Here is a 72,089-nt window from a genome sequence, read left to right on the forward strand (position 1 = left end):
ACTTTGGATCTGAGTAAGCCTTGTTATCCCTGTGCCTTGTTACATGAGTGGGGCCAAATTATCTGCTGGTGTTAATGGGCCAAGTGGAGCAGTGATCATTTACACCAGTAGAGAATTTGGCTCACAGCCTCGCTCAAGGACCAAAACCTGGATGCTTTTATATGAATAGACTGTATCATGTACTGGTGTTCTATGGTGCTTTGTGGAGAATAAAGAGTTCAATTTACTTCTCTGACAGCAACAGCTACCTTAACTGGGGAAAAATAGAGACTTTTATTGCTGGACTGCAGCAGATGTGTTCTTTTCCCATCAGTGATTATTTAGGTTCTAAACAGATGTTAAGACACAAATATTCCTGTCTTTCTTCCCAATCCACTGGATAATATTTAATGACTCCAGTCAGGTGCTGGGAACAGCTAACAGCCACAAGCACCCACACTCCATGACTTCCTCTTTGGGAGTGTTGCTCTAAGTCACCGCAGGGTATGAATGTCCCATTTCCAGCATGGCTGAAGAGAGCTTCTCTGCACAGTGCTGGCAGCCAGGACTTTTTTGATGCAAAGTGGAAGGGAAGTGCCCAGGTTGCACCCATGCCTAAACTGCAGCAAACATTACTGGCTTTCCTCATTTTGTGCATTATTGTAGATTTTAATTGATACATGTTTGGGAAAGGCTATGGGTAGGTTATGCTTGCTACTCAATATGAGCAAAGGATGCGAAATCAGTAAACTTCTGACCTGAGACTGGGCAAGTAGCTTGTTACAGACATGCTGACAATACTGAAATACTAGGGCTAGGGCAAAAAGAACTGCAAGAGCTAACAATTATTAAAAAATAGATTTTTCTAAGCACTCCCAAAGGGTCCAATTCTGTTATTGTTACAAACCCTAACTTGCACAACTATGCCCATAGAAGTCACGGATTCCAAGACCCTCAGTTCTTTCTTCTGCTCTGGCAACTTTGCATCTCTCTTAGGGGACTCACTAGGTATACCAGTAGTCTTAAAAAAAATACTGGACACACTTCATGTCGGGGGGAGGGGGAGAGGGACCGGCTGGGAGAGGAGCGGGGAAGAAGAGGGGGGCCCGGAAGCAGAGCTGGTGGGGGGGGGTCGGGGGCTGTTTGGGGGAGATCGGGGGGCGGGGGGTGGCCGACGGGAAGCAGAGCTGGTCGGTGGAGGAAGGGGGGAGGGCAGAGCGGGGCTGGCCCGGGGAGATCGGGTGGAAGAGGGGGCGGCCAGCAGGAGCGGGATTGGCCGGGGGAGCTCAGGAGGAGGAGGGGAGAACTGGCCACCGGAAGCAGTGCTGGCTGGGGGTGCAGCGGGGCTGGCCGGGGAAGATCGGGAGGAAGAACCGGCTGGCAGAGGTAGAGCTGATGGTGAGGGTGGGAGTTGGGTACAGCGGGGCTGGCCGGGGGAGATTGGGAGAGGAGGGGAGAAGTGGCCACCAGAAGCAGGGCTGGCGGCGGGTGCAGCGGGCCTGGCAGGGGAAGATCGGGAGGAGAAGTGGGGGAGAACCAACCGGCTGGCCAGGAACGGGTGGGGGAGGGAGGAGCGTATCAGCCAGTGGGGAGCGGGACTGACCCAGGCAGTGCAGATCCCAGGGCGCTCCCGCCCCCCGCGAGTCAGTCCGGCTGCGGCTCCACCACAGCTTGACCAGCTCGCAGGAGCACGGACCGGGATGCCCCTCCTCCTCACATGCAATCAGGGCTTCTAGAGCCGATCACACCCCACTTCCCAGCCTCTCCCCCCGCCAGGGTTCTGGGCGCCCAGTCGGAAAACCAAAAAATTCCGGATATTGCACATGTCCGGCATTTTCTGGATTTTTTTACCGGACAGAGCCCCAAAAAACTGGATGGTCCGGTAGAAAACCAGGCACCTGGCAACCCTACATTATTCCAAGATAACAAAGAGTGCATCAACACTACAAGCTTTTATTTCAAAATAATGGCGAGCTGGAGAACTTCTTACTCTGACTCCTGTAACCCTCATTTTACTAGGAGTAAGGGAAGTCAAAGGAAGAGTGTTCTTCCTTCAGCTTCCTGCTGTTTAGACAGCGCCGAAAGCTGAGTTAAGCTATTTTGATTTAAGCTACGCAATTGACGTTAATTAATTGCGTAGCTTAATTTGACTTTAGCCCTGCTGTGCAGATGTACCCTAATGGTGCAAAGGGACTGGAAACCATGAAGACCTAACAACCATGAGTTCCCATTGAGTACCCCAATAGTACAGAGCAGGCTTAGCTGGGCAAAAGAGCCAGTGGCAGTGAGGAATGGAGAATGAGGCCCTTTTGGCCAAGTTCTGCCTGATGTAGTCTCATTGAAATTGTGGTCTGAAGTCCATATCCAGATCCCAAATCTGCAGCTAGCTTCTATATTTGGAGTAGGCTGAAGCAAGACCTCTGATCCCAATATGGGCTCTCGGTTTTGGGGCATTTGAAATCCAGAGCTGAATTCTGTGTCCATTTCAATTTACCACACTAAAATCCCTGGTTTTCTTTCTTTAATAAAATCCATTTTGGCTCTCTTTGTCAGTGGTGTAGGAGGCCTTAGCTCTGCATTTCAAAAAGAGAAGGAGACAGAAATAGAAGAAACCTTTAATTTTTTGATCATCTTGTGATATTGCTAAAGAGAGTGATTTGGAAAACGGCTGTCATATGATGGGTGCAATCCATTTACATGCAGCAATTATCCTAATAGAAAAGTACCCGAATGAGGTTATGTTGCAGTTTTCTCTCTGAAAAGAAGCATTTTCTTCTTTCACCCCACTGTTCTATTTTTACAGAAACAAATTTCCTGATAGGAAAAAAACTGGATTGATTTGGAAGGAATGGTAAATATGTACCCTTGACCAAGCGTAGAACTCCTCACTATGTGCATTGATCTAAACAGATCCACAATTGTCAGTCCTTGGACAACATTTTCATACCATACAAACAGTAACTCCGCTGACATAAATGATTGAGAGCTCCCACTCTGCACTGAAAATGAACACCTAAGACTGTATCTTATTGGCACAAAGATAGACATTGAGCTTGATTTAATTCTTTTTATATGGCACAATGTGTGCTGTTTCTGGGATGATAAATAGGGACTGCTGCAAGACTACCACAATGGCAACCAATTGTATGATAAAGTGATTGATGGAACCATGGGCCTGGAGCTGCATAGGAGTTTGTAGCTAGGGCATTTGCACAAAATCCAGAATGGCTGTATCATTCGGGGCAGCAGCAGCAGCAGCAGCATTAGTAGTTTGTACGACATTTAACCGTGGGACAGAATAAGAGAGTAGCGTGAGTTAATGGAATGTTCCCTCGGAAATATCGTTAGTTAGGAGATTATTGGCACTTTGACAATATAGTTCCAACCGCTGATCCTTGTGTTGAGCAGTGTGCAATCATTTTTTCCTCCCTGAGGATTTAGGTGATGATAAAATGGCAGAGGTAGAGTAGCGTGAAGAAATATTGGCATCTCCTGGAGAGGATATTGGTGCATATAGCATCTGCTATTGCAGAGTGATATATATAGACAAAGAACAAGTAACATCTACAAGCTTCACACTTTTCCCGGTATGCTGTTTAAGGCCTACAGCACTTTGAAAATAACTGAATTTCATTGCAATATAAGTTCTAAATCCTTCAGAGCTTAACATTGGCCAGTAGCATGACCACTAGAGAAACATGGCTTGCTCTTTCACTGCCATGTCTGAACAATAACTTCTATGTAACATGTAGGTGTGAAGCTTCATGGTTATCCAGGTTCAGAAAACCAAAACAAACCACAGAAATCACCTGGGACAGATCCTGACCTCCATTAGGGCCTGTCAACACCACACTGCTGCTGGTGCAGAGCAGCTTGAGTGCTGACCTACCTAGCCATAGGAGGATTACCCTGGCATACAAGCATCCTTCAGGGGCACAGAGTTGCTGTAGAGGGCCCTGAGGTAGGCCAAGGGGTTGTAGATGGGAGAAAACTGGGTTCCCTGCACCCTGACGATTCCTAGCAATCATAACAGCTCCATGGGGTCATTGGCAGCTGGCACAACTTAAAGCAATGGACCACTAATCGTCTGAGGCTGCCTCCCAGGTGGTCCAAGCCAGAGCTCATCCTTCCTCCTTCCTCCTCCATGCAGAGGGGAGCCCGTGCTGTGGCTGTAGTCTCGTGGTTGGTGCACAGCCCTGAGGCTGCAGTAGGAGTTCTGGCCGGCAGGCAGGGAGCTATGCATAGAGAAATGCCACTGCCATGGTAAGAGCAGTGCTCCCTCGGTTGGTCCTGCCGGACAGGCAGCAGGTTGGGCTGTGTGGGGCTCGGCCAGGAGGGGTAGGCTCTCCTGGTGTGTGAGCAGCCGGTGCCTCCCCCTCTACACTTCCCCAGCAACAAGTTGTGCTGCATGGCCAGCCGGGGTGAGAGGAGGTGACGCTGGGACTGAGGATTCTGCACATGCAAGAGGCAGTGGGGGCTCGGGGCCCTCCGGGGCTTTGCACCAAAGTTCCCTCTAAGCTGAGCAGTCTCAGCTGTGCAGTGGTTCAAAGCTCCCGAGCAGGCAGAGAGATCAGCTGATCGGCGGGATGGGTCTCTATAAACAGAAACTAAATCAAGGTTACTCAACACACGGCCTGTGGGTGGGATACTTTGAACATGGCCTCCATGGGGAACACACTCCACAAAGACGAGTCAATATAATGGTCTTCTGTTGAGATGCGTTTTAGTAGTTAAATTCTTGGACTGTCATTGCTCATTAAAAGTGCTGTAATATGGGTGGAAATCAGGTAAATATTGCATTTTATTAATATCAGCAGGAGTGACTTCAATGGGGCCTATGTGTTGTGTAGTCTTGCCTTAATCTTTCTATTCATGCCTGTTAGTGTGAAATAAGCTATTTGTATATATTTGCATATATATTTGCCTGTATATGCAACCACACTTAACTTTTGTGGTCCCTTGCATGTGCTGTATCTTTGCGGCCCCTCGGGCTTCCAAAGTTGAGTAGCCCTGAGCTAGATGTTGCCTGCAGCTTGTTTGAAATGGAAGACAATCAGCAGGTAAGCAGGGAATGAGTGGTTGGGAGTGAGAGAGTAATTAATTGGCTTGGGGAAAAGAGAGAGAGAGAGGCAGAGGCAGAAACCCAGCAGCCTCTTGGGCTGAGCAGCAGGGTGGGGGGCGGGGGGTGTAAAGGGGTTGACTGGTGGTGAATGCTAGCATCCATGCAGTGAAGTACAGTTGGGGCAAACTTAAAAAAACAACAATAGTCTGGTAGCACTTTAAAGACACATGTAGATGCTATCATGAGCTTTCGTGGGCACAGCCCACTTCTTCAGACGACCAGAGGGCAGTTTGTTTGGGGTGTCTGACTCACTGCCGTCCTCTGTTAGGCTGGTTTGGAGGGGTGGAGGAAAGCCAAGGGTGTGTGTGTTTTTTCTAGGAGAACATTTGCATGATTGCATTTCAAACAACGTTTGCACATAGGTGTTAAAAGAATCTTTTCTTTCTTAAGCCATTAACAGTTTCAGAGGGGCAGCTGTGTTAGTCTGTGTTAGCTGTAGTTTGTGGCCTTTTTTTGAAAAAACTTCACCTGCATCTAGACTACGGCCACGTTCTTTTGAAATTAAATCGAAAGAATACTGCAGTTTTTTTGACTGCGGAAAACCTCATTTTACAAGGAATAACGCCTTTTTTCAAAAGCGCTCTTTCGAAAAAAAGCGTTATTGTACGTAAACAGGGCTTTTTCAAAAGAGAGCATCCAGACTGCCTGAGTGCTCTCTTTTGAAAAAGCGGCTCGCTTTTTTGAAAGAAGTGGTCGCAGTCTAGATGCTCTCTATCAAAAGAGGCTTGTAGTTTAGACATACCCAAGCTAAAAAAAAAACAATGACTAGTATTAATGTGCTGCAGGACTTATTTGCAAGCTCTTTGAAACATGCAAATGTCTACAAACCCTATAGCCATGTGTTAATTTGTTCTGGGGCTTCTACTCTTCCTGCAGTGGAAGAAGGCTAATTCCCTACCTTATACAGTACCTTTCAAGTCTCTAAGGGTACCTCACAGTAACTAATCACAGGGGTCTTGTTTTAATATTATTTTATTCCACACATATGGACTGCTTAAAATATATGTGTATATATATATATATAGTGTGTGTGTGTGTGTTTTGCTTGTATTGGTGACGTACATCAACACACTACCTCAATACTGGTGGTGCACATAAGAAAATTCAACCCCCCCCCCCCAGCATAGAAAATGTTAGAGGGACTCAGTCCGCAGGGCAGAGTCAAACAGAAGCTCCGCTCCCAAGGGTGCCATGGACTGGACCCTGTGGTATCCCATCCCCTGCAGAGCTGGACACCCTGGGGTCACCCCTGCCTTGCTGGGCTGCACCCAGTTTCCATGCCCTCTGCCCCTCCATCTCCCTGAGCCCCCCCAGGCAACCTTGACCCCAGCCCTATTCCTGGGGCACCCTGCCCCCCATCGCCCTAAAACCCCTCAGCCACTCTGCCCCCCAGCTTTAGCCCAGGCTCTCCCTGCCCCCATCTTCCTGCCCCTGGCCAGACACCTAACCACCAGTCTACTCCTGCACCTTCCCTGCTAGCCAGACACCCTCCCTCCTGGCCAGACATTCTGCCCCCTTGCCTGCTGTTGCATCCATGGTTGCTCCTTGCACCCTCCCTTGCTCCTGCTCACTCCCCCTGGCCAGACACCTTACCTTCCACCCAAACCTTACACCCTCATTCCCTTCTGCACCCCACCTCCCTCCCAGATCCAGCACCCTGTCCCTATCACTGGCAGCCCTGTCCTGCACACTCAACCCCTCATTTTTATCCCCACCTTAGAGCCTAAGGGGGTCCATAAAATCCACTAACTCTGGAACCCCAGAAAAGTAAATCTGGCCTATGGCAGGCCATGAACCTCACTCTGCCCTATCTCTTCCCTTCCTCTTGCCCCGTGGGGCTGGAACACCCGAGGAATGAGGTATCTCAGTTGGGGGCCCCATCAGTGAGGGGTAGGAGTTTTTGAAGGAGTTCTTTTGCTTCTTACTTGTGTGGTCCCCAACTGATTTTTCTGTGGGTCAGTGGTCCCTGACACAAAAAAGGATCTCTATACCTGCCATCAATAAAGAAAACATTGAAACCCGTGGACATACATTAATATTTTATTTTATTTAAAATGAAGTTTGATAAACTAACATGAGAAAGTTAAAATCTGTTTAATAATTGAAATTAAACCATTCTCCCTAGCTGTGGCACTAGCAAAATGGCTTGGGCATAATTATGTAATTAATGGTGAGTTTCCATTAGCACTACATGCATCTGACAAAGTGGGTCTTTGCCCACGAAAGCTTATGCTCCAACACTTCAGTTAGTCTATAAGGTGCCAAAGGACTCCTCTCCGCTGTTCTAGAGAACTAAACCATTCCATAAATCTGTTGAACTATTTGTGGCCAATGCAGATAGGACAAAGGGATGGCTAGTGTCTACCCAATGCATTCTCCCAACCTCCAATTTTCAAGCCTCAGTCTTCTTCTAGTCCCAGCCTCCTTACCCAGTAGATGCTGGTCTTGCCCTTGAAGACTCCCCGCCCCAGTTTCCTTATCCAGACAGTGCTAGTCTTTCCCTGCCAGTTTCCTTCTCCCCCACCAGCCTCCAGTTCCAGTTTTCAACACCACCACCATCTCCTGCCCATTTGGTCTATCTCTCGTTCCCCCCTAAATTCGACTTGAGGAGTCTTGGAAATAGCTGAACCATTTTGGCTGAAATTTTCCAAAAGTGAAAATGAGTCAGCCTGAGGGAGCTATCCAGCATGGGATAGGTCGCCCAAGCAATTAAAGTCTGGCAGAGTTATAAGCAAGTGAAGACAGAGTCTTGTAATGGTGAGAGTCTAACAACCATAGTTACAAGTAAATAGAACCAGCCTCATCTATAATGGCAGATGACCTTGAATTATCCAAAAATCAGTTCATCTTTCACAATTAAAAATGTGGGTCCTGATCTTTTTATGAAGTCATTGGGGGAAAAAACCCACCTACTGATTTCAAAAGGCACAAGAGCAAGATCTTTCATTTTAATTTAAAAGCCTCTTACGGTAATAACCATGGACTGTGACTGATACATAAAGCATACTGGATATTACAATTCATGTGCTCACTTGTTCTACTTTGTAGAACTCTTTTGTTGATATGATGTACATTTTGCAGAATTCCAGAGAGAAAGCCATTTGCTCAAGCACTAAATTCAAACTCCATGATTTGCATTTTATAATTTCAGCGGTATGGTATTTTTCTAGCTGCAGATCACATCTGTCATCTCTCCTCATTTTATGAGCAGAATTTTATGCAGGTTAATCAAAACAAGTGATATTATGGGATGCAGCTGTCTAGTCCTACATCTGTGTATCAGTAACGATTGCTGACGTGATAATAAACACAGGTTTTCCTCTTCGGGTGATGAGTGAGAGGTATTTAAATATGGAAATAGTAATTGTGCTTGATTTGTCATTATTTAAATGAAAATGCATCATGAGATCCTTCTGTCATTAGAGAGGGCTTGATTTTTGTTTAGCAATATGTGTATCTGACTCCCGTTGACCTCATATACAGCCCTGACTGCAACACTGTTTGAAACTTGACACCGTTAACACTGGAAACCTGAGTGTACTCTACTGCAATTAAGCTCTGGGCATAAACTCCCATTATTTGCAGAAGAATCAGCAGCATATGTCATAGCTATAAAGACAAGTTAAAGCCTAGACAGTGCAAAACACAATCAATTTATTTTAGTGCTTGATAAATCTGATTTAAAAAGCACAACAAACTGGGAGTGGGGGGACAAAAGTCTGTTCTAAGAAAAAGGCAAGGTAGGGTGACATTTCACTTTTATGGTTTATCATTACTCTTCCTAGATCACGATAATAGGCATGAATGGATTACGGCTAAGTGAGACCAAGGTCACAATAACCTTGCTAAAATGTTGTGGCTTGTCTGAGGATTCCAACCAATGGCTCCTTATTCATAGATTCCAAGGCCAGACACCATTCATAGATTCCTACTCCAGGGGTCGGCAATTATATGACAACGGTTTGCCAGGTGGGCGGTTTGCCCTGGTGGGCTGCCGCTATATTTACCTGCACAGCCACAGGTACCGGTGATCACAGCTATGGCTCACCATTCCTGGCCAAGAGGAGTGGTGGGAAGTGTCACAGACCATGACAGGAACAGCGATTCATGGCCAACAGGTGCTGCAATCACCAGTACCTAAGGCCATGCAGGTAAATATAACAGTGGCGGCCCACCAGGGGTTACCCTGGCAGACTGGATCTGGCTCAATAGGCTGGTATTTTCCCACCTCGATCTAGTCTGTCCTCCTGTACAACACAAGCCAGAAAACTACCCCAAAATAATTCCTAGAGCAGCTCTTTTAAAAAAAATCCAGTTTTGATTTTAAAATTGGCAGTAATAGAGAATTCACCACAACCCCTGGTAAATTGTTCTATGGTTAATTACTCACAGTTACAAATGTATGCCTTATTTTCAGTCTGAATTTGTCTAGCTTCAACTTCCAACCATTGGATCGTATTATACCTTTCTCTGCTAGACTGAAGAGCCCATCATTAAATATTTGTTTCCTGCATACGTACTCCTAGACTATAATCAAGTCACCCCTTAAGGCCACTCTTCGTTAAGTGAAATAGATGGAATTACTTGATCTATCACTATAAGGTATATTTTCTAATCCTTTAATCGTTCTTGCAGCTCTTAGAATCATAGAATCATAGGACTGGAAGGGACCTTGAGAGGTCATCGAGTCCAGCCCCCCCGCCCTCAAGGCAGGACCAAGCTCCATCTACACCATCCCTGACAGATGTCTATCTAACCTGTTCTTAAATATCTCCAGTGATGGAGATTCCACCACCTCCCTTGGCAATTTATTCCAATATTTGACCACCCTGACAGTTAGCAATTTTTTTCCTAATATCCAATCTAAACCTCCCCTGCTGCACTTTAAGCCCATTACTCCTTGTCCTGTCCTCAGAAACCAAGAGGAACAAATTTTCTCCTTCCTCCTTGTGACACCCTTTTAGATATTTGAAAACCGCTATCATGTCCCCCCTTAATCTTCTTTTTTCCAAACTAAACAAGCCCAGTTCATGAAGCCTAGCTTCATAGGTCATGTTCTCTAGACCTTTAATCATTCTTGTCACTCTTCTCTGTACCCTTTCCAATTTCTCCACATCTTTCTTGAAATGTGGCGCCCAGAACTGGACACAGTACTCCAGCTGAGGCCTAACTAGTGCAGAGTAGAGCGGCAGAATGACTTCACGAGTTTTTTGCTTACAACACACCTGTTGATACAACCTAGAATCATATTTGCTTTTTTTGCAACAGCATCACAATGTTGACTCATATTCAACTTGTGGTCCACTATGACCCCTAGATCCCTTTTCGCCATGCTCCTTCCTAGACAGTCGCTTCCCATCTTGTATGTATGGAACTGATTGTTCCTTCCTAAGTGGAGCACTTTGCATTTTTCTTTATTAAACTTCATCCTGTTTACCTCTGACCATTTCTCTAACTTGCTAAGGTCATTTTGAATTATGTCCCTATCCTCCAAAGAAGTTGCAACCCCACCCAGTTTGGTATCATCTGCAAACTTAATAAGCGTACTCTCTATCCCAATATCTACATCATTGATGAAGATATTGAACAGTACGGGTCCCAAAACAGACCCTTGCGGAACTCCACTTGTTATCCCTTTCCAGCAGGATTTAGCACCGTTAACAACAACTCTCTGACTACGGTTATTCAGCCAATTATGCACCCACCTTATCGTGGCCCTATCTAAGTTGTATTTGCCTAGTTTATCAATAAGAATATCATGCGAGACCGTATCAAATGCCTTACTAAAGTCTAGGTATATGACATCCACCGCTTCTCCCTTATCCACATTGTTCTTCTCTGAAGGCTCTCCAATTTAACAACATCCTTCTTGAATTGTGGGCACCAGAAATGAACACTTCATTCCAGTGTTCTAGGGCCAAATACAGAGGTAAATAAACCTTCTACTTCTAGTGTTCCCAGTTTACGCACCCCAGGATTGCATGAGCCTTTTTGGCAACAGCATCCAACGGGAGCTCATAATCAGCTAATTACACAATATCCAATAGGACACCAATTCCTTTTTTCAGTCACTGCTTCCCAGATAGTCCCCCATTGTGTATGTATGGCCTATAGACTAGTCTTTGTTCCTAGAGGTATACATTGAACATGTGTTAAAATGCACATTGTTTACTTGTACCCAGCTTATCTTCTTCTATTCCTTCTCTCTCAGACAGCATTTTGGCCCTGACAAGCACAGGTGCAATCCCCGGGAGGCAGATGATGGGGGTCTGCCTCCTCACTTTTTTAATGACTGTGGGACTCATGCATTCTCACTCCTGTTTCTCATTTGTATTTTATGCACATGGTTGTGGCTTTACAGACAGACTCATCCTCCCTGTTTTGGGTTGATGCCTTGATGTTGCCCTCTTAGGCTATGTCTAGACTGCAGGCTTCTTTCGAAAGAGGCTCTTTCGAAAGCATCTTTCGAAAGAGCCTCTTTCGAAAGATCGCGTCTAGACTGCAGGCGGATCTTTCGAAAGAGAAATCCGCTTTTTCGAAAGAGAGCACCCAGCGAGTCTGGATGCTCTCTTTTGAAGACGGCCTATTTACATTGAAGAACGCCTTCTTTCGAAAGAGGAACTTTCGAAAGAAGGCGTTCTTCCTCGTAAATTGAGGTTTACTGCCATCGAAAGAAAAGCCGCGTTCTTTCGAAATAATTTCGAAAGAACGCGGCTTGAGTCTGGACGCAGGGGAAGTTTTTTCGGGAAAAGGCTACTTTTCCCGAAAAAACCCCTGAGTCTGGACACGGCCTTAGAGCTTGAACCTGCACCATTTGTACAGGATCCAGCTTTTGTTTATTCCATGATTCATTGCTGTATCAGGCCTTCTGAGAGCATTAAGGCATGTTCCCATGGTCCTTAGAGCATAAGTTAAGGAGGGAGTGAGGCTGTGGGAATCCCCTTGTGAAATCTCAGTGTAAGCCTCTTCAGTTTGTCAGCTGCCATTGAGAGTACGGACTCAGACTCACAAATCTGAAATATTTAAAAAAAATCCTTGGTGAATGTGGATTCTGTTTTGCAGAGCAAATAGCTTTTCCTATGAGATGTCATTTTTATTGTTCCCCCTAGAGTTTCTATGTTGAATAATATCTCCAGCAAGAACCATTTGACTCATCCTGTGTGTTTTACAGGCCACAGGACAAGAAAGGTATATACTTAGACAATTTTTTTCTTCCATTACTGCAGTAAAAACAGAACCAGAGACAGAGTTTGAATTAGTGAGATGTGGATTTTTTGAATTAGTGAGAGTTCAGTCTGTGGCAATTACATTTCCAGCCAAACACAGGGGCTTGCATTGGAGGAACAGGTTTATTTTAGGACTATAATCTATCTAAGAATGTCTGGGTTTCACAATCCCCTGAGATTCTGCAGGATGTATTTTCCACTGCCTTGATTTTCCTTGTCACTGTAGAGAAAAAAACGCAGCACTTTCTTAGGATTCCTCTACTTGTGATATTTTTCAATGGATCTTTTTTCTTTCATCTTGAGCTTTTCAGCTTGATTGGTTTTTCTAGCTTCTAGTCCACATACTTGTGCGTGTTCAACAGCACTTATGGATAGGGTGTAGCATGTCTTCTGCTTGAAGGCTTGTATACTGAGCTTCTGGATCTGCATTTGTCTTGCAGTTGGTTAGGGGTCATAGAGGACCACAAGCTAAATATGAATCATCAGTGTGACACTGTTGGAAAAAAAGCAAACATGATTCTGGGATCCATGACCAGGAGTTTGTGAGCAAGACATGAGAAGTAATTCCTCCGCTCTACTGTGAACTGACTAGGCCTCAGTTGGAGTATTGTGTCCAGTTCTGGACACCACATTTCAGGTTAGATGTGGAGAAATTGGAGAGGGTCCAGAGAAGAGCAGCAAAATTATTAAAGGTTTAGAAAACATGACCTATGAGGGAAGACTGAAAGAATTGGATTTGTTTAGTTTGGAAAAGAAAAGACTGAGGGGAAACATGACTGGACCTTGAAGCACGGATGCGTCAGTAGATAGGAATGTCTGTTTAGATTAGGGCAATAATTTTTGACTGGGGGCCACTTCAAAAATGTTTGAAGTTGCCCTGGGCCACTGGAAGGGGTGGGGCCTCAGGCAAAAGGGGTGGGGCCAGGACACTTCCATTCTTCCCCACCCACAGACCCTGATTGGTCTGAGGGTGGAGGAGTACACAAATTCTTTACCCATGCCCCCCTCCCAGAGAGAACTACCAGCTGTTCTGAACAGCTAGTGGTTCCCTCAAGGTGCCCTGCCCCTGGCAGTGGAAGGAGACTTCGCACACTCCTCCTCCCACCCCCAGGTCAATCAGAGACCAGGGGAGGGGGAGCATGCAAAGTCTCTTGCTCCCTGCCCCCACCCTGCAAAGGAGCTTCGTGCTTAGAGTCAACCAGCAGCTGGTGGTTGACTTTAAGTGCCAAGCCCTTTCCAACGCGGGAGGAGATATCGCGTGTTCCCCCCACCCCCAAACCTTGCAAGCACTGCACACTCTTTGCAGGGTGAGGGTAGGGTGGGCAGAGACTTCTTGTGCGAAGTGTCTCACTCCCCCATCCCTAGGCCCTGATTGGCCTGGGGGCATGGGAGTGACAGGGCCAATGTAGACTGGATCAACCCTCTTGGTGGGCTGGATTTGGCCTTTTGCCCACCCCTGATTTAGATGCAATCAGGTTTTCTTTGTTTTGTTGTTTGGTTAAACTCATCTCTGCTGAGTTCATGTGCCTCCCCCATACACTGTAATTAAGTTGAATCCCAGAAATTCAATTCTCTGTGTTTTAATCTGTTCTTTTCTCAGTTGCTTTATAATATCTAGCAACCTAGTACACTTTACCACGTCTTTTTGTTTTGTTAATAAAAATCACCTTTTTTAAGGTGATGATTTAATTATTGTGTCCTGGAAGATAACCAGAGATCTGTGTATGTATGCCTAAGACTGAGAGGTCAGCTATCAGAGATTGCAGTTTTTCTTTTTTTCCAAGGCTCTCTTGTGTTGGAAGAGCTTGGGGTACCCCTCTGGAAGAAGTTCCCAAGAGCTTCTTCTTGGGTTCAAGAAGAAAAGGCATTTTTCTCAGGTGGGTGGTGGCAGCCTATCTCCCAGCCTATCTCCCACAGCCTATCTGTGACTTTGGGGAGCTTCTAAGCAGAAGCCTATAGAGGCAAGGTATTTTTAAGGTCTCTTGCGAGCTCCCACCTTCTGCACTCAGAATGTCAGAGTGGGAAATAGCCTTGACAAGGTGTTACAAGAAGAAGGTAGAAAAATTGATTTCCTTGACTGCTGATGATAGGACAAGAAGCAATGGGCTTAAATTATGGGAAGGGAGGTTTAGGTTGGACATAAGGAAAAACTTCATGTCAGGGTGGTTAAACTCTGGCATAAATTGCCTAGGAAGGTTGTGGAATCTCCATCACTGGAGATATTAAGAACATGTTAGATAGATATCAGAGATGATTTGGACAGTGCATGGTCCTGCTATGAGGGCAGGAGACTGGACTTGATGATCTCTTAAGGTCCTTTCCTGTTCTACTATTCTATGATTCAAGTCTGAGGCGTGAGAGGACATGACAATTTCTGTTCTAAATAGCAGAGCAGCAAAGAACTATTTGGTCTACTCTGTTACTGTCCTGCTTCTGGGAAAAGTATCTTGGAGTCAGACCCACTGACTGGGGGGAGGTTCTGAGGGGTGTAAAAAGGGGCAACTGCCCTGGGGACCAACAATGCAGATTGATACTGCTGCTAATGTGGGCCCTTTAAATTGCCACTGAAGCCCTGTGCAGTAAACTCCCCACAGCACTCAGGGATGCCTGGGGGAAGCACAGTGTGCTCTGGGCGGTCCTGAAGGATGCTTGGGGAAGGCTAGCTCCAGCCTGGCCCCTTCCACCTGAGGCCCTTCCAGGGGCGTGGATCAGGCTCCCTTGCCCACCTTGCCCAGGGGCCCAGCGAGGCTGTTGGCCCCACTGCTTGGAGTCTAGAGATAGGAAGAAAATGGAGGCAAAGCATGAGAAACCATTTCATTCCAGAAGAGCAGTGGTCACTCTGGAGCAAGAAGTCTTAAACACAAACAACCCTCAAAGCACATGCCTCCTTATACCATAATATCATGATCCATCAATTACTGAAACAAAAAACAGGACTGTGTAGCACTTTAAAGACTAACAAGATGGTTTAATAGGTGATGAGCTTTCGTGGGCCAGACCCACTTCCTCAGATCAAATAGTGGATCCTAGTACAGGCTGGGAACAGCAAGCAAAAAGTCTGTCTCTTGAGTTAGAGGTTGGGTGACAAAAACAATATTCTACAAAAGAGAAACTGATTCCACAGACATCTGACCATGCCACAGACAAGCCTGGGAACTGACTGCTGGACTGTGCTGTAATACTTGCTCTCGGGGATGTCTGGACACTTATCTCTCTGAGGGGCAGAAATAATGAGATGCCCCTCTTTGCCAGTTCTGAGTGAATGGGCCCCACTGTTATTACTGATCCCTCACTCCTAAAAGTCCTGTTCTTTGGGTGTGGCAATTCTTGGCATAACACTGAAAACCCTCACACACACGCAAGTGCAAGAAGGGGTTAATAGACTGGCTGTGTAGAAGAGAGGGGCCAACACCAGCCTGTGACACCTTCCAATGCTGATAGATATAAAATGGGAGCAAGGAGACCCCAGAATGGGATTCCTGGAAGAGGGTGTGTGGGCCTGAGGACATGGGGAGCTAAGAAATGGATGAACAGCTCAGAGCATGGAACTCTAGGTGCAGACAAGCCAGGGGAGACAACTGGAGTTTGGACTTCATATTGTCTGAGGCTGTGTCTACACTTACGGTGCTTCAGGAACTTCACAGATACCCACTGCAGCCATGGGAGGGCACATCTACACAGCAGGGCTAAAGCCAAAATAAGCTACGCAATTTGAGCTATGTCAATTGTCAGCTTAAGTTGAAATATCTTATTTTGGCTTTTGGCGCTGTTTATTCAGCAGGAAGTCTGAGGTAAAGCGCTCTTCCTCCAACTTCCCTTACTCCTTGTAAAATGGGGGTTACAGGAGTTGGAGTAAGAATTCCTCCAGCTCAACATTATTTTGACATTGTTGAAATAACTGCTTGTAGTGTAGACACAGAGGCTGTGTCTACACTGCACCCCTTTTCCGGAAAAGGGATGCAGATTAGACACGTCGGAATTGCAAATTCCGCGGGGGATTTAAATATCCCCCGCGGCATTTGCATTTACATGGCTGCCGCTTTTTTCCGGCTTGGAGATAAGCCAGAGAAAAGTGCCAGTCTAGACGTCATTCTCCGGAAAATAAGCCCTTTTCTGGAGGATCTCTTCTTCCTACTTGAAAGTAGGAATAAGTAGGAATAAGAGATCCTCCGGAAAAGGGCTTATTTTCCGGAGAATCACGTCTAGACTGGCGCTTTTCTCCGGCTTATCTCCAAGCCGGAAAAAAGCAGCAGCCATGTAAATGCAAATCCCACGGGGGATATTTAAATCCCCCGCGGAATTTGCAATTCCGACGTGCTACATTAGCATCCCTTTTCCGGAAGGGATGCCAGTGTAGACGTAGCCAGACTGTTATTTCGGAATAACCGTAGTTATTCTGAAATAACACTGCTGTGTAGACATGCACAGAAGGATTCTCCTGTCACTGTAGTTAACCCACAGGGTATATCTGTACTCAAAACACTACTGAGGCACAGCTACATAGTAGACTTTACCTATGCCAAAGCAATAGCTTCTCTCATCAGCATGGACAGTTCACCTTCCCAAGAGGTGGAGCTAGGCTGATGGAAGAATTCTTCCCTTGGCTCAGTACTGTCTATCTTGGGGGTTAAGTTGGCAATGCTACAGGATGTGGATTTTTCACACCCTGAGGCTACGGCTACACTGCTGGGTTTTTTTTGCAGAAGAAGATATGCAACTCATGCTTGCATTTGCATATCATCTTCTGATTCTTTTTGTGGAAGAGGTTTTGCTGCTATTTGGACCCTCTTTTGCAGGACCTCTTATTCCTTGTAAATCGAGGTTTACAGGGTCTTGCGAAAGAGGGTTTTTTTCCAACATTTTGCCTCATCTACACGGTGCCATATAGTGGCTAAACCTCTTCCGCAAAAAGAATCGGAAGAAGATATGCAAATATTAGCGCAATTTGTATATCTTCTTCCGCAAAAAAACCCGGCAGTTTAGCCGTAGCCTGAGAGACATAGCTATGCCAACACAAGTTTCTAAAGGAGATGGTCAGCCCTTATTGTTCATTTATTTGTTAATAAAGTCAGACCTCAGGAAGAGATTAATTTTTATTCTACATGCAGTGTGTGGGGGAGTAGAGAGTGTGTTTATAAGATTTTACATAATGCCAGCTCTACGAAAGAAACACTCACTGAAGCAGAGTTGTTCTACCAACATGCATGAAATTCAGAACTCGCTGCCCGGATCCAGCCCAAGCCTGAACGTCAGCACGGCAATTTATAGTCCTGCAAGCCAAGTCAGCTGGCACAGACCAACGGTGAGTGTTTTACCGCAGTGTAGACATCTCCTATGTTACTGTGACCCAGCGCGAGAATGCCAATCTCTGAATTTCCTCTGAGTGGAAAGACACATCAGAAAGCTCAAGCGTAGCACTGCAATCTCACCAGTGAGACAAACTGTTGTGAAGGTCCTTTAAAAAAAAATCAGTACCACTGAGCAATGTATCCACGGCAATTTAGTTCATTGCCCTTTTCTGCTGAAAGTATGTGTTTGTACAGTTCATTTGGCTCCTCTCTGGCTGATGATGTGGCAAGTAGCATATGAAATAAAAAGGCCTATCTGGTTTGATAAGGTGATTCATTTCAAGGATAATTAGCTGACTAATTCTCAGCTCTCTCCACTTGGAAAAGAACAGGAAAGCTGCCCAGGTATATGTGATTGGATACCGTTATGCATGTTATCATTAAACATTGGAGGCCATGCATTTCACATTCTCTACTGCATGTTTACTGGTTACCTCCTTGTATTCAGAAGAGTCTCCTCCTGGAAGCTAACATTCCAGTTTAGCAAAGTGAGAGGCGAACATAGATTTCAGCCAGTTCTAATTGGAATGCAGTATTCTCCAAACTCCTCCAGCATGTCTGTGAGGCATGCTCCCTTGCACCAAACAGGGGAGAGCTGGAGGGGGTTGTAGAAGAGAGAATTGTCTGTCTACACTGGCCGCTTGAATTTCCGCAAGAACACTGATGATCTCATGTAAGATTGTCAGTGTTCTTGCAGAAATTCTATGCTGCTCCCGTTCTGGCAAAAGTCTTTTTCCGAAAGACTTTTGCGCAAAAGGGCCAGTGTAGACAGCACAGTAGTGTTTTCCGCAAAAAAGCCCCGATCGCGAAAATGGCGATCGGGGCTTTTTTGTGGAAAACCATGTCTAGATTGGCCACGGATGCTTTTCCGCAAAAAGTGCTTTTGCAGAAAAGCATCCTGCCAATCTAGACGTGCTTTTCCGTTAAAGCATTTTCGAAAAATCATGCCAGTGTAGACGTAGCCCGTGTTTTCTTTGGGACCTTGCAAGTATTCTGTCAAACATCCAGGTGGAGCTCAGTGTTGCTTCCCACTCCCATTTATACCCAGACATGGGAACCAGTGGCAGCATAACTCCTAAAGAAGCCATTTCTCAAGAGGAAAGTATGGATGCGCAGCACCATGGAGAGGCATACACCCCAAAGGAATTCTTGCCTCTCAGTATCCTGAGAGCTGTAAGATTCAGAAACCTCAACTGCCCAGGAGTAAAGAAAGGTGAGGGGGAATGTGAGAATAGTCTGTAAGTATCATAAGGGCTGTTATAAAGAAAATGGTGATCAATTGTTCTCCAAGTCCATTGAGGACAAAAAGGAATGAGTTTAATCTGCAGAAAAGAAGATGATAGGATTTTTTTTACTAGTAGTGTAGTTTACTTCTGGAACAGGCTTCCAAGAGAGGTTATGGAATCCTGATCACTGGAGGTTTTTAAGAAGGGGCTGGACAAATACCCATCAGGAATGGTCAGGATAACTTGGTCCTACCTCAGGGCTTGATTTTCTGAGATTTCTTCCAGCCCGACATTTCTTTGAAATACTTCCCCACCTCAAATTAGAAAGGGCTATCAAAGGTGAGTGTTTATATTTTTTATCGGGCTCTCTAATTTTATTTCCCAACAAGAATGGAGCTTTAAAAGAAAACACTGAACAACTCTGTGGCCAGGATAGAAGGAAAATGTCATAATGCATCCCAAACATGTGTTTCATTGTTCTGTAAGAGAAATACTGACTTTGGATTTCTTTCTGTCAACAGCTTCCTTTTGGATCAATAAATCTGGTTTACTTCAAAGGAAATTAGTATCTGCTTATTAGCCTGCCATCTGTTACATCTTCATTATCATTTCTCTAGATTGGTTATTCATGGCTATTGCCAATTGCCCTGCCATGGTTGGTGCCAGGCAGAATGGGGGTGTCTGGCATGACTGGAGCTTGTCCAGTTGAGGTTTCCATTGAATAGGCATTAAAGGTGTCAGTTGGTCAATCCATGATATGATCACAGTAAGGAACAAGACTCAGATATTGTGGTGATGGACGCACACAGATATGCAGAGCCATGAAAAGAAATGGGGTTCCTGCAGCCAGTCGTGAAGTCAACGTTCCATCCTTTTGCCACAGAAAGTCTGCTCTCCAATTTGGTCCAAATTCTGCAACTCATTTCTCTCCCTTATGTGGTCCAGTTATTCCTGGAATAATCATCACCATCTGAACACAGGTATATCCCTCTGTAGTAAGAACAATCCTCTGTTGTTCTGGTTATCATTGCAATTTAGTCTCTTTTAGGATAGCTTTTCTCGGGTGCCTCTATAGATTTTTACATCTGTTATTTATCTTCTCAGCAGGCTCAAAGGAAGTATTGTCAACAGCCGCTACTACATTACCTCCGCCATCTCTGCCCACATCTACTAATGGTAGCACTCCAAACATGTGCCTCTCTTTAAGCAAACATTGTAAAATGTTAAAGTGATCATCTCTGATAAGTACCTGATTCATGTGAACAGACTTTTTAAAATGTCAATTTACTATCATTTCATCTAAAAAAGACAAGCTTTTGAACTACACAGAGCTATTTCAGGTCTGGGAAAGGAGTTCCTAAAGCACGTCTACATAGGGATTAGCAAACCCACAGCTGGCCCAGTCAGCAGCCTGGAGCTTATGGGGCTTGGGCTGTAGGTTTGGAAACTTGCTATCTAGACACTTGGGCTCGGGCTGATGCCTGAGCTGTGGGACCCTGCCAAGGCTGCAGGCTGCACTCCAAGCCATCTGCCTGAGTCCGATGAGCCCAAATCAGCTGATCTGGCCAGGCCACAGGTGCCACAGCTAAATACAAGGTGGAACAGATTGTTTAGCATCTGTACTTAACATGTATTTCAAGGGAGCCTCCAATATAAAATGGTCAGAGGAAGAGGGGTAAATGGGGTATAGGCTGGTGTAATCAACCATAAATCCAGGTTCTATTCAGACTGGCTGTGTCTAGACTGGCCAGTTTTTCCGGAAAATCAGTCGCTTTTCCCGAAAAACTTGCCAGCTGTCTACACTGGCTGCTTGAATTTCCGCAAAAGCACTGACGATCTCATGTAAGATTGTCAGTGTTCTTGCGGAAATACTATGCTGCTCCCATTCAGGGAAAAGTCCTTTTGCGCAAAACTTTTGCGCAAAAGGGCCAGTGTAGACAGTTCAGATTTGTTTTCTGCAAAAAAGCCCTGATCGCGAAAATGGCAACCAGGGCTTTTTTGCGGAAAAGCGTCCGTGCCAATCTAGACACTCTGTTCCGAAAAAGCTTTTAACGGAAAACTTTTCCATTAAAAGCATTTCCAGAAAATCATGCCAGTCTAGACGTAGCCACTGCGGTTTTAGTATCTAGCAGAATTGTGAATTTAAGCTCCAATACTTGTCCTTTGAAGGTGTTGAGCAGATTACCTTTGAGGATGAGGACCAAGAGGTAAAGCACTAGATGGATATGGCAGATAATTCTTTCCCACGTGTCCAGCTGGTGGGTCATATCCACATGCTCAGGACCTAAGGGTATGTCTACACTACCACCCTAGTTCGAACGAGGGTGGTTAATGTAGGCAACCGAAGTTGCAAATGAAGCCCGGGATTTGAATTTCCCGGGCTTCATTTGCATCTTGCTGGGCGCCGCCATTTTTAAATCCCCGCTAGTTCGGACTCCGTGCCCATGGCTACATGCGGCACGGACTAGGTAGTTCGGATTAGGCTTCCTTTTCCGAACTACTGGTACACCTCGTTCCATGAGGCGTAACGGTAGTTCGGAATAGGAAGCCTAATCCGAACTACCTAGTCCGTGCCGCGTGTAGCCGCGGGCACGGAGTCCGAACTAGCGGGGATTTAAAAATGGCGGCTCCCGGCAAGATGCAAATGAAGCCCAGGAAATTCAAATCCCGGGCTTCATTTGCAACTTCGGTTGCCTACATTAACCACCCTAGTTCAAACTAGGGTGGTAGTGTAGACATACCCTAAATGATCATAATATTTGGGATCAGGAAGAAATTTTTCCCCAGGTCCCATTGGAAGAGATTATGGAGGGGTTTTCAACTTTCTCTGCAGCATGGAGCATGGGTCACTTGCAGGTTTAAACTAGTGTAAATGATGTATTCTCTATAACTTGAAGTCTTAAATCATAATTGTGGGCTTCAATAACTTAGCCAAAGGTCAGGGCTCTATTACAGTTATGGGTGGGTGAGGCTTTATGGCCTGCAATGTAGATGATAATGGTGGTCCCTCCTGGTCTTAAATGTCTGTGAGTAATTTTGTAAAAAGTGTTCATCCACAGGTGACAGTGTTTGTCTCGTATCAGTTTTTTCCTGTGTGAGTTCATTCAGGAGTGTAATGATTGTCTCATTTCACCCACATGGTTAGTGGGACATTTAGTGTGCTGAAGAAGATACAACAGACCTTCAGAATTATGAAGACCCGAGGTATGAATTGACTAGCCAACCCCACACCATATTCAGATATGGAAACATAGAATCAGGGATCAGCAAAGGGAAAAAGCAAATGCAGTACAGTACTGTGTTAAATGTAAACTACCATCTGATCTGTGGGCTGGCCACAGTTCCCATTCCCAATCTCCTCTGGGAAGAGGAGGGCAGGCCTGCAGTTCCTGGCCTCTCCTCCGGGGGCTCATCTGCTGCCTGGCCCAGGGATTATCCCAGGTAGCCCATAGTGGTGGGGCCAGTGTTTCAGGCAAGGGAGTTGCTTAGCCGGTCCAGTGGCTGGCAATGTGAAAAGGAAAAAATGTTGGCCAGCCGGCCATTTTCCTGCTGGTGCAGCTGTCTTTCTGTGGTAACTTTTCAGTATAACTGTCCACCACACTTGCTGCCCCCAGTGGTTACTCTGCAGTATTGCTGTTTCTCGATCAGCCCTCTCCTTTTCCAAGTTATGGAGAACAGTCCCATTCCAGGCACTTCCTGTTTTCCTGGCCTAACTAAGCTTTCACCTTGCTTTAATTTAGGGTAAGAGGAAGCTGCTTACCAGATTTGGTAGCCAGGGCTGGCTTTAGGAAGTGCGGGGCCCGATTCGCAGGGGAGGGGCCGTGCATGCGCTGCACACCTGGGGCAGGACCACGCATACGCCACGCACCTGGGAGTGGGGCCCTCTTAGGCACAGGGCACGATTCGTGGGAATTGGCCTAAAACCGGCCCTGTTGGTAGCATTAGCTCTTACCGTTTAGGGGTGTTCTTGAACAAACAGACTTGCAGACAGATGGACAGACTCATGGACCGACAGATGCACAAACTCTCTAAACCATATATAGAGAGATTTATTATTTGTATTACAATAATAGCCAGGGGCTCCTCTTAAGGATCAAGTGTGGCTGATGTGGTACAAACATGGAGTAAAATTACAAGCCCTGCTTCAAAGAGCCTAGATTACAGGCCCAGATCCTGCAATAAATTCTTCCTGGACAACCCTTGCAGCCATGCACGGCCTCAATGAAATCAATGGGGATCCATGCACCCACAGGAAACTGACTACTCAGAGCTCATTGCAGGTTCAGGCTTTGAGTTTGGCCCCCAACTCCTGTTGATTCCAGGAGTGCCCTACAATTGAGACAGACAGAGGGGAATGGGAAGAGGCAGGAATACCAGTATATCTTTATGCAGACTACAAATTACAGCTCCCATATTTCTATTACTACAGTTACCTTCTGTGAGCTTTTCTGTCTATGAAACTCACAACTCATGGTGATGCAGACATTTTTCCCTAAAAACTGGGTAAGTAGACTCCTCTCTCCTCATTAAAAGGTTGATAAATATCAGGAGATAAGGGCATCTGAAGCAACAATATGAATTCCCAGGGCAAAGTGCAGAAAAATGTTTCGTTAACTAAAGGAGTAGAATAATTGAGTTTCATAATCTTATCTGACAGATTTTTCATAAAGAGACAAGGCAGGAGAGGTAATATCTTTAATTGCCTCTTTCATCAGCAGAAGTTGATCCAACCTTTTGAGCCATATAGAGCTCTTCTTCAGGTCTGGGAAAGGTAGTCCTAGCAACTAAATGGAAGGTGGAGCAGAATAACTTAGCATAATCTACCATTCAAGGTGGAGTGACTTGTTAACACTTCTGCAGTCATAACACAAAAAGAAGGATCAGCAGGTCACAACTTGTAATGAGCCATAATGAGAGTTTCTGTTCAGTCCATGACTTGTAGTGTCGAAAAGAGTTATGAATGTAAGTTTACAGGCTCATTGTTTGAAAGGGTTATGCAGGTTTCCTTTGAGGTGGAGGACTGACTGAACACTTTTCACCAAAAGGTCAGATATAGCATGATCAGGTTAAAATTCGAGTGAGTAAAGAAACAGGATTAATTTTGATCTTTTTGCCAACATTTTTGCAATTTCATTCCATTTTTCAAAAATGTTGAAACTATGAATTTACTAGAAAAGTTAGTTTAAAATATTGACCTGAGTTAATGAGAAATGTATTTCTTTTACAGTTTAATGCCATATTTTCTGGGGGTGAATTTGTTGTGACAAATTATATAAAAACTGCAGGGTCACAAGTATTTGACACTAGTGTGGTTATTTTCTGCACAGTCTAACCTAAACTTGAGTTTGCAATCAGTACCTTGACTGGCATTTCAAAACTGGCCCCTCTCTGTATAATGGGACAAACCAAATCTCCAGATCCAAAGGTGACCTTTAGGAGTTCTCAAACTTTGTATTTTGGACCTACTTTACCTCTTCAACCTGTGTCTTGGACAATGCAAAAGCAGAACATTGTGAGCCAGTATGAACTTGTTTGCACCCATGCATCTGGAGTCTGAAGAACAGGATCTGGTTTAAGATGGCAAAAGAGTTGATTGTTTCTGAAGTTGGATGGATGTAAATAAAGTTGGTCAGGATTTTGACCCATGAAAATTCAGAACCAGTGTGTGAGGACACAGATCACCCTGGGGCAAAACTAATGTGTCTAAGTAGGGACTTAAGGAACTCTCCTCACTGCAGTATCTGAAGCCCAGTTGCTCAATAATATATAGACCTAAATCCCATTGAAATAAATAGAAGTTAGGTAAATACCTTTGAAGATCTAGGTCTGAGTATCTAAAGTCTCAAATCTGCTGCAGGATTTACAGGCACAAAACTGCATTAAGAAATAATATTTCTGCACAAAACTCCCACACTGATCTTTAGAGCCAAGCCCATGTATGTATATATTTCATCTGTAGGCAGGTGAGAGAAATGGGGTTGTTTAACATTTGCTAGATTGATGGAAATGTCACCGTACAGATTTTGAGATTCAGTTTTACCATTACACACATTTTGACTTCCTGCTTTCTCCTCCCTCATCATCACTGGATTGACGGAGGTTGTGGATGGCAACAATAAAACAAAACATTGTGATGTTGACAATAAGCATGTCAGATTCTGAAAGTCTTACGGGGAAAGAATAGAGATGGAATGTGAAATGGAGACAGGGAAAGAAGTATTAAAATGACTCAGTTACTGGATCTGCTGTAACCATATGCAAGATGCATTCCTTAAATGGGTCTTAGGAATTAAGGGGTTAAATATTTTTCAAGTGGAAGTGGAGGGCTTCTAGACTATAACATGAGAAACATGGTACTGGCAGCTATGCTATACTCTTAGTAAAAACAACAAGGCATCAGATGTAGTTGACAAAGTGTTTTTTACCCATGAAAGCTTATGTCCAAATTAAAACCAACTGGCTTTCAGTTTAGGCTGTAGAGCAGAGGTGGCCAACCTGTGGCTCAAGAGCCACATGCAGCTCTTCAGAAGTTAATATGCAGCTCCTTACACAGGTACCAAATCCAGAGCTGGAGCTACAGGTGCCAACTTTCCACTGGGCTGGAGGGTGCTCACAGTTCAACCCCCAGCTCTGCCCTAGGCGCTGTCCCCCTCCACCCTTTCCCCCTAGGATCCTGCCACTTCCTACCCTCTCCACTGAGCCTGTCACACCCATGCTTCCCCGACTCCAGTGTCTCCCACTGAGAAAGAGCTGATCCCAGTGGGCAGGAGGAAAAGGAGGAGGAGGCACTGACCGGTGGAGCTGCCAGTGGGCGGGATGAGCTGAGAGTGGTAATGGGGAGATGATATGGGCTGGTGACATAACTGTTGCTCTTTGCATTGGTAAATTCCAGCTCCTTCTCAGATTTAGGTTGGCCACTCCTGCTGTAGATGCTCATGCAAATAAGCTCCAGAGATTCCAGGTTTGGTTCTGCCTGTCAGTGTTACACAGACACCAATGAAACCACGTGATTTATGACAGTCACAGAATTCTAGTTGTAGCAGGCATGGGCCTTTGTCCACAGTGTTTTGTTTTTCCAAAACCCCCAATTACTCCAATTCTACTCTCTGCCTCAGATCCATACTTTCCAGAGACCTGGGGGGCCTCTCTTGATACACCCAACTTCCAGCACTCTCTGACCACATTCTTTCTGGGTGAAGAATTCTACCCCTGCCTCTCCACAGCCCCCTCTTGCTCTCTTCTTTCCTTCAACTTTTTATTTTATCCCTTATTCCCAGAGACTTCTGCAGTGCAGTGGGAGGTACATTTTTCATGCCATTCCCATGTGCCCAAGGGCAGATTTCCAAAGGGGCAAATGGCACATAAGCATCTTTTTCCCATTGATTTTCAATGAGAGCTATGCACCTAAGTGCTGTATGTATGTTAGGAAACATGGAAATGGCTGCTCTCAAAAATGTCACAGTTACTGTTTTCCTGAAGCTGTGTGGTATGAAGAACCTTCTTTCATGTAACAGAATCTTTTCAGAGGTTTGCTACAGTATTTCAAGCCCAGAAAGTACAAATGCTGGTGGTTTATAAATAGATCAGTTGAAGCTATAAAACAACCCATCTTACGGAGTCTTCTATTCCTGTTTGCATTTTCACATCAGCAGCAACTAGCTGCCATACCTTGTTTTTATAGTAATCTTAATATAATGCACCATTAAAACTACTGCAAAATGCAAACATGTTCTGTACATGAAATTAGATACTAATGACATTTAAAACATTGAGTGTGCTAGTAGCTATTGTTCACTTTCATTGAAAACCATTAGCATTCTGTTAAAGGCAGTTGCATTGTTGTAACCTTATTCTTGTCTTGTTCTGTATTTTGTGAACTGATGATGGAAGAAAAGCAGAATTCACAAAGGTAGGATACTTTTTTATGAACTGTGTTGGTATAATTTAGATTGAAGGAGAGAATTTAAACACACAATAAAATCACTTTTACATAGTATATTGGTGCTGATCCGATAGTAAGATGATCAAGATACTACTTATAGGAGGTTAAGTTCCTTAAATTATGATATAACTTTTGTAATAAAATAGAGCTAGGAGTTTAAGAATGCTGATGAGGATAATTTGAATATTCTACAGTGGAAACTATATAAGAAACCATCCGTAAGATACACTCCAGAGAATCCTCTGACATACTGAGACTAATTCTGCTCCCTGAGTAGAAAAACAAGGAGTGATTGTTCAAGAGAGGGTTCAGTGCTGTACCATGCTTTGTATGCTACTGGGCACAGCTGAACACACAGCCTGAAGATGGGATCCTTTGAACATGGCCTTCACTGGGAACACGCCCCACAATGGCGAGGCATCTCCCAGGTGGGGTGAGCATTGAAAGATGCAAGCAGACAGACTGGCTAGAACAGACAGGTACAGGGTGTTGGCGTTTTTAGCCTCCAGGGAGGAGGTGCCAGAAGCACCGGGGCATTGTGGGAAGTGCTTTGTATTCATGCCCGTCAGGGTGAAATAATCTATTTGCATATATATTTGCATATGTATGCAACCACACTTAAGTTGTAGCCCTCGGCATATGCTGTGAGTATCATTGTGGTCCCCAGGGCTTCCAGAGTGGAGTAGCCCTGCCTGAAGGGTTAAATAGGCTTTTGTGGGCCAGCCTGGGAACCTAACTACCATGTATAACATTGTTTCTATGGGGAAATGTGCTCCGAGATCCACACAACCAACTTACAAACCCATTCGTAAGTGGGGAACTTCCTATATTTCTCTGTGCGTGCCACTTCCAGACAAGTGGAGACAGACAGAGTGCTGAGTCTGGTCAATTCTGAACTGCAGAAGTACATGTGGCATGGCTGCTCAGGTCCTTTGCTAGAGACTTAGCTGTCTCTTGATTGCTGCAGCTCATGCTGGTGCAAAAATCAAGTCCCCAAGTAAACATGCACAAGGTCTCCTGCTCACCCAGCTCCAAACAAAACCAAAACACACCAGAGATAGCAAAGCGTTTATCATCCTGAAGAGAAGGTTCCCTCTCTGCCCAATTTAATTATGCATCTTATGAAAAAACACTGTTTAGAGGTGAGAAGAACTGGAGGTTGCACTTCAAATTATTCAACACCAGAAATCCCGGTTTGCGGAGTCAAATTCTCTGTGATGTGCTTAACTCTTGCTTTAGTGACTGAATGGCCCTATCTGATGTGATTGGGTTTTGTGTTAGTGAAAGGAATGGCAATAGTCCTGTCAGAGCACAGCACTGGGACCCAGGATTTCTGACCCTTACTATCTGGGGGCACGACTCTACTTTTTGGAAGATCTATGCTCCAGAGGTTGGTCTTCTGGTGTTTGATTTAGCAGGTCTAGTGGACCCTGTGCGGACACCACCAAGGCTCGGCTTAAGGTAAGATGACTTACCTTAAGCTTAAATACAGCTGCCACATGGCAAAGGGCATACTGAAAGGGGGAGGAACAGCACCAGCGCTGCTTCCTAAATAAAGAACTATAATTTCCAATGGTGACAACCAATATTGATATGGCAGAGGCCTATAAAATCGTGACTGGTGTGGAGAAAGTAAATAAGGAAGTTTTATTTACTCATAAACACAAGAACTAGGGGTCATCAAATGAAAATTAATAGGCAGTAGGTTTAAAATAAAAAAAGTAAGTATTTCTTCACACAATGCACAGTCATTCTGTGGAACTCATTGCCAGAGGGAGTTGTGACTATAACTGGGTTCAAAAAAGAACTAAAATATATGGAAGATAGGTCCACCAATGGCTATTAGCCAGGATGGGCAGGAATGGGTGTTTCTATTTGCCAGAAGCTGGGAATAGAGGACAGAGGATGAATCACCTGATTACCTGTTCTGTTCATTCTTTCCAAGGCAGCAGGCATTGGCCACTGTCAGAAGACAGGGAACTGGTCTAGATGGATGTTCAGACTGAACAGGCAGAACTATTTCTTATAGCAATGAACCTGTAAATTGTCCCTATCAGGACCACAGGAGAGGTAAACTGTGTAGCTCTGTTCTAACAAGAGAGAATTTCCTGATTATTAATGGGTCCTAGTTAGGTTGGAAGCCAGTCAAGACTCTTTTAGCTCATAAAATCTTTATAATGAGTAATTGTATATGTCCTGTTCCTAGCTCCAGGAACCTGCCCAGAAGAATGGACCACATACAGAGGGAGGCATCTGTGGACACTTGACTAATCCTGCTACCACAGCTTAGGTAAGCTGTGTGAAAAACTCTAAGCATGTTGACACCAGAAGTTGATAAGTGATGAGGTCATCTCCACTTTGGCATTGATTCCACTTAGGCTGGAATGATGGTGAGCAGCAGGGAACACGAATTTGTGTGTGATAGGACAGGAAGCAATGGGTTTAAATTGCAGCAAGGGAGGTTTAGGTTGGGCATTAGGAAAAAATTCCTGTTAGAGTGGTTAAACACTGGAATAAATTGCCTACGTAGGTTGTGGAGTCTCCATCATTGGAGATATATAAAAGCAGGTTGGATAGACAGCTATTATGGATGAAGATGGTGCTTGGTCCTGCCATGAGTGCAGGAGATTGGGCTTTATGACCTCTTGAGGTCCCTTCCAGTTCTAGTATTCTATGATTCTATGATAGGGGACCAACGTGGTGGTGACCTACTTTAGCATACAATACTTCACCTGCCTAATTGATGGGATGCACACTATGATTAAAGAGACATGATCATTTTGAAAATGGTCCACACTCTACATGTGCTTCCTTCTACGATAAGTACAGGCTGGCATCACAGGAAGCTAGTGTGCTGTTCCAGCTTTAAGGAGGAGTAGATACTCTTTAGTGTATGGTGCTATCTCCACATATGACTCGATGCCCTTCAATGGCAGAATATCTTTGATACTAAACACCTCAAATCGGATTGGAATTTCAGCTGATGTCCACAATATGGATATGTCTACATAGCAGAGATATTTCAGAATACTGAGGTATCCCAAAATAGCTGCCCCGTGTCTTAGAAACATGCCCGTTATTTTGAAATATTTTTCAAAATAATGGGTGCGCTATTTTGCCATCCCTGTAAACCTTGTTGCATGAGGGTTACAGGATGGCTTGAAATAGCGCATTATTTTGAAATAGACTCGAAATAAGCTACACAATTTGCATGGTGCAAATTGTGTACTTTATTTCGAGTTTCGCATGTAATGCTATGAGAACTGGGCATTGCAGCCCTTGAATTAATCTGATTTAAAAAAACAAGTTAAATGTTTGTAGCTCCTGTATTTGCTAGTGCAGACAACATTAGTGACTAAAATCTGTTTCTTTCAATTAAAGTAACACATACTGCTTTTATTTTTTAGCATGATAAATATTAAGAGTTGGAAAACATTGGGAAAGACCAAATATGAGATAATGTCAATTACTGGATGACCATCTAATAATATTATGGGTCTTAAAAATGTTACCATAACAGAAGGTGAGATTCTGAAAAGTTTAACGTGATGGGTTAAAGTACAACTACAACTGATTTAGTACTTTTTAAATGAGCTGTATGTTTTTTGGGTATCTGAACAACAGAAGCAGTAACAATTATTATTCATATTCCACTCACTTGTTCATCTTAAACTGTTTTTTTAAATAAAAAGTTTTGAGTTCTGCTTTGAAGTTCTGTCAATTTCTGTCTCACAGCCACATTTTTTGATTACCAAAATGATTCACAATTACCTCAGTGAATTTTGCTTTTTAAATCCTGTATGTGGATTGTCTACGAACAAAAACTTCTTGAAATCTGTGGGTAGTTTGGAATTATTCACACACTTTCAGTGAATTAATTCTTGGCCTGGAGCTCAAACTGGGAATAATAAATCTGCATATATATCTTGATATTTACCTTTTGTGCCAGGGTGACTAATTACGTAAGTCATCCCAACAGAAACTATACCACATCGTTTACATAACTACTGATACATGCACAGATCTGACAAGCTGTTCCATGTGGAAGGATCCCTATGCTGTGCACAAAGCCCCACTGACTTTGATGAAACCTACCCATGTAGGAAAGCTTGTAAGGTGAGGGCCAGAATGTGAATGGCAAATGGCATGTTTTCCAAACATAAATTTTGCTTCTGGACCCATGAACTGGAGAAGGTAGATGGAGGAGCATCTCTCTTCCCAGCTGGGCCCAATCCAGTAGATGTGCTCAGAGTCATCTGACATTTGAGCTGCAGCCAGTGCGGGTGGAGGGCAATTATTAGCCACCTTGTGCCTCCTGGTTGGCTCACCCACCTGGGAAGTGGGAAACACAGGTTCAATTCCCATCCTCCGCCTGAGGGGCTGAACAGATTTGAACAGGCATCTCCCACCTCTCAGGAAAGCACTCTCACCCTTCAGCTGTGGGTCTCTTTCGGTGTCTGTAGTTGCTGTTCAGCTGTGTATGAATGGTGGGGGAAGAGAGATATGAATGATTCTCTCACTTGGGGATGAAAAGAACCACTTGTGCCAGCTCCACTATATTGCTGTGACCAAATTTTTCAGAAATAAGTGTTTAAAGTTAGGTTCTAACTTCCATATTCAGGCTCCTAAATAAGCAGTGGGATTTTCAAGAGCACTGTACATGCCACAGATCCTAGTTAAGTCCACATTGCTCAGTACTTTTGAAAAAAAGTCGTTTCTCTTAATTGAAACAACCAGGAGTCCAGGGACACTTTAAAGGCTAACAAAATGATTAGGATGTTAGAGCATAGCTTTTGTGAGCTACAATTCATTTCTTCAGATGCTTAAGAGAACTGAAATATGGAGTTGAGGTTATGTCTTAATTAAATGGAAGATTGATGATGCCATGATCAATCTTTTTGGAGTTTGATTTAGTGAGTCTACTTAAGACTCACTAAATCAAACTCAGAGGGCACCCCAGTTGGCAGCTGGTACTCCTGCTTCTGTGAGGAGTAAGAGAAGCTGATGGGAGTGTTTGCTCCCTTCAGCCTCCTGCTGTAGGGACAGCAGGGAAACTTGAAGTAGGATATGTCGACTCCAGCTACATAATTAACATAGCTGGAGTTGCGTATCTTGAGTCGACTTTCCTCTTTAGTGTAGACCTGGCCAGAGGGAACCTAACTTCAGACTTTACTTGAAAATGTTTGCCCATGTCAAATTATAAAGTTCCCCTTGTCAGGGCTGGGAAATGAGCATCTGCCATCAGCACTAGAAACAGTTATTTTAAAAACAACAAAAGGTCTGGTAGCACTTTAAAGACTAACAAAACATGTAGATGATATCATGAGCTTTCGTGGGCACAGACTATTTGTTGTTTTTTAAGTTTTTCCTGTTACAGACTAAATTGGCTACCCCTTGGCCAAGTTATTTTAAAGTTCTTTCTCTCTCCTGCTCTGACTTTGCAAATTGCCGTAATTTGCAAGTTTATCCATTTCAGATGTTTTCCTTTCATCAGCATTTTTTAAAAACAGTTTCCAAGGAAAAATGAAGTTTTCTGTTTAAATTCAGGCCATGTGTCGGTCTCTTGGAAGCAGAGTATGAAATTTCCCAGCTCTTTGCTGCAGGCGTGTGTGTGTTGTCTCTCTAAACAGGAAAAAAATACCAGAAATAGTTTAGATGCTGAGCAGTGTCATCTGGTGTGTTATGATTGCCTAGGCAATATTCTCTCCCACAAGAGAGTCTTTCTTGGGCAGTGTGGGTGGTGTGCCTGCTGCTAATACAGAACCACTCTTGCTTTTTAAAGATGTGTTTTGCAGTTTTGTTTTTTTTAAGATGAAAACTCTCCTCAGTAGAGTGAGCTCTTTCAGGACTGTCCTCCATTGGGGATGTTCCCTGGAGCTCCGATCCTGATGGGTAAGTCTACTTGCCATCACACTGCCAAGCAGAGAGAATAATTTAGAAGTTTAGCAGAACCTCTTTCATCCGCCCTCCCATCTGTTATTTTAGAACTATTTGAGTTTTGAGGACATTAAGTTATGACCTTGTTGTTTAAAAGCCGAGTCCATAGCAGGGACACACATTAATCCACCTGGCTTTAAATGAGAAAACTGAAGTGATGGCTCTTCAGAAGCACTTGCTACTTAGTGGTTCCATACAAGTCAGTGTTGCATGTTATCAGAAAACACAGGTGGGACTATCATCATCTGGTTCAACATCCTATGTAACAGGCCACAAGAATTAATTCAGGGGCATCTTTTTCAAATTAGCATTGAACATTTCTTTTACAAAGGTATTCTTAATGTTAAGATCTTCACTGATGGAGAATTTGCTACAACCTTTGTTACTGTTCCAAAGGTGAGTTATCCCAATGGAGGAAAAAACCCCAACAACCTTATTTCTAGGCAGAATTTGAGTCGCTTCAACTTCCAGACATTGGATCTAGTCATACCTTTGTCAAGGATTAATGAGCTTGAAGTTTTGTTCTTGTTGGTATTTATAGACTGATCAAGTCACCCCTTAACCCAGAGATGGCCCTGGACTGAAATTCTGGATTGAGATGTTCTGTGTGAACTCCAGACTTTACAGCTCTGGACAAGATATAACCTGCAGGAATCCCATTGTGTGCCATCGTTCACTTGTTCTGGCAAAGTATACATCAAGCTGGTTTTCTCCCAGTGGCAACTTGGAAATCAGGGCCAGCTGAGTAGATATATTAGGGGTTTCATCCATACTATCACTGAAGTCTTTCCATACCTTCTCCCACTCTACGGACTCCTATGATGGTCAAATCTCTTCCAAGGCAAGGCAGATAAACGACATGTACTTTGGCCTCATGTCTCCAAAATGGAGCCGGTTTCATTCGATGCTGTAATAGGGTGATGCTGTGGAGTGTAGGTCTGAGCCTACAAAGCTACTCTGATTTCAATGGGAATTTTGCTTGAATACTTTTGGTCTTTTTTCCGTTGTATGGTCATGTCTGCCATTCAGTCAGCAAGGGGAAAAACAGAGAGTTTAGTCAATACTTCTGATAATTATCAGAAATATCATGGTAATAACATTTCATGATGTCTTTTTCTTGTTATAAAGAATTTTAAGGACAATCAAAGAGAGATGTTTCAAGATGCCATGTACCAGGAGAAATGGATCAATAGTATTGGCTGTACTGGCTTTGTGTGTGGTATATCCAGATCCCAGCGGTTTCCAAGAAGCAGCCTTTGATGTTACCTCATTCTAGGTATGTGAAAGGTTAACTGGTTAACTCTTAACGAGTGATGCTTGCCATTTCCAGTTAACTGGTGGGGGCTGGAACCGCCAGGCTGACTTCACTTGTATTGGTATTTTTTTATTATAAAGTATTTAGGCTGCTTTTGTAAAAAAGGATGCAGGCTGCAGTGAATGAGTACAGGAGCAAAAGGCCTAGCTCATGACATTTGCATGGTGGCATTTCAAACAAAGTTTACATAGGAGTTAATGGCTTAAGAAAGAAAATAATTTTTGGAGTGTTGTACATATCTGAAAACACTGATGTTAATGGTTTTTTTTAATCCTGTGTTACTAATTAATGTTTGATAAGTAGTTAAAATGGGAAGAAATTTACCCTGGATCCAGTTTATTTATTTGGCCTTTCAGTTAAAGTTGGATTCCAGACGAGTGATTTCCATTAAGTTTCAGAATGTGTTTGGGGAGGGGTATTGCAGACCATTAAGGCCAGATCTTTGCTATCTGGGGGTATGTCTACACTACAAAGTTAATTCGAACTAACGGATGTTAGTTTGAATTAACTTTGATAGGCGCTACACTAGCGCTCTGCTAGTTCGAATTTAATTCGAACTAGCGGAGCGCTTAGTTCGAACTAGGTAAACCTCATTTTACGAGAACTAACGCCTAGTTCGAACTTACTAGTTCGAACTAAGGGCTGTGTAGCCCTTTAGTTCGAACTAGTGCCAGGCTAGCCCTTCCCAGCTTGCCCTGCTGGCCACTCTGGCCAACACCAGGCAAACTCTACTGCCCCCCTCCCGGCCCCGGAGCCCTTAAAGGGCCACGGGCTGGCTACAGTGTTTGTGCCAGTTGCAAGGCTGCCAGCACCGTGCCAGCAGACCCTGCATCTGACACCCCATGAACCAGCCACCCGATGCCCCCCAGCCCTCCCCCTCTTCCCGGGACCAGGCTGGCGGCTCCCAGGAGCCTGCCCGGGGCCGCAAGAGGAGGGCGCCCGCGTGGTCTAGTGCGGAGATTGTGGACCTCATCCAGGTTTGGGGGGAAGCCTCCAATGTCCACGATCTCCGCACTAGCCACAGGAACGCGGCCGTCTACAGCCGCATGGCTGCCAGCCTGGCCGCCAGAGGCCACCACCGCAACAGGGAGCAGGTCCGCTGCAAGATAAAGGACCTGCGGCAGTCCTACTCCTGGGCCTGCCTGCCAGGGGCCGACCCGGAGGCCTGCCCCCACTTGGCTCTGGACCGCATCCTGGGGGCTCATGCCGTTCCTGCCCCCCGGGTGGTGATTGACCCCGGGGCAGAGGGACCACTCAGTGACACCAAAGAGGAGGAGGAGGACACCGAGAGCCAGGAGCCTGGCGGCAGCCTGCCCAAAACCCAGGACCCCCGAGGCACCCCACTGAGCCGCTTGCCTGTGTCGTCAGAGGCCGGGGAGGCCTCCACATGTGAGTACCATCATGCTCCCCTTATGTGTACGGGGGGCTGGGGCGAGAGGGAGCCCAGGGACCGTGCGCCTGGGCCTTGCCCACCACGGAGCAGCAGCTGGGTGTCATGCAGGGGCCCTGGCCTTGCAGAGGGGGGCTGGGTTTCACACACCTGGGCCCCAAGGAGAACTGACCACTGCTCTTGTATCACCACAGCCGCAGCACCTGGGCCTTCAGGGCGCACCACCCCGCCTGCAGCAGCCGCCCGCGCCCAGGCCAGCAGGAGAGCCAGGAACCAGAAGGAGTACCAGCGGCGGCACCTCCGCTTCCTGGATCACCAGCTCCGCACCCAGGACCACTGGGTCCAGGAGGACCTTCGGCTGCGCCAGCGGAGCTTGGAGGCGCTGGAGGAGCAGGGCCGTGCCCTCAGAGGCCACCTCCAGAGCCTCCTCAACCGGTTCCCGCTTCCTCCTGCTCCTGCTCCCCCTGCTCCTGCTTCCTCCGCAGCCCCCGTCCCTCCTGCCCCAACCTCCACACCCATTCCCCCCCGACACCCCCTCACCCGCAGTGTTGCAAGATGGGAGAGGCAGCCGGACCCCTACCCCTGAGCTTTCCTTTCCCTTCCTCCCTTCCACCCTCTTCCACTCCCTCGTCCCAGGTTTCCCCCTTCCCTCTCCCACCCTCACTCCTCCGTCCCCCCACCCCACTTATGTTAAATAAAAAGAGATGTTGTTTGCCAAAACAGGTGTCTTTATTTGACATTAGGAAGGGTGGTTAGGAAGCAGAAAGGGAAAGGGGGGAGGGTGGAAGAAGGCCCCAGTGGGCATGCAGGAAGAGTTCAGTCCTCCTCCTCCTCCACCAGGAAGCTCTCCCGCAGGGCTTCCCGGATCCGGATAGCCCCCCGCTGGGCTTCCCGGACAGCGGCGGTGTGGGGCTGAGTGTAGTGGCCAGTCATGTGGTCAGCCTCAGCCATCCAGGCTGGCAGGAAAGCCTCCCCCTTTCTCTCACACAAATTGTGCAGCACAGAACATGCTGCCACTACAGGAGGTATATTGTGCTCGGCGAGGTCCAGACGGGTGAGGAGGCATCGAAAGCGGGCTTTCAGTCGCCCGAAGGCCCCCTCCACCACGATGCGGGCCCTGGTGAGCCTGGCATTGAAGGCCTGGCGGGAGGGATTGAGGTGCCCCGTGTAGGGCTTCATCAGCCACGGCTGTAGGGGGCAGGCAGCATCCCCCACCAGGCAGACGGGCACGTCCACGTCCCCGACCCTGATGTGGCGGTTGGGGAAGAAGGTCCCGGCCTGCAGCCTCTGGCACACAGAGGAGTTCCGGTACACCCGGGCGTCGTGTGCCTTGCCAGACCAGCCCACATTAATGTCTGTGAACTGTCCCCGGTGGTCACACACGGCCTGCAGGATCACGGAGAAGTACCCCTTGTGGTTGATGTACCAGGAGGCCTGGTGTTCCGGGGCACGGATGGGGATGTGCGTCCTGTCGATGGCCCCCCCCCGCAGTTGGGGAAGCCGAGGGCACCGAAGCTCCGGATGACGGCGTCCGGGTCAGCGAGGCGGACCACCCTGCGGAGCAGCACCCGGTTGATAGCCCTGACCACCTGCGGAGAGACACAGCAAAGCGCGAATCAGTGGGGCGCCCGGGTGGCTGGGAGTGTTTGTGCCCTGGAAGTGCCCCGTGCCCCACTCCCGGAAGCAACTCCCCCGGGTGGCGTGTAGTATGGCCGGGAGAGACCGGTGCGGGGCACTTTCGCCTCTTCCCTCTCCCCCCCTTTTTTCCCTGGGGCGGCCAACCCCTCCTTGCAGCCCCCCTCCCACCCCGGTCCAGTGGCCGATGAGTGCCGTACCTGCATGAGCACCGCTCCGACGGTGGATCTCCCCATGCCGAACTGGTTCCCGACGGATTGGTAGCTGTCCGGCGTGGAGAGCTTCCAGAGGGCGATGGCCACACGCTTCTGGAGGGGGATGGCGGGCCTCATGCGAGTGTCCCTTCTACGCAGGGCAGGGGCGAGCCACTCGCAGAGCTCCAGGAATGTGTCACTCCTCATCCTGAAATTCTGGGTCCACTGTCGGTCTTCCCAGCGCTCCAGGACGATGCGGTCCCACCAGTCGCTGCTGGTGTCCAGATGCCAGATGCGGCGGGGAACGCCGGCGTCCGGGGGCCTCCGCGGCTCCTCCATGGCCCCCCGGGCGGTCAGGCGGAGAGGCAGGGGGCTGATGTGCACCAGGTGATGCCAGGCAGCCTCCAGCCATTGCTGGCAGGCTTGCAGCAGCAAGTCCAGAAAGTGCACCAGAAAGTGCAGGGCGAGCTCTGGCTCCATGCTGCCACCTGCGGCGGCGTCCCCGAAGGGAAGCACCGACACAGACGGGCACAGAGACCAACGCTTTGCTGTCCCTCGGCGAGGTTGGCAAGCAAGCGGAAAAGCTGAGAACCGGCTGTCCAGGGGGGTCCCTTTAAGCACGAGCCTCAGATAGCCTCAGACAGCAGCCACACAACGCAACTACTGACCTGATGCCCTGCCAGAACTGGTTTCAGGTGCCCTTAAATTCGCCCCTGCGTCCAATCAGTGTGGACGCGCTAGTTCGAATTAGCAAAACGCTAATTCGAACTAGTTTTTAGGTCTAGCTGCGCTAGTTCGAATTAGCTTAGTTCGAATTAACTAATTCGAATTAAGTTAGTTCGAATTAGCGCTGTAGTGTAGACATACCCTGGTAGAGTTCTGGTTCTTATGGGTCAATGGGCATGCTCAGTAATAGCAAGCACTAGGTGTTTTATAGGATGAAGACCTTATTTGCAAGCTCTTTGAAGCGGGAAGCTGTCTACAAACTCTGAAGCCATGTGTTAATGTGCTCTGGGACTCCTGGCCTTTGAGTTGATGACACACATAATGTGAAAGTTTTAAACCATATATTTTATCTGGTTTACAGATCTCTGTTTCTCTGTTACCCATAACCATCCACCTGATATTTTACTCCCCTTCCTATTTTCAAGTTGTCAGTTGTTTGTGGCTTTGTTTGCAGTCTGTGTTGCTTCACTACTTATTTTCACTGTTCTATGTTCATGCACTATTAATCAACTTAAGAGATGAAATCCCAGATAAACTGTATAACCCTGTGTGAATGCCTTTTACTCTCCTTTTCAATGTCAGGAAATATTGTATTAATATTTTGAAAGAGAACATAACTGTTTCTAGTTGATTCAGATTTGTTTAGCATCCTATAGCTAAGCTATGTGCAGATAATATGCATGCAAGAGGGATAGTTTTGCAAACTGCAAAAGTCAGTAGCATACTATTGTTTTGGCAGATGCTTCATTTGTGAGATCAGCTTTAGTAGAGAGATTTTGAAGATTTAGTGGTTTATGGGAGAAGGCTGTTAAATTTGGGCTCTGGTGCATATGTTTTATGCTTTCGTTCCTTGTTAACACCTTTTTAGATACTTGAAAACTGCTATCATATCCCCTTTCAATCTTCTCTTTTCTAAGCTAAACCTTTAATCATTTTTGTTGCTCTTCTCTAGACCTTCTCCAATTTCTCAACATCTTTCTTGAAATGTGGTGCCCAGAACTGGACACAATACTGAGGCCTAATCATCACAGAGTAGAGTAGAAGAATTCTCATGTCTTGCTCACAACACTCCTGTAAATGCATCCCAGAATCATGTTTGCTTTTTTTTTTTTTTTTTTTTTGCAATAGTGTCAAACTGTTGAATCATACTTAGCTTGTGGTCTACCATGACCCCTAGATCCCTTTCTACAGTACTCCTTCCTAGATAGTCGCTTCCCATTCTGTATGTGTGAAACTGATTGTTCCTCCCTAAGTGGAGTACTTTGCATTTGTCCTTATTAAACTTCATCCTATTCACCTCAGACCATTTCTCCAATTTGTCCAGATCATTTTGAATTATGAGTCTATCCTCCAAAGCACTTGCAACCCCTCCCAGCTTGGAATCATCTGCAAACTTAATAAGCATACTCTCTATACCATCATCTAAATCGTTAATGAATACATTGAACAGAACCTGTCCCAGAACAGACCCCTCTGGAACCCCACTTGTTATGCCTTTCCAGTATGATTCTGAACCATTAATAACTACACTCTGAAAATGATTATCCAGCCAGTTCGCACCCACCTTACAGTAGCCCCATCATGGTTGTATTTCCCTAGTTTATTGATAAGAAGGTCATGCAAGACTGTATCAAATGCTTTACTAAAGTCTAGGTATACCATATCCACCACTTCTCCCTTAATCACAAGACGTGTTATCCTTTTAAAGAAAGCTATCAGATCGGATTGACATGATTTGTTCTTTACAAATCCATGCTGTCTGCTACCTATCACCTTATTATCTTCCAGATGTTTGCAGATGAATTCTTTAATTACTTGCTCCATTATTTTCCCTAGAACAGAAGTTAAACTGACTGGTCTGTAGTTTTCTGGGTTGTGTTTACTTTCCTTTTTCATAGATGGGCACTATATTTACCCTCTTCCAATCTTCTAAAATCTCTCCCAACTTCCATGATTTTTCAAAGATGATTGCTAAAGGCTCAGATATTTCCTCTATCAGCTCCTTAAATAGTCTATGATTTATTTTATCAGGCCCTGGTGACTTGTGGATGTCTATTTTTTCTAAGTAATTTTTAACTTGTTCTTTTTTTTATTTTAAATTTCTAAAACTACTCCACTCACTATGTTAGGCCTCCTGTCACCATCAATCTTCTGGACGAAAACCAAAATAAAGAAATCATTAAGCACGTCTGCCATTTCCAAGTTTCCTATTATTGGTTCTCCTTCTTCACTGAGCAATGGGCCTACTCTGACTTTGGTCTTCCTCTTGCTTCTAATATATTTGGAGAATGTTTTCTTGTTACCCTTTGGGTATGTCTACACTACAATGTTAGTTCGAACTAACGGATGTTAGTTCGAACTAACATTCATAGCCGCTACACTAGCGCTCCGCTAGTTCGAATTTGAATCGAACTAGCGGAGCGCTTAGTTCGAACTAGGAAAACCTCATTTTACGAGGCTTAAGCCTAGTTCGAACTTACTAGTTCGAATTAAGGAGTGTGTAGCCCCTTAATTCGAACTAGTGGGAGGCTAGCCCTCCCCAGCTTTCCCTGGTGGCCACTCTGGCCCACACCAGGGAAACTCTATGCCCCCCTCCCGGCCCCGGACCCCTTAAAGGGGCACGGGCTGGCTACGGTGCCCGTGCCAGGTGCAAGCCTGCCAGCACCCAGCCGGCAGACCCTGCACCTGGCACGGCACAGAGCCACCCACCCGATGTCCCCCAGCCCACCCCCTCTTCCCGGGACCAGGCAGGCGGCTCCCGGGAGCTTACCCTGGACCGTAAGAGGTGGGCACCTTCCTGGGCTAGTGCGGACATCGTGGACCTCGTCCACGATCTCCGCACTAGGCACAGGAAAGTGGCCGTCTAGGGCAGGAGAGCTGCCAGCCTGGCCACCCAGGAGCAGGTGTGCATGAAAATCAAGGGGGTCCACTGAGACCCCCGACCCTGAGCCCTGAGCTTACAATGGCCGTCCTGGGTCAGACCAAAGGTCCATCTAGCCCAGTACCCTGTCTGCTGACAGCGGCCAACCCTAGGGACCCTGGAGGGGATGGACCGAAGACAGTGACCAAGCCATTTGTCTCGTGCCATCCCTCTCCAGCCTTCCACAAACTTTGGGCAGGGACACCACTCCTACCCCCTGGCTAAGACTACTCCATGGACCCAACCTCCATGACTTGATCTCACTTCCCTTTCAACTCTGTTCTAGTTGTAGCCTTCACAGCCTCCTGCAGCAAGGAGTTCCACAGGTTAACTATTTGCTTTGTGAAGAGGAACTGTCTCTTACTAGTTTCAAGCCTGCTACCCATTCCTTTCCTTTGGTGTCCTCTAGTCCTTCTTTATGGGAACTCATGAAGAACTTTTCTGTGTGCACCCTCTCCACCCAACCCCTGCTTTTAGAGACCTCTATCCTGTCCCCCCCTCCGTCTCCTCTTTTCTAAGCTGAACAGTCCCAGTCTCTGTAGCCTCTCTTCATCTGGGACCTGTTCCCAACCCCTGATCATGTTAGTTGCCATGAGAGAGAAATCACACCAGGAGAGAGAAATCACACCAGGAGAGTTTCTGTCTTCAGACAGAAGGTTTGATTTCACTGCTCCAAACTGTTCCTCTGCCTTCAAATACTACTTGACACTCCCAGCCTTTCTCTTCCCCTCTCGCACCTCCTTTTCCCAGTCTCCCCCAGTTTTGTTCAATAAAGACAGAGTCAATGTTGGAAGAAACGTTATCTTTATTTTGTACATCAATAAGAAGGGGGGCTAGGGAAGGGTAAGTGGAAGGAGGTGAGGGAGGAATGGGGTACGAGGCCCTGATGGGGAGGACTGGGCTGGCTCTGCGGGCTTCTGGGGGTGGAAGCTCTCCTGCAGCCCCCCGATTGCCCCCTCTCCCCAGATGGCAGCCTGCGGCAAGTGCAGCCGGACTGATGGCCGAGTGGTGTGATGTGCCCAGTGTGGGTACTCCGGGCACTCCAAGCCAGAACTTCTTTGCAAGCGGGGCATCCCTTAGAACTGTCTGTCCGGGGTGGGGGTCGGGACCCTTTAAGCACAGCCCTCGGCTAGCCTGAGACAGCATCTCCATGCTCTAAGTCCTCCTCCGATGCCCTGCCGGCACTGCTTCCGGCCATCCTTAAGCCCTGTTCAGAGTCCACTCAATTGGGACTTGCTAGTTCGAATTAGCAAAACGCTAATTCGAACTAGTTTTTAGTTCTAGACGCGTTAGTTCGAATTAGCTTAGTTCGAATTAACTAATTTGAACTAAGTTAGTTCGAACTAGCGCTGTAGTGTAGACATACCCCCTATGTCTCTAGCTAGATTGAGCTTGTTTAGTGAAACAAAGTCAAAGCTCTTCTGTTGACACCATCTTCACAGCCAGGCATTCACCTCTAGGATGTACCTGTCTCTGCCTGGGCCCCTACTTTCGACAGGAAGGACTGAAGAGAATACCACCTGTGCTCCAAACTCCTTCATCCGTTCTCCCAGAGCCCTGTCGTCACTCTTGATCTGCTCAAGGTCACACCTTGCAGTATCATTAGTGCCCACATGGATGAGTAACATGGGGTAGTGGTCAAAGAGCTGGATAATCCTCAATAATGCCTCTGTAATGTCTCACATAGGGGCCCCTGGCAGGCAGCATACCTCCTGAGATCTCACATCAGGGCACCAGTTCCTCTATCTCTCTCAGAAGAGAGTCTCAAACCACCTCTACCCTACGTTTTCTCCTTTCAGTGTTGGCTGCAGCAGACCTCCCAGCCTTGGGGGCTTTATGGTTTTACAATGGAAGATCAACATTCTTCTCAGAGTTACCCCATTAAGGGCATATCTACACTAGAAAATTATTTCAAAATAACTTATTTTGAAATAACTCCCAAAATAACTTTTGAAATAGCATGTCCACACTACTGTGAAGCCATAAAATTAGTCCGAAGCAGGCTCCCTTAATGTGGACGTGTTAGCTTGACTTAGAGCTCCAAGAAGCACTGGGGAGTAATTATTTTGAATGATTCTGAGGAGTAGTTATTTCGAAATAGCGGTTGTGTGGCTGCTCCACAGCTGTTATTTCAAAAGAACTGTTTTGAAATGAGCATTATTCCTTGTGGAATAAGCATTGTTCCTTGAAATAACCAGCTCCCTACTTCAAAATAATGGGCTTGGTAGTGTGGATGCATCTCTTGTTATTTCAAAATAAGGGGAGCTGCTTCAAAATAACTCCCTAGTGTAGACCAGGACTTAGTTAATGGTCTCATTCTTGGATAGTTGAGCATAGAATTTGGCCCACACTCTCTACAGATTCACGAAGACAACAGTGTACAAATTTAGCACCAGCTCATGTTTGGGAAGTTTTCTGTGCAACCATCAAGGCTAGAAATGTCTTCTTCTTTTAACCAAGAGTTTAGACTCTGTAGAATCTGAATGTGTGATGCCAGCCACATAAATAGGTTATAAACAAATCGCACCAGGAGAGTTTCTGTCTTCAGACAGAAGGTTTGATTCCACTGCTCCAAACTGTTCCTCAGCCTTCAAATACTACTTGACACTTAGTGTTCCCCATCTCCTTAGATGTAATCTAGACAACCTCTCTCTCTCAACTTGTAGTACTAGAAATATTTCTTTACTCCCCAAGTTTCATCCATACAAGTTTAGGGATGCTAATCTCAGACAGCAATTCAAAACGTGTTCCTGTGTGAAATATCACCCCTGTGTGTTAGCTGACCCTGCAATTTGTACTAAATTGAGCTCATTATCACACCTCCTGCATTTTTCAGAGCTATAAATTCCTGGATATGACTAACTGGTAAAAAACCCCTCTTTTACAGATGGAATGGGTGGTTGGAATATATCCGGGTGTGAAGTGAAATGCACAGATATGAATTGCTCAATCTATTATTCTACCTATCTTACCCAGTTTACAGTGCTACTGGTAAGTATTTGATGGATCAGCTCCCGAAGAGACTGATGGCACTACACTAAGTCATCACTGAACTTATGGGAGACATCTTTCCAAACAAGTTTTTAGACAACAATTGTATTTTTCGGGTAGTAATACTAATAAAAAAGCAAATACATTAATTTGAAGTTCAAAAAGAATCTGAAGTCCAACTGCTCAGTCAGTACAAATTCATTTTACAGCAATTGTCCTTCCATCATAGCTTTCATCCCATCTTTAGAATTTTCCTTAATGAGTATTATTGCATTCACTGTTGTATTAGGAATACTATGTTAATGTTAGTTACTTGCTTACAGCAGCTAATGGCGTTCAAGTTTCCTGAAAATGTGACTAATTAAACGCTCTTAATTTGAAAATGAATCAGCATTATCATCTATTATTTGCATAGCACCAAAAGTGTGTTAAGTGCTTTAACAAAGTTCCTGCCCCCAAAACTTGAATATCAAAACAGTAATTGTACAATTGAAGGACTGAAAATTATTGCAACAAAAAGCAAAGTGATTAGGGAATTCTGAATAAACTAGGGTATGTCTACACTACAAAGTTAATTTGAACTAACAGACGTTAGTTCGAATTAACTTTGATAGGCGCTACACTAGCGCTCCGCTAGTTCGAACTTAATTCGAACAAGCGGAGCGCTTAGTTCGAACTAGGTAAACCTCATTCTACAAGGACTAAGCCTAGTTTGAACTTACTAGTTCAAATTAAGGGGTGTGTAGCCCCTTAATTCGAACTAGTGGGAGGCTAGCCCTCCCCAGCTTTCCCTGGTGGCCACTCTGGCCAACACCAGGGAAACTCTATTGCCCCCCTCCCGGCCCCGAACCTCTTAAAGGGGCACAGGCTGGCTACGATGCCCGTGCCAGCCTGCCAGCACCCAGCTAGCAGACCCTGCACCTGGCACGGCTTGAGCCAGCCACCCGATGCCCTCCCCCTCTTCCCGGGACCAGGCTGGCGGCTCCTGGGAGCTTGCCCGGGACCGCAAGAGGCGGGTACCCGCGTAGTCTAGTGCGGACATCGTGGACCTTGTCCATGATCTCCGCACTAGGCACAGGAAAGTGGCCGGCTAGGGCAGGAGAGCTGCCAGCCAGGCCACCCAGGAGCAGGTGTGCATGAAAATCAAGGGGGTCCACTGAGACCCCCGACCCTGAGCCCTGAGCTTACAATGGCCGTACTGGGTCAGACCAAAGGTCCATCTAGCCCAGTAGCCTGTCTGCCGACAGCGGCCAACCCTAGGGACCCTGGAGGGGATGGACCGAAGACAGTGACCAAGCCATTTGTCTCGTGCCATCCCTCTCCAGCCTTCCACAAACTTTGGGCAGGGACACTACTCCTACCCCCTGGCTAATCCCACTCCATGGACCCAACCTCCACGACTTTATCTCACTTCTCTTTAAACTCTGTTCTAGTTCTAGCCTTCACAGCCTCCTGCAGCAAGGAGTTCCACAGGTTGACTCTTTGCTTTGTGAAGAACAACTTTCTGTTACTAGTTTGAAGCCTGCTACCCATTCCTTTCCTTTGGTGTCCTTTAGTCCTTCTATTATGGGAACTAATGAAGAACTTTTCTTTATGCACCCTCTCCACCCCACTCATGCTTTTATAGACCTCTATCCTATCCCCCCTCAGTCTCCTATTTTCTAAGCTGAGAAGTTCCAGTCTCTTTAGCCTCTCTTCATATGGGACCTGTTCCAAACCCCTCATTTTAGTTGCCCTCCCACCCTCTCTCTTCCCCTCTCCCACCTCCTTTCCCAGTCTCCCCCAGTTTTGTTCAATAAAGAGAGATTCTGTTTTTGAGCATACGTTTTCTTTATTTTGTACATCAGGAAGGGGGGCTAGGGAGGGGTAAGTGGAAGGAGGTGAGGGAGGAATGGGGCACGAGGCCCCGATGGGGAGGACTGGGCTGGCTCTGCGGGCTTCTGGGTGTGGAAGCTCTCCTGCAGCCCCCCAATTGCCCCCTCTCCCCAGATGGCAGCCTGTGGCAAGTGCAGCCGGGCTGATGGCCGAGTGCTGTAATGTGCCCAGTGTGGGAACTCAGGGCACTGCAAGCAAGGACTGCTTTGCAAGCGGGGCACCCCGAGAACGGTCTGTCCGGGGTGGGGGTCGGGTCCCTTTAAGCACAGCCCTCGGCTAGCCTGAGACAGCATCTCCACGCTCTAAGTCCTCCTCTGATGCCCTGCCGGCACTGCTTCCGGCCAACCTTAACCCCGGTTCAGGGTCCACTTAATGTGGACATGCTAGTTCGAATTAGCAAAACGCTAATTTGAACTAGCTTTTTAGTCTGGATGCGTTAGTTCGAATTAGTTAATTCGAACTAAGCTAATTCGAACTAAGTTAGTTCGAATTAGTGCTGTAGTGTAGACATACCCCTAGATAGGGTGAGGAAATTCTGCTAGTATCTGCTAATAAAGAAGAACCGACATGAAGGAAAAAACGTGGTCCACTTCCCTTTGACATGTGCAATGTAACCACAAATACACATCTGTGATTAAACTAACTGGCCCCTAGAGGTCATCTTTACTCTCCTCAAATTCAGATGCCAGAGCCCTTTCTTCTACAAGAAGAAAATTTGGATGTAGATTTCTTGCAACTTGCCATATTTTGAAAGAGAACATGTCAGATAAATGATGGGTGACATGGACTAGTGAGCGGGCCACAAGAGTGGCCCTTAATCTCAGTGGACCCAAAGATTATTGCAACCAAGACAGTCTCCCAGGACAGGGTAGTTTTGCTATTTGCGCTTGTGTACCTAAAATGTGTAGGGTGTGGTGACTGAACTGTAGCAGTGCTTTGCTTGGATGCAGAGGGAGCACACAGGTCTCTGTCAGTGTTGTGTGCAGTCAGCACACACCTCACTTCACATGCCCTGGCTTTACATCCAGGTCACTTTAGTAATACCAGTAGGGGGAGGGAAACCTATTGTGACAGGGCAGGTTAAATGGCTTGATAGAAGGGGAGAAAGGCAGCTCTGGAAGAAAAAAATGCCAGCAATGGCCTCTGCTAATTAGGAGCTGCTGAGGCAGGGTGGCTATAAATCAATTGAGGGCCAGGTGAGCTGACTTCAGGCTGCCACTGGACCTCTTTAAAAGTCTTCCCAGTGGGGGAGGTAGGGAGAGAATGGAGAAGGAGTTTGGAGAGGAACTAACAAAAGGAGAATTAGAAGAGCTGAGCAAAACAACATCAGCACTGCCAAAGATTGCAGGGGTGGTGAGGGGCTCTGACAGGGAGTGTTTGGAAGCTCCCTTCCCCCCCAGGTGGTCAGAAGTTTCAGCCGGCAGCTGAGAAGGACTATGTACTCATCCCTGGCTGGCTGGGGACATCGGCCCCAAAACCCCATTGTTTTGCCACGGGACAGAAGGCCAAATGCTGAGAAAAGGCAAGTACCCATGGCCCCTAAACTGCAGAATAGTGGGCAGAACAGGGTTCTGGGACCCAGGAGTGGGACTGACCCTGCCACACTATGCAGCAGATTCTGGCAACCCTGAGCATGAGCAACAGTAAACAAAATGTCCCACTGGCTCCACGTAGAACGCAGATGGACCACGTGTGATCCATTGGCCACAGGTTGCCCATCACTGAGTCAAACTGAACTAAATTGTAAACTTGCACTGTTTGTCCATTGCCATTCCAGGTACATGCACTGTAGGAATTACCCCATGTATAAAATCTGCAATGCGTCTATATAATTATGAGCTTCTTTTCACTCTAAATTAATACTTGTAGCTTTCTACATGTGGAAAGAACCTGAAATAGCTATTGCTGAAAAGCTATTCTGAAGTAGCTCTCTAAACTCAGGAAGTTGGTGTGGAATAGCTATTGTGCTTTAAATTTATATACTATTTATTTCATAGTAACGTCCCTGTGAGTCCCATGTAGACAAAGATTTCTTTTCAAAAGTTCATCCTATAATTCTCCATAACTTTGCTGCTTCATTATTCATTTGGTATATTAGTTAGTCAAAATATGCAAAACATGTTGTGAGTATTTCTATTCCACCCTGCTGAATCTCTTTTTAGCACTCTTTTTAGCCTTGTCTACACTACGTGGTGGATCGACTAGCTGTCCATTTATCACTGCTGATTAGATGCAATAAATCACTCTCCTATTGATGCGGGTACTTCACCAAGATGAGAAGAGTAGCCAGCACTAACAGAAAAGCAGCCTCTCCTAACCTTACTGCAGCATCAGATGCTTCAAAGGGAATGAACAAAACAGGGGCAAGTGATCCATCTATTGGCATCTAGTCCCAGCATCTGGCAGTCAGTGGCCTAAGAAAAGCTAGATGGACCATAGGTCTGATACACCATGACCATTCTTATGTTCTCATAATTTGTGCATATCATTTAATCAGGATGATATAAGGCATTCTATTATTTGAGACTTTTCCTGTACATTTTAAAATACATATTGATCAGGGAGCATTTTTTTTATTATTCAGATGTGTCTGTGCCTGTTTCAGGCTGTAGATGCTTAGTGGGCTATAATTTTCACCAAGAAATGGATTCTTATCTTACTTTGGAGTAAATGTGAGCTTCTACTCAGAAAAGTGTCCTTAAAAGGATTCCATAACTACTGTATCTCAATGATTTTGATATATGCATTTAATTTACAAATAAAAAGGAACTGACAGCCCTGAAAACTCTTCTGCATTCTGGAAAAGGCTGGATTCTTTCCATGTCATGCCCTATAACCAGCAGGCCAAATTAGATCCTTGATTAATCTATGCAACCCTGTTGTCCTCAGATTATGCCATCTGTAAAATCTGAGCAACTCTCTGGAATTTAGCAAACAATTCTGTGAATGTTTCACAAAGTGAGATGTTTCACAAACAACCCACTTACTGTCTTTTACCTGTGGAGTATTTGTGTACAAATAAGGATTACAAGTAGGAAAAACTTATTTTTGTCACTCAAGTAAGAAGACATGACTCTGAAAATATGAAAGAAACACATCTGTGGATTAAGCAGGTCCTATTTTTACCTGTCACTTCTCAGGGGAGATCTACACTTCAGTGCCGTGTTTAGATAGGAAAGACATTTTATTTTCTGCTTCCATTAACAATCCATATAGAGATTGGGACCAAACCATTGAACATACAAAATATTAAGACCATAAGAATAAGAACAGCCATACTGGGTCAGACCAAAGGTCCACCCAGCCCAGTATCCTGTCTGCTGACAGTGGCCAATGCCAGATGCCCCAGAGGGAGCAAACCGAACAGTTTAATGATCAAGTGATCTCTCTCCTGCTATCCATCTCCACCCTCTGACAAACAGAGGCCAGGGACACCATTCCAGCTTCCGGCCATGATACCATGATACTTGTTCAAATCAGTAGTGGAATACAGGCCGTACTGTATCTCCAAGAGTGGCCAGGACTAGATGTTCCAGAGCCAGGTGAAAGAAATGCTGTAGTGAGAAGTTTTGGACTAACATGTTCGCAGGGAAAATTGCTTCCTAATCTCCACTAGTTGGAGGTTGTTTTATGTCACGAAGCAGGAAGTTTTATACCACCACTATTCTACAGTATTATAGTCATATCCTCCTTTCATCTTCTTGTGTCTGATTGATCATAGCATCAATGTGACTGCAAATTCCTTCAGTAGGCCCATACGAAGGGGAGGTGCAAAGGGCGTGAATGCACCACCCCATTGTCCCCCAAGTAAGCATGAAGGGGCTCTGTTGGGCGATGGGAGAGTGCTGGCTTGTGTGGGGCTGGGAGGAGCTGGTGGCAGTGCAGCAAGGCCAGGGGAACAGTGCCCCCCACCCACAAAGAGCAGTCCGGTCCTGGCCCTGCTGGCCGGAAGCCCTGCCAGCACTCACCCAGCACTGACCGCACAGAGCACGTAGAGCAGCAGCAAGCAGAGGCAGCCAAGGTACCCTGGGGCCATAGCAGCCACACTGCCCGCCATGATCCCAGAAGGTAATTTCTATAAAACTTTTATTACTGTATACATTTTTAGTATGTTATAACAAAATCGTTTTACCAATCACAGTTTCCAGTCAAATTTTTCATTTACTTCTTAAGCACACTCATTGCAGAACTATTTTGAACTCCTTTATATTTTAAAAAATTGTGGTCCACATTTACAAAAAAAGCAACCCTCTCCCCCAGGAATTCCTGCATACAGGCCTGTTCGTGACTGCATGGGGTCATTATTGCTTCTGCCTGGGGGAAAAACAATAAAAGAAAGGATGCCGCTTACTCAAGAGTTAAGTGCATCACCAACACTACCCCCAATAAACATAGCCAAGTTGGGGAGGTTAAGTAGCTTTGTTTGCATCATTTAGAAGTTTAAATAGTTTAATAATAAAAATTATTTTGAGTGAGATGGTACCCTGAACTTCACGTATCACTGCCTCAATACGGATGCATTAAGGACTTGTTGTAATACCTTTGAAATACAGGCCACAATTTATGCCCTTTTCAGGGACACCGACAGAAGGGACCATCATGATAATCTCGTCCAGGGGTGGGTAAGATATGACCTGTGGGCCACATCTGACCCACCAAACCTTTTAATCTGACCTGCCTGCCCCTGTGGCTCTCTGTGCTGCGAAGGGAGGGGAGAAGGCTTTACACGCTGCTCCTGCCTCCGCAAAATCTCACAGCTCCTTTTGGCTAGAAACCAGCCAATGGGAGCTAAGAGATTTTGCTGGGGGTGGAGACAGTGCAGTACAATTTCTTAGCTCCCATTGGCCAATTTCTGGCCAATAGAAGCTCAGAGATTTTTCTTGGGGGCAGGAGCAGTGTACGATGCCTTAGCGCTCCCCCCTCCTGACAAACACACAGTGCAGAGAGCTACAAGGAACAGCCAGCTGGGGGCTGCTGGCAGACAAGGAAACCTGCCTGATAGTGCTGCTGGCTAGGAGTTATTTAGGTAAGTGCCTCTAGCACTCCAACCCTTCTTGCACCCAACTCCTTCCCAGACCCTGTACCCCCTCCTCTGCCCTCACCACAGGCCAGAATCCTCTCCTACACCCATACCGCCTCCTAGACCCTGCACCATGTCACCACCCAAATCCTCTCCACCCTCTTCCCTCACAAGTCACAACACCCTCCCAGACCTTGCATCTGCTCCAACATCCCTCCCAGAATCTTCTCCTGCCATCTTTCCCCCTCCCAGATCCTGCACCCCAATTCCCTGCCCCAGGTCACAACCCCTTCCTTCTCCCAAACTCCCTCTCAGACCCCACATCCTCTCCTGCACCCCAATCCGTTAGCTCAAGATCCCTTCTGCACCTAACTTCTGTCTCAGACCCTATACCTCCTCCATAGAAGTGCAGCCCATAATCATTTACCAACTTCTTGGAGTGGCCACCCATCAACATTTATTGCCCTCCCTTGATCAAATCTGACCTTCTCTACATCACAGGCCACATAACCACCTATCCACTCCTGCAATAGGCCCATAAAACTCTAGCTGAGTTGGTGAAGCCCTCAAATCTTGATTTAAAGACTTCCAAGTTACAGAGAATCCACCATTCACTCCAATTTAAAACAGCAAGTGGCTCATGCCCCATGCTCCAGAGGGTCTCTGCATGCCTGACTTTAGGGGAAAAGTCCTTACTGACCCCAAATAGAGAGATCAGCTAGACCAAGTGTCAGTAATCTTTCAGAAATGGCGTGCCGAGACTTAACTTGCTCACTTCTATTTACGGGTCAATGTGCAGGTGATACTTTTTAAAGTCAATAATAGTCCTGCTTACAGCAGCTTCATTAATAAATAAATTAAATGCTGATTGTACCGTTTAGTGTGATTCGTGGCCTTGCTTTGCCTTGCTGAGTTCGCCGATCTCTGGCTCGTAGTTTGATACTGTGAGCAGCACACATGCCTCTCAAGGATCGGCAACCTACGAATGTCAGAACAGCCACTCTCCAGTGCGGCTGCAGGCCTGTCCCCGTCTCCAACCCGCCTGCGGCTCCAGTCCCTGGCAACAGCAACCCACCCAGCCATGGCTTCAACCTTCCGGTAGCAACCCACCTACCTGCAGCTTCAACACCCCCTGATTCCCAACCCGCCCGGCCGTGGCAGCAACCTGCCTGCCCACCACATGTTTTAGGCCTGAAATGCTGGTGGCAGCCACCTCAAAATGCGGCTTCCGCCCCGGCAGCAGCCAGCCCCCAACGTGGCCTTGGCAGCCAGAGCGGCCACCTGAGCACCCATCCCTCAGTGTAGCTCCGGGCCGTCCCTGTCCCCATCCCCGCCAGAGGGAGCAGGCATGACACTCACCTTCAAGGAGCAGGAGGAAGTGAGTGCTGCTGCGGAGGTGGGTGGGCTATTGAATTTTGTGTGTCACCCTGTAAGTGGGCACATTAAAGGAACACTGGCTACGTGGGGGAGGAGGAGTGGGGCTGAGCTCCTCCCTTGCGTGCCAATGAAAATCGGCTTGCATGCCACTTGTGGCACTTGTGCCATAGGTTGCCAACCCCTCAGTTAGACCATGAGCATGTGGGCTAGACCCACCAGCCAAACTGTGCTGTCCATGATATGTCTGTGATTGAAGAAAGCACGAAAGCTTTAGAAACAAGGCAGGAGGCTAGGGAACCAATATGAAAAATACTGATTTTGTCTTCTTTTAGGGCTCTTTGAATATCACTGCCTAATGAAGGAGGCCGTGCGGAAGAAGAACGGAGTGCATTTTTGCTGGGGGAGGTTTTGACTCTATTTTGGTAAGACAGGTAGGGTTATTGTTTTGCTTGACTCACTTTTAAGCTAATAATTGCATCAGAATGAAAATGGCAATGCTTGTGTCACAAAATTGCTGCTCCTCTTCTGGCATTTCAGATTGAGTAAGATATAGTGAGGGATCAATTTCAGTGTATTTTTATCTAAAAACTTTTATCTTAAAATATCTGAATTGCCTTGATTATGGAAGTGCTTAGTATCTTTGTCTTGATATATTGCACTTCTGTGGTACCTGACATCCATCATTTCCAAAATGCTTTACAAATACACTCCTTACAAGACCTGCCACTGATGTCATAAGAACGGCTATACTGGGTCAGACCAAAGGTCCATCTAGTCCAGTATCCTGTCTGACGACAATGGCCAATTGCAGGTGTCCCAGAGGCAGTAAACAGAACAGGTAATCATCAAGTGATGTCCAATACACCAAAAAGAATAAAGGCAGAAGAGGAAAGTTTATTGCAAATGTTCTTACATGTATCATCATATAGTATAGTACTTAAAAATACCACCTCGAGATAATTTTATTTTAGAATTATGGGGAAAAAAATCACCAAAGAGAGAGGCTATCAAGGAGCGTCTAATGAATGAAACCCAGAAGAACACAAGAAAGAAATGGGACAACTACATCTTTTGGGTTGCTTACACATCAAAATCAGGTTTATCGAAGCAAAATCATTTCCATCCGTAACATCGCTAATTCTCCAACTGATGACACAGCACGTAGTGGGTTGTAGTGGCCACCCACTGACCATGAGGGGGAGTCGCCCCTCCCCGAGGGCTGAAAGAACTCTTTTGGAAAAAGGCGTGTGTGGACGGGGAAGAGGGAGTTCTTTTGAAAGAAGAGGAAAGAAGAAAAAGCACAAGTGCCCTGGTGGCCATTCCATCCACAGCAATCACAGCTTAAATGCGAGATAGCATCCATTCAGTGTGGATGCTATCTTTCGAAAAAGCAGATCGCTTTTTCGATGCACTTTGGCAGTGGGTGCTCTCTTTCGGAAGAAGTTTTTTTGGAAGATGTCTTCCGGAAAAGCGTCTTTCGAAAGAAGCCTGCAGTCTAGACATAGCCTAGAGAGCAGTTAAAAGGAAAGTAATGTGCACTGTTCTAATTTATGCCTTAAAACAAGGGTCCTGAAGGGATTGCAGAAACGCATTCTACTCTGAGTTCTCCCCTTTCCATTCCCAACATGTTATATATACTAGGGGTTGCACAGGAATGGCACAGGAGTCAGCTTTTCCAGTTAGGGGTATCTTCACCCTGAGAGAGTCCCAGCAGGAGAGTTACACCGTGAAAGGATCTGAACCCTCACTGAAAAAAGAATCTGAAGCTTGGCACACACAACTATTCATCGTTTTTGAAATAGGCCTACTTTCTTCCTCTCCCAAGGAAGTCAAACCATAGTGGTATTCTGTTCGCTCTCTTATGGAGGAAAATTGTTGTAATAAGAGTGTTACCCAGAAATCTTTCTAAATATGTAAATAAGGGGTCACTGAAATGATCCTTTATTCATTTCACTTAGCTGAGGTGCAATACAACTAGGCTCTACCGCTGTCAGCTTATCAGGCAAAACATCTTCTGGCAAGAAGAATATCACCTGTGGATATGTAAATGCACCGTATTCAGGAAACTAAGTTTTTGCAATGATACCTAACCTGCTTTTTTCCACTTAGCTGAAGACTGTCCTATTTTGTGGCCTGTACAAATAAATGTTGGTCCAAGTTGTTGTTTTTTTAACTCAGAAAATAAGCATTCTGAAGATTGCTGTAGGGCAAAAGTCCTGCTCGTGCAACTCTGCTGGCTTTAATGGGGTTGCTTTGCTGCATATGTAGGAGAATTTGACTGCCTCGTGTGTGTGGTGGTTGCTGTGGTGTGTGGTGGTAGCAAGCCCTTGATGTTAAGTCTTGACTTGATAATGGGATGCTCATGAATGGTGACATATGTGTTGCACAGATCCATTAATTATATTGATAACTGTCTGAGTTAATTGTTAATTGGAATCAGTGTATCAAACCATGTTCAGATCCATACATTACACTTGACTTACAATTTAATAAAATGTAAAACAAGTAAAAAACAACCCCCACAAGCTTGTAGTTTCCAAGGAAAAAAAACATGAAACAACCTGAATGTGTAAAAATGTCTCCTTTTTAGGGAGTGGCCAATTTTAGGGATTGTGAGGCCATGTCTACACTGTATGCTTTGGTGGATGCAAGTTACAGCAACGTAAAGCCACTGAAGTTAATATATTGCTCATGTGCATGCATGCATGGCTGCTTGCATCGGAACTGCACACATTCACCAGGCGTATTTGTCCTGACGCACAATACAGTGCACCATGCCGAGGTAATCCAATGTGTGTGTGTGTGTCACTTGCACGGTCTTTTAGGAAATGTTCACAATATATGGTGGGACAGAAGTGAGTGGTGATGGGATGACAGGGAATCAAGGCCCCAAGTTCCATTGTGCAAATTTCTCATCCCATAATGCCATCCAGAGTGTCTAATTTTTTCACCTTTGAAAAAAAATCCCACAACTCATGTGGTACTTTTTGCTATCCACCATCGGACAGAAGCACACAGCTCTGAACGCCCAGGGCGAATGATTTTCTGGTATTTGCAGAGCTGCAGGAAGTACCACAACAACAGAGGCTGGGATGAGGGATAGATAATGGAGCAAGTAGTTAAGGAAATCATCTGCAAACACTTGGAAGATAATAAGGTGATAGGGAACAGCCAGCATGGATTTGTAAAGAACAAATCATGTCAAACCAATCTGATAGCTTTCTTTGATAGGATAACGAGTCTTGTGGATAGGGGAGAGGCAGTGGACGTGGTATACCTAAACTTTAGTAAGGCATATGATACGGTCTCGCATGTATCAATAAACTAGGCAAATACATCTTAGGTCGGACTACTATAAGGGGGGGTGCATAACTGGCTGGATAACTGTTCTCAGAGAGTCATTATTAACAGTTCACATTCCTGCTGGAAAGGTATAACAAGTGGGGTTCCACAGGGGTCTGTTTTGGGACCGGTTCTCTTCAATATCTTCATCAACTATTTAGATATCGGCATAGAGAGTATGCTTATTAAGTTTGCAGATGATACCAAGCTGGGAGGGGTTGCAACTGCTTTGGAGGATAGGGTCGTAATTCAAAATGATCTGTACAAATTGGAGAAATGGTCTGAGGTAAACAGGATGAAGTTTAATAAGGACAAATGCAGAGTGCTCCACTTAGGAAGGAACAATCAGTTTCAAACATACAGAATGAGAAGCGACTGTCTAGGAAGGAGTACGGCAGAAAGGGATCTAGGGGTTATAGTGGAGCACAAGCAAAATATGAGTCAACAGTGTGACACTATTGCAAAAAAAGCAAACATGATTTTAGGATGCATTAAAAGGTGTGCTGTGAGCAAGACATGAGAAGTCATTCTTCCGCTCTACTCTGCACTGATTAGGCGTCAGTTGGAGCATTGTATCCAGTTCTGGGCACCACATTTCAAGAAAGATGTGGAGAAATTGGAGAAGGTCCAGAGAAGAGCAACAAGAATGATTAACGGTCTAGAGAATATGACCTATGAAGGAAGACTGAAAGAATTGGGTTTGTTTAGTTTGGAAAAGAGAAGATTGAGAGGGGACATGATAGTGGTTTTCAGGTATCTAAAAGGGTGTGACAAGGAGGAGGGAGAAAAATTGTTCTTTCTGGCCTCTGAGGATAGAACAAGAAGCAATAGGCTTAAACTGCAGCAAGGGAGGTTTAGGTTGGGCATTAGGAAAAAGTTCCTAACTGTCAGGGTGGTTAAACACTGGAATAAATTGCCTAGGGAGGTTGTGAAATCTCCATCTCTGGAGATATTTAAGATTAGGTTAGATAAATGTCTATTAGGGATGGTCTAGATAGGACTGGGTCCTGCCATGAGGGCAGCAGACTAGACTCAATGACCTCTCGAGGTCCCTTCCAGTCCTAGTATTCTATGATTCTATAATTGCTCTGGGACATAGCCCAATCCATTTCTAGCATGGAAAGGGAAGGGTTGAGGGGTTGTGTGGAATGTTGAGAGGGAGGTATAGAGAGGTGCTAAAACAGAGTTCTTCACTCATTTAAAAGAGAAGCAAGTCCATAATTGTTGGTACTAACGGTCAAAAAGAGTCACAGCATTTGTGCTTGCGTCCTGAGAAGCTTCATAATCCTGGTGCAGTTCCCGCTCTTTCTGCTGGGACTTTCTCCTGTCCGCTCTTTCCTCCTCTATGTTGCCTGCCACATTCCCCTTCCAGGCCCCCTGTTCCAATACAGCACTGGTTTGCAAGAGTTTGCCAAACATATCCTTCCTAGTTCTCTTCTTTGTCTTCATCAAGGTCAGGTATTCCATGGATGTGGAGGGGGCACCTCTTGAGACCACAGTGGCAACAGCTATTGATAAAACAGAAAAACATATCCTAGTATTTACAGTCCCAATGAAAAGCAAAAACTATTTTTCAGAATGCCCTTCCCTTATTCCTGTACAAGTTTAAAATGAGACACATTTGTTGATGCTTCTGCTTTGAGTACCTCTGTACAGCACGGTGCTCTAGTCCTAGCCAGGGAGAATATGGTCTCCCAGGAGTAGGGAACAGTGGAATGAGGAGGGAATTGTTCAGCTGCATTATAATACAATCTTAGCCCGTTTCCATGACTACAAGTACAAGGCAATAGCTCTGAGTACCGGTAATGTTTTCCTCAGGTGGGTGGTGATTTTAGCGGATATTTCCCTACTGAGGAGATATTTACCTAGGCTGCAGCTGGCATCCCTAGAAACCTTTGGGAGAGTTGTGTATCTCCATACCTTTGCAGTGAATCTCCGCTAAGGTTTCACTGAGATCTCACCAACGGATACAAGGGACACTCCTATAACTGAACAAGCTGCTCCAATGCCCAGCCCTTCTCTCCCTTCCCCCAATCCTACAGGGGAATAAAAAGCAGATAACACCATTATCTCTTCTCAGACATGTAAAACATGAAAAGTCAATACCTGGCTCCTGTACCTTGAGGTTGATCTACTCACCAACTTTTTGTGTAAAGACACAGAAGGTACATCTACACTGCACACTTATTTTGAAGTAAGCTATTCTGGAATAGTTATTACAAAATAGCTTATTTCGAAATAGCACGTCTACACTGCAGGGAAGCCTCAAAAGTAGTCCAAGGCAGGCTTCCCTAATGTAGACGTGCTATCTCGATTTAGAGCCCCAGGCGTTGGAGTTGAAAAGTTTTATTCTTTTTATATTTGCATTTTAGGTGTAATAATGTAGCAGTGTAAGGTAACACATTTAACATTTTATTAATTAAGCCCTTTAGTTAAATATACATTTCTTTGTTTTAAAGTTTAGTAAGTAAAGAGATAGGGTTTTGGTATTGTGTCTATGTTAATGAGATTAGAAATATTGAAGGCCCGGGCCTTCAATGTGAACATTTTTTATTATAAGATTTAGTAAGGCAATTTACAATGCTGTTTGCTTTTGTTCAATATAAAACTCTGCTGTTTGTATCTCTGTGAAAGACTGCGTGAATGAGATACGGTGTGAAGGTCATCGTTAGAGCCAGATGGTCAAGAAAGAAGGGGGGTAATGCGGGTGAAGACAGACTGAGAAGAGACATATCAGCGTCAGAAGAACCATCAGTGTATACTCATGATTAAGGAAGGGCCAAGAGTGATGGCTCTGAAGGTGAAGGCATCCCTAAAAACAACTGATTAACAATCCAGGACAGGATGGCCTCTTGTAGATGTTTGGAACATCAACATCAAAAGATGACAGTAACCGGTCACAGAATGACACAGCAAAATCCATAGAGGAAAGGATTATAAAAGCAGGGTGCTTTGCTATGGGACTTTGTGTTTGTCTTGACACCAACTCCAGGAGATCATCGGATCACAACCGACAAAGCCCGGCTCTCCCTCTGTGATTGATCTGGCTGATCACTAGATTGATCCAGACTCTGGACTGGTAACTATAACATCGTTTGGCGGGACTGTGTGTGTGTGGTGTGTGTGTGTGTGACTGAAAAGCATATGCTACTGTTGTATTCTCAATAAATGCGGCGTACTGCCTTTTCCCCTATAAAAGCTCTCGTGTGCTTCGTTTAAACATAACACAGGAAGAACCGGGAAGGAATAATTTAGAATGGCCCTGGTGAGAGGCTATTTCAAAATAGCAGCAGTGGAGCGTCTACAGATGCCTTATTTTGAAATAGCTCTTTCAGAATAGGCGTTATTCTTCGTAGAATGAAGTTTAGAGATTCTGGAATAAGCCATCCATTATTTTGAAATTATTTCAAAATAATGGAATGGCTGTGTAGATTAACATTGTTATTTCGAAATAATGCTAGTTATCTCAAAATAATGGTGCAGTGTAGATGCACCCTAAGAAAAAAAATGTGTACACATACCCAAAGGTTCTTCCCCTTCCTTAGGCCCGTCTGGTCAGCTGAGCAGTTGTACACAACAAAGGAGAGCTGCTAGATGTGCTTGCTAAACTAAGCAATCAGGAAAAGAAACAACTTTAAAATTATGTAGTGTTTTTAAAAGGCAGATGAGCTTTGAGTTTCTGTGAAGTGGAGTTTACAACTGTAACTAGAGAAATTATTGCTGGGCATTGGGGGGGATAGGTGGTGGAGGAACGATAGGGCTAACATAGATCACACAGTGCCTACACTCTTTCTGCATCATCCTCAGTAAGTCATTCACAGCACAACACTGTTCGGGGTGGTGTGGTATTACTGCATCACCATAATGGGGCACTTATGTCAGCCAGACACAATTTCAAAACAGACACATGTGCAAAGGCAATTTAGGTTGAACTAACTTTTTAACGTAGACCAAGTTTTAAATTTTATGGGTTTAGCAAACCATTGTTTTGACTCAGAGTTTATGGAATGATAAATAGCATCTATCTCCATAAATTAAAACTCTTATTTATAAAGTTTCTCTATTTTCAGTGAAGCCTACGCTAACTTTTATGGACAGCAGAACACCCTTAAAAGCATACTGAAATTAGAAGGTGGGCTCTTTATTGCATGTCCTATATATTTTTAATTGGAAATGGTCTTTTCACCTCCAATCCATTCTCCATCTTCATGTGAAATTTGAAATAATTGAAATTTGAACACCAAGTTTGCCCAGCCATAATAATAATCTACTGTACAGTGAACATGGCAAGGGCTTGAGTGATAAATGAGCTTTGTATTTTACTGTAAGAAATAAACTATTTTAATTTCTACCATTTCTAGAGCTGACAAATCTCCCTGGAGAAACATTTTGCTCTAAATTTACTAGCGACTTATTACCTAAAAAATGGCATTAAGATCATAAAATGTCAGTACCAATGGATGGAATAATATTGCTTGGCAAGTACTTCCTCATATTTAAGTCAACTCCCTTGTGTTGTTCAGGGCTGGATTTAACTCCTCTAAAAGTAAACAGATGTCTTTCTCGTGAGGGCTGGACCAGGCCCACAGTCTTGCAGTTTCTGTCAGGGGTGGATTGATGCTATGGTAAGAATTATTATTCCAAATAAAAAAACCATCCAGAGGAATTGTAGAGTTATCCTTGATCTTTTTCTGGAGCTTTTTTTCCGCATGACATGATTGAATCAGTGGTGTGCATGCCCAACTGGATAATAGCTCACTTTTAAATGCTTTCCGCCTTATCATTCCAGCGCATTATCAAACCTAAGATTTTTTTTGATAATTGCTCTCTGAAGCAGTAAAAGACACCCCTTTATACCAGTGGTGAAGGAATATAATGGAATTATGTTTTAGAGTCTGTGTGTGAAATAAGAAACATAAAAGGTTCTTTTAGTAAGTGAATAACTCCCACACAGCAATTAGGGGGGAAGATGAATATTTCAATGAATAGTAGCAACACCCAAGCCTTGTTGAAATGAGATGGATAACCTTCAGGTCTTCAGTTTTATGGGGGAAAAGGTTAGCGTATAAAAGCAAGCAAACAAAAAAAGCCCCTCCTAGTATCTACCCTTTTGTAACTTGAAATGCTGTTAATGGTGAAAGAACCTAAAATGCAAAGCAATATAATTGTCACTGATATGCTTGCACTGTCTTCCACTACATGAGTAAGCCCGATGCCACCTATTTTCCTTTCAATGGTGCTGGGAAGATTAGCTCTGTGTTTCACATCTGCTGCTACATATTCTTTTACTACAGCTTATGGGGAAGTATTCAAGCACACCTGCTCTCTGCAGACTATATGCCACAGCAAAATGAAGTGCAGCACCTCCCAGACCTGGGCTATGCTGCAGGTTGGAGAGGCCCTGGGGTCCTCCTGGAGAGGAGAAAGAAAGTCCTGGGATTCTATACAAGTTATGACAGTTTCCTTCGGTTTCCTGATGAGTCACTGTACTGCCTGGCATCTCCACAGGATTGCACTGCATGCTGCACCCCTCTATTTGATGCCCCTCTTGTATCCAGCCCCACCACACCTTATGAATCATCAGGGAGCAGCTGACTTTACAGAGACTTACTGCCATCTTTACAGTGTCTGCACTGGGAGAATACACCAACAGCAAGAACAAGACCTTCTAGGGTCACTTTTACGCTGTTCCATCCCCTTTTACATGACATAATGGGGACAGAGCTGGGGTGTCTTCCTTAGCTTCTGTGGTTTCAGCTCTTGGGGTGTGTCTAGACTACATGCCTCCTTCGACGGAGGCATGTAGATTAGCCAGATCGGAAGAGGGAAATGAAGCCGCGATTAAAATAATCGCGGCTTCATTTAAATTTAAATGGCTGCCCCGATCTGCCGATCAGCTGTTTGTCGGCAGATCGGGGGAGTCTGGACGCGATGCCCCGACAAAGAAGCCTTTCTTCATCGACACAGGTAAGCCTCGTGAAACCAGGTTTACCTGTGTCGATGAAGAAAGGCTTCTTTGTCGGGGCATCGCGTCCAGACTCCCCCGATCTGCCGACAAACAGCTGATTGGCAGATCGGGGCAGCCATTTAAATTTAAATGAAGCCGCAATTATTTTAATCGCGGCTTCATTTCCCTCTTCCGATCTGGCTAATCTACATGCCTCCGTCGAAGGAGGCATGTAGTCTAGACACACCCTTGATTGCTCCTTATTTTTCTGTAGCTAAGTATCTTTGTGCAGGCTGGAACTATCTCCTAGAGCTGGAAGGGACCTTGAAAGGTCATCAAGTCCAGTTCCCTGCCTTCACAGCAGGACCAAGTGCCATCCCTGACAAATTTTTGCCCCAAATGGCCTCCACAAGGATTGAACTCACAACCCTGGGTTTAGCAGGCCAATGCTCAAACCACTGAGCTATCCCTCCCTAAGTCAGCACATTTGGGACCTGACCGGTCCAGAACAAGGGGATTTGCCAGATATGGGGAGGTCCCCTGTCATTGGCCTCCCAGCCCTCCCACACCCACCTACCCCTTCCTACTGCCATCTGCTTCCAGCCCACACCTGGCCAAGCTGCCTCTGGGCTTGGGCTCCAAACCCAGCTCCCTGCTGCCAGCCTGGCTGGGACTCCCTGGAGCAGGAGTTCCATGGCCCCACTGCTGCCAGGGCCAGACCTCCACTGCCGCTAGGGCCGGAGCTCCCCGTGCCACGTGCCATGGGGCTCCCACCGAATTGCTAGCTCTCTTGCTGCGCTCTCAGCTTCATCCCCAGACTGCCCTGTTCCTGAGCTCTGTGCTGCAGCAACATCCATGGTCCTGCTGGACCATCTGTATATATTGCTGGACCAGAGAGTCCTGGTTTAGGGTGGTACAATCTGTCCCGACACGTTCACTGAATCACAGCATTAAAAAGGAATTACAGCAAAATAAAATAAGTCAAGGAGTCATCCTGGCCCCATTCTCCAGCACGGTGGGGCTCCTTTCTAGCACATTAGTGGCACAAGTGCAGCCATAAACGTTTTAGATAAGAGAAATTTTAAGTGACATAGAATTGCTGTAGCATAGTACAGGTTGAACCTGTCCATGGTCTGGCATGATTGTAGTTAGCTGTAAGTGGATTAATTACCACTTCTGAGTGTGGTCTAGTTTCCCCGCGATCCCATAAAGTTTGTTTACAGCCACCAGTCCTGGCTCTCTGTGTTGTGTGCTGTTATTTAGCTCTAATTTACCCCTCCCCAGTTCCTGCCCCCCCTACTTTTCTCCAGGTCTCTGCTGCATGGCCCTTGAGAACTGCTGCTCAGTTATTATAGTCTGTTGAGTGGCTGCAAAGCTTAGAAGGAACGGGAGCCGCACCTGGCCCTGGGCTGATGAGAGATGCCACTGGCTGATGGGCCTTGCAATGAAGAACACTGCTGTAGTAGATTCAATGTCCTCCCCAGCCCAGCCCATGCAAAGAAGGGATGAGGCTGTGTAACCCACACATCTGCTGGGTGTGGTTCACTGTCCCCTAGAGTAGCACTGAAGACCACTTACAGAGCGAGTGCATGAGTCTTCTCTACAGCCTTGGCTTTTAGCCAGCTGGCTTTTAGCTCAAGCTGTGTAGAAGCTCATGTACCAAGCTCCAGAGGTCTCAGGTTCGGTTCCGTCTCTCGGCGTTACAACTGAACTGTCTCAGGCCATGTCTCCACTTGCAGGAAGATTGATGCTGTTGTGGTCGATTTTCCTGCGTTCAATTTAGCAGATCTAGTAAAGACCCACTAAATCGAACACAGAGGGTGCTGCCGTTGGCGCCGGTGCTCCTCACTATCGTGAGGACTAAGGGAAGGTAACAGAAACGTTTCTCCTGTTGACCTCCCACCGTGGAGATGGTGCCAAGCTTGGCTTAAGGCATGTCGACTCCAGCTATGTTATTTACGCAGCTGGAGTTGTGTACTTTAAGCCGACCATCCCGGTGTTGCATAGAGCTGGCCTCAGCATCTAGCTGTTATCTTAAAAGTAATTTTGTTCCTTTTCCAAATCTCTTCTGGCACCATTGAGCTCTTTGCTGGATTTTGGGTGTATGCAGTTAGCGCCTAGAATGGGTTGTAATCTGCTCATAAAGAATCAAAGATTATATAGCTGGTTGTTCAAAAAATAGTTTATTTTGATGAAGTTGGCATTAGTGAAAGAGAAAGTCTACAAGCCTGCTGTTGGGGGTGCAGATATTTTAGTTCTCGGTTGTGGAAGAAAACAAGCCTTCACTCTGCGTTGTGTTTAAGCAACAAGTAGCCAGAGGCAGTTTTATTACGAGCTGCAGCAAGGGAAAAACTGGTTCGGAAAGGGGGGGAAGGCCCCCCCCCTCTGAGGCAGATCTTCGAATACAAGCAATTATGAAGCAGCTTATATACTGTCTATTAGATATAATAACAATAACAATTAGTCTCTTTCCCATTACAAACACCAATGGCTAACAGTTATTTAGTTCCACCCAGATGCTCCTTATCTCAAGGTCCCTGCCAGAGTCAGCATTCTATCCTTATCTCCGTATGGAGACGAGAGGCAAAGGCAGCTTCTAATTGCAGATCTCGTATTGTCAGGCCACAGACTTAGCCTGACTCTTGCTCTCTTGTTAACAAGACCAAGATGGCTGTACACAAATTCCCTTATTCCCTTTTCCTGCCTCCACACGGTAAGCTGGTTTTCTCTCTCATCTTGAGCAAAATTTGGAAGTAAACTTAAAAATATATCAACTTGCTTATGCACCATTTGTCCTAGGAAGGTGATTAGCTTGCTTCCATTTTCCATCATGTGTCTAATGGCTTTTCCAGCTAAACAGCGTATCATTTATGTTTCAAATGCAGCATTGTTTAGGTTGTCAGCAAGAGCGAAGATGTGTAATTTTCTTTGGGCTTCAATAATATCTTCTGCAGAGGCACCATTACCAACACTCTCCTTTAGCATGTCTCCACTGACATTCTGTCATAGGATTGTGCAGTGATATTATTCATGGAAATAAGAGAGACACAAAGACAGCAGAGCTAATTAGAAATTGTTATGCTCTCATGAGTCACACCCTAATAATTTTAGAGATGGGAATAGCTTCTGATGCTGTAGTTCTGGGCTAGCATCTAAAATGAAGGCTATAGGTTTGCTACAAAAACAAATGTATTTTCCACAGTGGGTTTTTAGTTGCATCTGCTGAATGTGTTCATTCTCAGAATATGCTCTTCTGAAGCTCTTTTGATTTCTGAATTGTTCTTAGTTACCCTTAAATTGCTTGTTTACAGCTGGTAAAAACATGTTCTAGCTCACATAGGGATTTTAAAAAACTACTGCATTACGACAGTTATTTTATGTCAAATCACTGCTGGTTATTAACACTGGGCCAGACTGTGCTTTTAGACCCAGCAGAGAACAAGGGGGTGATGAGTAAGTTGCCCTACTCCTGCAGTTGTCCTGGGACGCAGTGTCTCAGATGTGCATCCGGGAAGCAAAGTTACCTCTCTGCTCTTTTTCTTTGGGGCAAGTTAGAGGTAGTAATTTGCTGCTCATACAAGTTAGGACCAGCACAGACCATCATGAGCATATTGTCTGACCTCCGACACACTGGAAGCCACAGAATCTCATCCACTCCTTCCTCAATGGAGAATGAATGGGCATCTCGCTTCTGCTTACTCCTCAACATTCAGGCCCAAGTTCCATGTAGATCACACTGGGATGTACAGTGGTTCTCGCTCCTCTGCATGAGCATGTAGTCCAAGTCACATTCTACCCCCACATAATTGTATCAATTTCCTTTGATATCCACTCAACATTCAATAATGTTTACAATCCATTATCTCGAATCTTCCTAGATGTTCAGTTTCTCTTTAGATATTAGAAGACTGTTATTTGGTAATCAAAAGGCAAATCATAAAGGGAAACCTACTTGCATGATAAAAAAACAAAATACTGTATGGGTTAAATAGCTGTTGCATAATATAGTTCACTCTGAATACACAGTACTGACTGCTTTTAAGCATCAGAGAGTATTTAGCATATAACTGTAAACTCCTAGATCCAAATTAAACATTTTAAAGATACCCACAAGAATTCCTCCAGATGGGTTATTCCATCTGCTAATAGAAATTAAGAGATTTTTAATGCCCATTTTCTGCTCTTCAGAGAACTGACACCAAAGAAATGACTTTAATAAACTAATATACAAATAGATTCTGACCATGCATATATGGCAACAAGTGAAGGATTCTTAGGAGCTGTCAAGAAGGTTGGGATGATGCAGGAGTGGGGGTGGAGGAGAACAGTCGGAGTTTCAAGCTAACGATTGGTAAATCCTTTTCATCCCCTGTCAAATATCACAAAGCAAATTAAATTCTGCCAGCTCCTCTACTAAACAGCCTGGGTTTATATTTTGTGGCAAGGCTCTGGGGCTTGTGCTTCTAGTTGTATATCGTATGCCTCAGATGCTCACTGTGACCCTCCATACAGCCTCTTGCCCTTTGCTAGAGGCCAAGATCACAGCTTATTGAGCCATCTTCATCATAGGCAAGTCCAAGGATTGGGGTGCAGCCCTTCTATAGTCCTGGTCTTCCACCCCTCTTGGGCAGACTCTATACTGGTGTGGAGAGGGTCGGGGGGGGGGGGGGGGAGAGACACCCAGGCCCACCTACTACTCTGGTTCCGGGGGGGGGGGGGGGAACCCAGGCCCACCTACTACTCTGGTTCCAGCCTAGGGACCCTAAGACAGTAGCAACTGGCAGCATTTCAGTCTTGCAGCCTTTCCCTGGACCACTTCCTCAAATGCTCCCCTCAGTACCTTCCCCCTGGTAGTTGAGCAAGTCTCTCCTGCTCCTGCACAGCACACTTCCTTCCTCGCAGCCCTCAGCTCTCTGGCAGTGCTCCTCTTACTCTCAGCCCTGGGCTTTCCTCCTCTCCCTGCCTTTCCTGAGGGGAAGCCTTTTAAACTAGCCCCAGCAGGCCATAATGGGCTGTAGGTGTCCTGATTAGCCTGCTGCTTTAGGCAAGCTCTTAATTGGCCCCCGGTGCCTGCTGGCCTTTATTATGTGGCCAGTTCACTCAGGGATCAGAAAACTATTTATCCAGTTCCCTGTATAGTTGTCCTCCACCAGACTCTTGTAGCCAGCAGCCCTGAGTCTGTCACAATCTTCTAACAAGTCTGGAGGCCATTCTCTCAGGCTTTAACCAATAAGCTATCATGTCAGCTCATCAGAGTTGGCCTTCCAACCTACCTCTTGTGACACAAAAGGTGTGGGATGGTGTTATTGCTGCCTCTAAAGATGCTGATAAACCTCATACTATTGGAAAGTAGAATTGAATAACTTGTGTTTACTTCCAAATCTAAAGGCTCATTTCTGATCAGCTGTTCCTGTGAGGTCTTGTATCCAACTCAAACAGTCTGCTCGTATCCATGTGCCCTTTCTACAATATGTGACTTGGAATGGAGCACTGAGCATGACTGGATAGTGTAACATCCAATACTAATTCAATTTATTTCTCTCATTAAGAGATTGCCTCTAATAGTTATTAGTGACCAGATGCTGCTCAGAACATGCAGTGCCAAGAAAATGATTGCTAAAGGTTCCTCAATACCAGCTATCCATTTTGATTGCTCAAAATATGTTTTGTGCCCTATTGATGGAGACTATGGACACGCCAGAGAGATCGGCCAATGATAAACTGGAAATGATTAAAATGCAAATTGTGAAGACAATTTTGCACCTGTTATTTTTCATTGGTGAGTAATATCATCTTGACAGTCCTTGAAGCAGAACTCTTTTGTTATCCCTTTTATAAAGGAACAACATAGGCAGTATAAGTGCACAGCTCCTGGACAAAGTGACTTGCATGACCTGCAAAGACAACCAGGAAGATTAATAATTGTCTCTCGGTATCCCAAAAGATGGGAAATATTGTTCTTTCCATTTTAAAGAGGAGAAAACCTAGACTCAGAGCAGTTAAGTGATTCTGCAAGCATCACTTAGTAAGACATAGATGGAGCTGAGAACAGAACCCAGGAATACCAGTCCCATGCATCAAGCTCTGTGCTCTGGCTCTAACAGGAGTATTTACTCTCCATGTACATTCAGTCTTTGGTATGTGCAATCTCTCCCATTATGTTGCCTAAACAGGTGCTAATTTGAGGTAATTGTGACGAGTTTTTTTCTATGATATACTTAGCCACTTGCTTGCTCGTAAATGGACTGGACACATAAAAGAAAGTCTACTCCACAGCAATCAGATAATAATCTCATTTTTACCAATGACCTGAGCTGTATTTAACTCAATGATTTTGTGTTGCCATCATTTATCATATTATTAGCAATTTCCATTTAAATGGAACTTCATAGAATCATAGAATACTAGGACTGGAAGGGACCTCGAAAAGTCATCAAGTCCAATCCCCGGCACTCATGGCAGGACCAAGCAATGTCTAGATCATCTCTGACAGACGTCTATCTAACCTGCTTTTAAATATCTCCAGTGATGGAGATTCCACAACCTCAATAGGCAATTTATTCCAGTGTGTAACCACCCTGACAGTTAGGAAGTTTTTCCTAATGTCTTACCTAAACGTCCCTTGCTGTAATTGAAGCTCCAGAACTCCAGAGCTCAATCCTTAGCATCCTCTTAGGGGACATCTATATAGCATTGTTATTTTGGAATAGCATCCTCATAGCATCGTCATTTCAGAACAGCTACACAGCACTTATTTAGAAATAAATCGGTATTCCAAAACATCCCTTACTCCTTGTGGAAGGAGGTTTACAATGATGTTGGAATAGCGAGACCGTTATATTTCAAAATAACAGGTGCGCTCAAAAGATATGGAATAGCTATTTTGGGATACCTCCAGTATCCTGAAATAGCGCTGCAATGTAGACATAGCCAAAGGAGCCAATGTTTGAGCCACAGTCCTGCAAGTGTGGATTAACCTGAAAGAGCCACTATGATGTCTTACAGTGCTCATGATCTGAGAACCCTGGAGCTACAGATTTTCCAGAATTGTCTGCACTGGCTGTGCTAGTGACATACCAAACGACAGAGGAGCAAGGGCATTGTTAACAATTCTCTTTTCCCTGCCTTTTGGCTTCTCCAGTCTCTCTCTGTGACACTGAGAACAAACCCAAACTGTTTCCATTTCTTTCACCGCTAAGGCTATGTCTACACTGCAGAGCTTTTCTGGCATAACTGGTATCCTGGAAAAGCTCTGCCACGTCCAAGGAACGAACCTGCTTTTCTGAAAAAAAAATTAGAAAAGCAGACACGTTTTTTGGCATCCTTGTAAGCCTCATTCTACAAGAAAGAAGGGATTCTTTCTGAAAGAGGGTTTTTTCCCAACATGTGACCCCATGTAGATGGGCCAAATGTCAGAAAAGCTTCTTTTTGGAAGAAAAGCAGAAAAAGATATGCTAATTGTGGTTCGCAATTTGTGTATCTTTGTTTGACTTTTTATTGTAGCGTAGACATAGCCTGACTGACCTGTACAGAAAGTGCCAAGCAGGGACTTTCTTTCCAGAGCAGATGATCTCAGTGGGGATGCTGAAATGCCCATAGTGGCCCTGGAGACCCTGCGTTCTCCTTACTCCCATGACTCACCAAGAAGCGTTATATGGGAAATCTGGACAGCAGCAAGCAGCACTTAGGCTGAGCAGGTGCAGCATGACTGTAGAATGTGCCTTTGGCAGATTAAAATCATGCTGGCACTGCTTTAATGGCAGGTTAGACCTAAATCCATACTATTTGCAAGGCTAAGGGTGACAAGTTTCCTCCAGGGTGGAGCGCAGAGGCTGATTGCCTGGTGGCTGAATTTGAGCAGTCAAATACCTGGGGTATCAGAAGAGCAAAATGCAGCACTATACACATCAGGGAGGTGTTGAGACATCTTGACAATGAGCACCAGTAATGAGTCTTTCTATATAGTGCTTTTCCACGTTTTGTTAACATTGATTATTCTTGTAGACAGCAAATGATTGATTTGCTTCTATGTAATACCAGCAGCAACCACCACGTAGAAGAGACAAAATTCCCAAGCCTTTGAAGAGGAAGGGGCAAATGCCTGTGTATGTGAGCGGAGAACAGCCGTGTTTGAACTGCAGACTAGCGGTCGGGATGGGCATTGTGGGACACATCCTGGAGGCCATTTACAGTGATATAACCAAGCCCAGTGTCTACACCAGAGCTACTCAACACGCGGCCCATGGGTCACATGCGGCTTGCAGCCGATTTGTTTGTGGTCTGAGGTGCTGTTTGGATTTACATGGGGCTCAACACATGGTCCGCAGATGGGATCCTTTGAACATGGCCTCCACTGGGAACACACTCAACAATGGTGAGTCAATATAATGGTCTTCTGTTGAGATGCGTTTTAGTAGTTAAATTCCTGGACTGTCGTTGCTCATTAAAAGTGCTGTCATAGGGGTGGAAATCGGGTAAATATTGCATTTTATTAATATCAGCAGAACTGACTTCAATGGGGCCTGTGTGTTTTGTAGTCTTGTCTTAATCTTTGTATTCATGTCTGCCAGTGTGAAAGATGCTATTTGCGTATATTTGCACGTATATTCAACCATACTTAAGTTGCAGCCCTCGGCATGTGCTGTGAGTATCACTGTGGCCCCTGGGGCTTCCAAAGTTGAGTAGCCCTGGTCTACACAAACCCTTTGTTGTTATAACTTTGCCACAAAAAGCTCTACACCTTTTGTCAAGATGGTTTTATTTTGCTGGCAGAAGCAGCATTGCAATGTGTGCAGCCCCAGTTTTGTCAACAAAACCTGACTTTTGTTAACAAGCCTAAGAGACAGCACAGACAATACAAATGCTACCTAGCAAGCTGAGTTAAAATTACTGTAAGGGCACAGACTGGTTATGCCTAATGGTATTTCCCTGTCCAGAAATTCTCTACCCCTGCCAGATGAGTTGTGAATCTTTTATATATATTTCAGATAAATAACAATCCAATAAAATGATAAAAAAGATAATGAGAATATACTACTCAGAATAAGTATATATTATACTAGTCACCCTGTCATGCGAATTATGACCTTGGTTGTTCTCTTCATGCTTGGTTTGTTACAATGCAAATGGCTGTGGTAGGCATTTTTCCTAAGTAGGTATTACTGTGCTGTACAAGGTAATGACTTAAAAGACAGCATTCATGCTGCATTGAAACAGAACATTTTCATTCAGAGAAACAGCTAAATGAAGCACTCCAAAGTGATTTATTTCTATGATCTTGCAGCAGGTAAGTTTAAAAGGAACAGTCATTTTCTGTAAAGCACCGCACTTTAAGAATGAGAGTCAGAACTCCCCGACTGATTTTCTCTTAACATCTCAGCATACGGTTTTAAAACTCCCTGCTCTTGCTGCTTACTGTTTAGGGCCGTGTTGGGCAACCTAGGCTAGTGAGTGGCCCACATGAGTGGCCCTCCCTCTCAGGGGGCAACCAGAATGTCATCACCAAGACAATCTACCAGGATAGGGTAGTTTTGCTAACTCTGCTTGTGTACCTAGAATTTGTGGGGTGGGAAGGCAGCGCTGGAGAAGCTCTGGCCATGCAAGTTCCCAGGCTGCAGGGCCTGAAGCAAGGCCTGAGGCTACTAGGGCTGCAGAGAGGCAGTCGTGGTAGGCAAAGGCAGCAGGTCCACACCCCTTTGCCAGTGATGAGTGGGCATTACAGACTGCAGCTTGCCCCTGAGGCAGGGGCTAGATGAAGACTGGCAGTGGGTCACTGAAGCAAGGTGGGTACCGGGGAACTGGGTGATTCCTAGCAAGGAGAACTGGGTGCCCCTTGGGAGTGGAGGACCCTGGTGTGCAAAGTGGGAAACACCGACGCCCCTGGAAGGGGGCTCAGAGACACTGGAGTGGGCACTGCCGGAGGGCAGTGTCCTGGAGACGATGCCATGGTCCAAGAATGACACGGGTGTGGACTAGAGAGGGGAGTGAGAACATGGGGAGACACCAACTAGAGGGAGGTGTCTAGTGAGTTGACAAGCTAATTCCCTGCCACTGAGGTGACCAAGACACAAGAGGTGATTGCTCTTCATTATGCCTGTGGCAGTACCAAGATCGGGATAGGTATCTGCTTCGCAGGGACACTTGGGACTGTGACCCAACTCAGGAATAACCAGATCCAGAGCAAAGTGGAGCAGATCCCAACAGTGCTGGAAAGCAGTGCTCTAGCAATGGGGAGCAGTGTTGCATCATTGTTGCCCCCATCAAATCGTAGGTGGTGTCACCACCATTGTCAACATAGGTGCCAGAGCTTGCGTCAATGCCGGTACTGGTGCCAGCACCCAGGGCCGGAGACTGTGCCATCATAGCAATCAGGTCCTGTGCCACCTCAAATGTGTCTGGTGTGGAGGGAGATTGAGGTCAACTGACTCAACGGATCTCCTTGTGAGGCCAGAGTCAACTGTGCTGGTATTTGCGGGTCAGCTACTGGGTGTCTGTCATAAACACGAAGAGTGCTGACCACCACCCGGTGACTAAGGGTATGTCTAGACTGCATGCCTCTGCTGGCAGAGGCATGTAAA

General features: G+C 45.4%; 1 protein-coding gene and 1 long non-coding RNA gene across 4 annotated transcripts; both read left to right on the forward strand.

Annotated features, from left to right (window-relative positions):
- Positions 1 to 32,655: 32,655 nt before the first annotated feature.
- Positions 32,656 to 58,752, forward strand: LOC106731463 (uncharacterized). Of its 3 annotated transcripts, XR_012906940.1 has the most exons (5): positions 32,656 to 32,735; positions 33,909 to 34,056; positions 52,556 to 52,645; positions 54,814 to 55,005; positions 58,200 to 58,752. It is a non-coding gene; the product is annotated as an uncharacterized LOC106731463 (long non-coding RNA). The 3 variants fall into 3 exon arrangements; XR_012906941.1 differs by lacking the exon at positions 54,814 to 55,005 and having other exon boundaries at positions 52,556 to 52,654; XR_001367736.3 differs by lacking the exon at positions 54,814 to 55,005.
- On the forward strand, positions 34,065 to 36,155 carry LOC142831252 (uncharacterized). The gene is made up of 2 exons (XM_075941041.1): positions 34,065 to 35,484; positions 35,680 to 36,155. Exons 1-2 carry the CDS (start codon positions 34,938 to 34,940, stop codon positions 36,069 to 36,071), a joined length of 939 nt encoding a protein of 312 aa, XP_075797156.1. The 5' UTR covers positions 34,065 to 34,937; the 3' UTR covers positions 36,072 to 36,155.
- Positions 58,753 to 72,089: the final 13,337 nt, after the last annotated feature.

The sequence above is a fragment of the Pelodiscus sinensis genome, chromosome 13, assembly GCF_049634645.1.
Source record: "Pelodiscus sinensis isolate JC-2024 chromosome 13, ASM4963464v1, whole genome shotgun sequence".
NCBI lineage: Eukaryota > Metazoa > Chordata > Testudines > Trionychidae > Pelodiscus > Pelodiscus sinensis.

Excerpts from the sequence above, each read along its gene's own strand:
- LOC142831252 (XM_075941041.1), top strand. The coding sequence starts at position 34,938 with ATGAACCAGCCACCCGATGCCCCCCAGCCCTCCCCCTCTTCCCGGGAC. Across the intron at positions 35,485-35,679 it reads GGCCGGGGAGGCCTCCACAT|CCGCAGCACCTGGGCCTTCA; the intron begins GTGAGTACCATC and ends GTATCACCACAG.